The 63,539-nt window shown below is 43.0% G+C and overlaps 3 protein-coding genes across 3 annotated transcripts in view; 2 read left to right on the top strand and 1 right to left on the bottom strand.

Moving 5' to 3' along the window:
- The first annotated feature begins 16,582 nt into the window (after nt 1–16,582).
- Nucleotides 16,583–52,402, top strand: lingo3a (leucine rich repeat and Ig domain containing 3a). The gene is made up of 2 exons (XM_068725993.1): nt 16,583–17,111; nt 47,769–52,402. Exon 2 carries the CDS (start codon nt 47,820–47,822, stop codon nt 49,650–49,652), a length of 1,833 nt encoding a protein of 610 aa, XP_068582094.1. The 5' UTR covers nt 16,583–17,111; nt 47,769–47,819; the 3' UTR covers nt 49,653–52,402.
- Nucleotides 52,403–56,462: 4,060 nt separating this feature from the next.
- The window catches only part of atp8b3 (ATPase phospholipid transporting 8B3), a 42,336-nt gene continuing 35,259 nt past the window's right edge, over nt 56,463–63,539 (top strand). Inside the window, exons 1-2 of the mRNA XM_068726005.1 lie at nt 56,463–56,531; nt 61,550–61,668. The gene's annotated coding sequence lies outside the window, so the exon portion shown is untranslated. The remainder of the gene's footprint in view (nt 56,532–61,549; nt 61,669–63,539) is intronic.
- nfil3-4 (nuclear factor, interleukin 3 regulated, member 4) overlaps nt 60,626–63,539 on the bottom strand; it is a 6,467-nt gene continuing 3,553 nt past the window's right edge. Inside the window, exon 3 of the mRNA XM_068726007.1 lies at nt 60,626–61,801. Coding sequence (XP_068582108.1) covers nt 61,058–61,774 — 717 coding nt within the window. The 5' untranslated portion in view covers nt 61,775–61,801 and the 3' untranslated portion in view covers nt 60,626–61,057. The remainder of the gene's footprint in view (nt 61,802–63,539) is intronic.

The raw sequence follows: 63,539 nt of genomic DNA, 5'->3' as shown, positions 1-63,539 counted from the left end.
TAACGCCAAACAGAGCAGTGGTCAGCAAGAAAAATCAGCCCGTCACAGATATTTTCACCCTGCAGTTGCTGTAACATGTGCGTGTCATGCAAATGAGAAGGCACATGTACGCCATTGTGTGTTTGTGAATACTTATCCTATTGCACAAGACATGCTGAATATAAATATAGCTCTATATATATATATATATATATATATATATATATATATATATATATATATATATATATATATACATATCAGCTGCAACAGCACATTGTGTAAGCTATGAGCAGAACATCAGAGGCCAAAGGGAGAACATGATCTCTCCGCTCTCTTGAAGTAATTTAAAAAATCCAATTTCTGAACTGTATACTTACTGATAACATTTTTAATTCACTTCGGCAAAGCCAGAGCATGGAAAATATCTCCTTTTGAGTTCATCTAATTGGTTTTTATTGTATCCTCCATGGTTCATCCGCTTGTATCATGTGCAGCGATTTGGATTCTTCTCGTCTGAGCTGTTAAAACCGTCTGGAAACCACAGCAAAGAGAAACATAACCCCAGAGTTTTCTAATCCACCCACTATCCCCTGCTCTGCCTTCATCTGCATACGATGTGGGAGGCTATTGTGTGAACTCGCTGATCTGATGCCACATAAAATATGGGCAACACACACACACACACACACACACACACACACACACACACACACACACACACACACACACACACACACACACACACACACCTCACACACGTAACCACTTATCATTTAATAAAGGTACCAGAAGTGTAATCAAGACCCCAGATGAAGTGGAGCAGGGAGATATTTCTGCTGTAATACATGTTTTTACGGCCTGCAGTTCATTGTTCTCTGGGCAGATCTCAGTTAAATGTTTCCAAACTAACGGGAAATAAAAAGCTTTTCTTGTTATTGCGCATGTGGAGCAAATATGGCCAGAGGCTGAAGATGTGATGGAAAGCTCAGGGGAGTCTTTATGGGCAATTGTTGCCTCCAGCTGTGTGCAAACCCCGCGTTAATGTCTGATCATTGTATGTGCAATTATACATCACGCTTGACCTCACTATGAGCCACAAAAGTGCAGAGAGGAAAGACCAAAGTTGTGACAAAAAAATGCTTCTTTTCTCTCCAACTTTGCCGTTTTTTCCCCCTCACTAAGCACTCTGAACTCTAACTTACTGCTCAATATCACCACGACCAAGCTCCCATAATCCCCTCTGACACGTTCCACAGGCTGCATATTTTACATCCGAGTTGAAGTTATTTTTGTCTTGGCTAAGAGGTTGCAGCGAGTGACATCACATCTGCAGCTGATTCTCTGAAAGAGGAAACACGGATTCACGAGCAGTGAAAGGATGCATAGTAATCCACATTTAGCTCACGAGTTTTCACCACGGATGCATTAAGACTTTCATACGGCGGAGCCATATATTTCTTGTTGGCTTATCCTTCCTCCTGCTGGCATTAAGCAGTTTAAAGTCTCTCACTCTTTGGGTGTTTTTGTAGTAAAGGTGGAAATGAGTTGCAGCAGAGCGAGGCTCAGTAATCCTGCCCTCTGTGCCTTCCAGCCACATACTCTTTATTTACTCCTGACAGCTTCAAATTGAAACTGTGATCACATTTTCCACACTGTTCCTCAGCCACGCTCACTTTTAGAGTCGACCAGCCTTTCACGGTGAAGTGAGTCCCCCCCCCCCCCTTCCTTATTTCTCTCCCTGTCTCTCCCTCCTGATATCTCTTTTCCTCCCCATCTCGCTGCAGTCCAGGCTCGCTTGTTTCCTTCAGGGATTCATCAATAGCTGACCCTGACATTGTTTTCTGAGTCCTCCAGCCTCTCTTTCTCTGAATTGGACAGTCCATTTGTTAAAACTGAAGAAAGGAAGAAAAAAAAAAGACAGATTGGATTTGAGATTGGATTAGGAGAACAGAGAAGAGGAAGAGGTGGATTAATCAAGGCCCGTGTGTTTCTCTGGGTGACAGCTACAGACAGTTCTGTCATTACCGTCTGATAAAATGAGAGCAAAGGCTCCTGCCTGGGGAGTAAATCTAGACTGTTTGTCTGAACTCTCCCTCTTCCTGTTTGTACTTCAGCGATGTAAATTCATCAGAGGATTGCCAGCAGGAAGAGGCACGTGCAGATTTTTAATAGTCATTGTAAAAGAGTTGGCTAAGCTCCGCACATTTACTCTCTCAGTTCAACCTTTTGACATTTTATTCAGTTACTTCTACTGGCGTGGTTGCACATAATTCAACTTGTAGACTCCAGCGCTGACAGTAAGAGTGGATAATACATTAAATCTATAGACTGGAACAGATGGCTCTGTCTGAACACACACACACACACACACACACACACACACACACACACACACACACACACACACACACCTTAAAGGGCACCAACATCAAATCCTGAAATGAGCTAAAAAGTAATCAATATCTCCCTCCCTCTTGTTTACTCACTACGCTCCGGCTTAAACTCACACAAATGTCACTCGTGTCTATTCACACCCGCCCTTCTTTTTAATGGACGACAGAGATCCCGCCTATAGCCTGCAGCCACAGCGTATACACACACACACACACACACACACACACACACACACACACACAGGGTGGCCGTGACAGCCAGGCACTTTGGGTCTTGGCTCCGTGCCCAGACTTGCTCTACCATGATGTTGTGGGCAGCAGATCGAGCGCTTGGCTGGACATCACATCGCTCATTAGCCGCCCCAGTGCCACACAGGCCAGCAAACAGAGAGGAGCATGGGATGTTCCTAAATGGATTGCCGGACTCCTCGTCTGCATGCATGTATGCATGCACAATAATCAATAGAGCCATAGAATACAAATGAAAATGGAAAAAGAAATGTTTCCAGAAGATTAGATTGAGGAACGTATATCAGTGTTAAGGTTGCTTTGAAAGATGTCTAATTGGAATTATTTTGGCTGGTATTGCAATCACTATGATTCGCAATATTGGAGGGAATGATGTTTTTAAAAAAAAATGTAATTCTCATTTTCATTGAAAACATTTGCAGAGATCTGTGTCAAACAAAGATATTTCTTAAAGTCTGTAGAGTATGTTCTCTTTCAGTTTTTTCTCGTGTGTCACGTTAGATGTTACGAACACGTCAGAAAACAGGGTTAGTAAATGTTACGGTGGCTCTTTTTAAAAAAACATGCGTTACTTATTCAGTCTCACTTTCAAACTCTTAAACCTGAGTTGGTGATTATTGGAACAGTGGAAAGACTCACAAAGACGCTTTTTGATGAGTTTTATTTGGTTTCTGTCGAGTTTGAATTGGTTTTATGATGATCAGTGAGTCCAAAAAGGGACTTTGAGGCGAGCATAGAAATTGTATGTTTTGTATGTTGATACATTTAAATAACTGTCCAGACTTCCGGTTTGCTGATGGAATAGTCTAGACGCACAGTGAAACCGCGCTCCCAGAATTGGCGCAATTTTCCCACCGAATAACTTGAATACTCAACATTTATCAGTGAAAAGGTCATATGAGGAGGAAAAGAAAGACCACAAGCCGTAAAAGAGAAGAAGAATTGCCAGAAACTCAAGACAAAAGCGCCCCACGCAAAAGCTAAATCGAAGCCGACCAAGCTAGCAATCAAAGTGAAGCTGCTGAGGGCACGAGGAGCGCCGGAATTCCGGATTCTGAAGGTAAAATTACTACAATGAAGGAGCTAAAAACGGATCTCAAGAGGGACAATGACTGTCTGAGACAATCAATCACCTGGGACAAGAAATCAATGGACAACTTGACAAGCTTGTGGCGGAAATGCAGATTCTGTTTGACCCAGTTGGTGAAGTGGAGACCAGTGTTGAGCAGGTAGAAGGATGCACATGTCTGGATCAGCAATGAGTCCTGCAGCAAAAACTAACGGACCTAGAATCCCGGTCTAGGAGAAACAACATATATGCATCTTTGGAGTGGCAGAAGTAGAGGAAGGAAACTCAGTACCACAGTTTAATTCTGAAACTCATAAGAAGCGAGTTGCCGTCACCACAAGGTCGGTCCCTGGCGCACAAACCCCGACCCAAAGCCCCACCAAGACCTATCATCATCAACTGCCAGGAGTTCACAACCAAGGAGATGATGCTGAGAGAGAGAGAGAGAGGCTTGGAGAAAGGCAAAAATCCAACTGGGCAACAGAACTCTCTACTTCGACCATGATTATGAGACTGAGATAGTAGACTAAGAAGAAGCACATGGAATACAATGGGATAACGAAAGCCCTAAAAAAGAAGGGTATTCGCTTCCAAACACCATAACATGCAGATCCACTGGGATCCGGGGACACGAACATACATCAGTGTGCAGGAGGCGCAGCGGGAGCTGAAGAGAGGCGGATGACCCGGAGACAGACGAGGGAGCGAGCAGCCTGGAAACACGGCTTCGTGAGCTGGTGGGATGGCAGCAGCCAGCGGGTCGTCGGGAGAGGGAGGGACGGCAGCGGCCCAGAGAGCGAGGGATAAACTCCAGGAGTTCCAGAGGAGACGCACCGAGGAAATATGATCGGGGATTTAAACTACACGACCCAGTATGTCTGTTGAAACCCTGAGACTCTAAAATGACTTCAATCGTTCTGCCTTTTGGCATGTTGGCCGTGTATCGATCACTATGTGCTTTTTTTTTCTATATGGGATACGTTGGACTCATAGGGTGGTAGATTTACTGCTTTTTGGCTCATCAGCCATCCTTAACGCTGGGCCCTCTCCTAAGGAGAGGCTTCACTTTTGACCCACCGACAGGGTCACAGTTAAGGAGGAGCAAGAGCCTCCTCTTTGTTTCGAGGCTTCACTTCTGTGTTTCATAGTTGCTACTTTTGTTCAGTTATAGTTTTTGGAGGCTGCTAACTCGTATATTATTTGGATTATGAATGATAGGGTCACACAACCTGAGGAAGTGCTTCCTTAAATGTGAATGGCCGGAGTCACACATGTTGAAACAAGAACACGTTAAACTCTTATTTCAGTTGAAAAAGAGGAGTGACTACTCTGATTTCTATACACTTGAATAACAGACCGAAGAGTACTTTATGCAGACTAAATGTCGGTATTTTTTTGAATTTTCTAGAATTATTACTATTTCTGTTCTGCTGTGGATTTTAAATCAGTGTAACAGAAACTGAAAAATAAATAAATAAAAAGTAAAATAAAAAATAAATAAAAAATAACTGATCCAAATCCCTACTACAGAGTCATTTGTCTTCGAAATGAATGCCGATCGTAACCTTTCCCACTAAAGACCAAAGCCAGATTTGAGTGGGTGTTAGTGTGTTTGTGCAGTGGGGAAGCGGCTTTAGTGTGTATTTAACTGTAGAGGTGGCGTGTAAATCTCAGTGGAAGACCTGTAAGTCTTGCGTATCAGTGAGAGCAGATGGTGCCAATAGTGCTGTGATGAATATGCGTTGGCCAAGCATCTCAATTTCATCAAGCCAGATGTATAGGAGACCAAATAGGCGTGCAAAAAAGCTGAATTTTGTAACACTTGGTTTGCCGTTAATGTTAAAGGTTGATTTCTTTGGCTAACTCACAACAAATTTTAAAATTCAACCACTGTCCGCGGTGAGAAACAGCGACTGCACTGCTGAAGTCCCATGAAGCAGAATGTCAAGCTTGTTGCTTTGATAATGACACAGGCTTGTGTTGCCACGGGCAAAAATATCCATTGTGTCATACTGACGATGCAAACGTGCATGTCATATAAAGAGGCAACTCCCTGGGACTATTCATTGAAACCTATTAAACGTTTTGTTGTCATTTCCCCTGGGAATAAACAACATGCCATCCTCTCTCCATGCAAACGTGCTTTGTGGCTCCAAGAGCTCCAAACCTCCGAGATTAAAAATAAATGCGCCACCCTTTTTGATTTGACGTGATCCATGATTTCATGTAGTCTGGAAATAAACATCCAGCTGTGCATTGTCAGTGGGGGTGTGTCTAAAGCCCTTCTTCTGCAGATGAAATATCTTATTTGTTGAGTCTTTCATATGCTGAGCCATTTTTTTTAAAACTCATAAATGCCACAGCAGTCTGCTCAGACTTAGAGAGAGAGAGAGAGAGAGAGAGAGAGAGAGAGAGAGAGAGAGAGAGAGAGAGAGAGAATGACCTGGAGCTGCCAGTCAAAGCACTGGACAAATAGTTTTTGACGTGACATTGTGTAATTAAATATAAATTGCTTTGCTCTTTACTGAGGCTGTTTTTTTCTGTTGCTTCCATCATCTTAACATTCCTGCCGCTCACTATATGTTGCTTCCTCCTCCTCCTCCTCCTCCTCCTCCTCCTGCGACTCGCTCACTTCATTTCTGCCGACCTCAGCGTCATTCAGGCACAAATCCGTGACTGATTTCTAACCTGCACCTTCGCTCGCTGCCTCAGCTCGTTAGGGGCTAAAAGCTTCATACGACAGATAATCTCAGCTGTTGTGTATTATTCTTGGGTTGCGGCCATGTTTTGTGTCCCATTTCATTTATGTTTGTGTTCTTTCCTCAGTGTGACAACAAATGTTCGGCTCCGTGTCTCCCTCTTTTCTCTAACACTACACAGTATAGCTTCCTCTTGCCCTCTCTGGCTTACATACACCCACTCCTACATTTTGTTTGAAATTAAACATTCATTTAACTTAACTACGTCTGTGTTATGAATAATTGCTGTGATTTAATTAGCTAACCGAGCAGGGGAATTTACTCTCATCTTCAGGGTTTGGTTGAGTCCCGAAGCCTTGACTTAAATAATGAGTTCCTACGCTGCCTGAGCCGCAGTGATATACTATGAACAGCATTCACACCTGCTACTTTCTTATTGCCAGGCAACAATCAATTATTCAACATTTCATTGAAGCTGCCTGCATGACTCTGGAGCTCAGCTTGCCGTCGCTCTGTCAGCTGTACACAGACTTATGCACCTATGCGGGGAAAAACAAATGAAATACTGTTTGTACGTCTGTGTCTAATCAGAGCTCTGTCTCAAACGTGTCCTTGTGTCCTCGTGTCCTCGTGTCGCTCTTGGTTCCTCGCCACGCTGTCGCTGTGGGTGTTTCTATGCCCCGCGTGTGTCCCTGACAGTGGCAGGAAGCTGCTGGGGTTATTCATGTGACGCAGTGATGTGTGCAGAGCTGCAGAGATATTCCGCATCCCTTTTGGGAGGCATTGACCCTCAACACTAAAGGCTAGGGGCCGTCTCTCAAGTGCAGCGCCGACCTCTCACTGTAACACGACTGATATTGACCCAGAAACAGGCAGCTTGCAGTATTTCACTATTGTGTGTGTGTGTGTGTGTGTGTGTGTGTGTGTGTGTGTGTGTGTGTGTGTGTGTGTGTGTGTGTGTGTGTTGTAGTAAAAAAAAGTGTGGGTAATTCAAATTTAATTCTTGAGGAATTGGAACATTTTTTATTTTCCATCCCGGCAGGCTTGACTGTAGCAGTGGCAAGTGATGTGATGAACAGAAAATCAGAAAGTGTGTAAGACGGGTCTCTCTGCTCTATTACTAAAATAGGTTTATTACTAATTGAATTTTGGTTATTCATGGTTGACCAAGCAACAGAGAAGCTAACTCAGAAGTTAAACTTCAGTAGGGACTGGTTTCATGTAAGGATATAATGCTGTTTTACAGGGTTTTCCAACACTACGTCGCTTTACAATGTGTGGCAGAGGTGAAAAGAAACCAACTAGATCAGGGGTATTCAATTCAAATTCCAAAAGGTCCAGATTGAGAAAATCTCCTCGTGCAAAGGTCCGGAACATTACAATAATATCTAACTTGTGCTATGTAGTGCCATATGCATATATAGATACATATATATATATATATATATATATATATATATATATATATATATATATATATATATATATATGTATCTATATATATATATATATATATATATATGTATCTATATATATATAGATACATATATATATATATATATATATATATATGTATCTATATATATATATATATATATATATATGTATACATATGTATATATATGTATATATATATATACATGTATATATATATACATATATGTATATATATGTATATACATATATATACAGCCAATATACAGCCAACTTCAAATCACATTCATGAAACAATTTGTCTAATTTCAGATTAGATTTTAGAGGAAATGGTGCATAGTTACAAAATCATTTCGCCTCAGGTTAATAGCAGACCATCTCATCTCATCTTAAAATATAGGCGCTCCGTCAAAATGTAATAATTCTCAATTATCTATCGGTTTTAGGTCTAGGGTACGGATACAACAGCGTCTAGGTCTAGATGATTGAATTACATATATATATATGTATGTATATATATTTTGTAAGTGTTGTCTATAATCTATTATTTAATAAAGTAATGTATTGAACTGCTTTTGGAAAAAACGTAATTAGAGAGCAGCGCTACAGTTGAGTTATACTGCTAGATCAGTTATTAACAAGATGATCCTTTCAAATTTGAATTGATTGTCTTTTACATCATAAGTCAACCTTTAAGAACATTTTCTTAAATAAAGAATAGATTGATGGGTATTGAATTCATAACAGCCTTGAAGCCTAATTGGTGCTAACTGTTCCTCCGAAGTGTAGTTTTTATTCATCGACAACCGTAATAATCCTAAATCTACTCAGTACTATTCAAACAGGCTAAATTCAGAGCATTAATATCGCAATAAAAAGCTATTTGCTCTGAGCAGAGAACGAGGTCACACTCTCTCACACCCTGTGTATGTGTGTGTGTGTGTGTGTGTGTGTGTGTGTGTGTGTGTGTGTGTGTGTGTGTTGTAATGTGCCCCACTGGCTAGCTAATCCCCGTCACTCTGTGGCTATAAACAGACTTCATTCAAACTCAAATGCAAGCGGCGATGTAACATTAGACAAGCAATAGACTCCGAAGTTGTCGCACAGTACACTTTATACAATGGTGCCAAAACACAAAGGTGAACTCACCGAGCTGTCCGGCAGCTTGGCTGAGTGGCGGCGAAGTACAGCAGTGTGTGTAATGGTAGTTCTGTTAGCTATAAGCCAAATACATTACATCATGATTTACTTAATGAAACATTTGCAAAACCTGTTTTTATGTGTTTTTATTTTTTTTTACCTTGACCTCTGATCTTGCTTCTCCTCCTCGTAAATTACAACCACCAACTGTTTATTTACTACTTTGCATGTAAAGCACCACTAGAGGTCTAAACGCCACAAGGTGCCTTTAGGATGATGTTCAGACAGTAAGAAGTCCGTTTAATCAACATCGTGGTTCTTCCCAGTGGAAACAGCTGCGTATACCTTTCTAGTTCTGTCTGTGCTGATTGGCAAAGCAGCCTGACATAATGTAAGAGGTCAGGAGCTGCTCGAGGCCCACACCCACTGCAGTCTCTGGTTCCTGTTTATGTAAACACTATTGTAAGAAAAGAAAGTGTGTAATTGTGCACACACACACACACACACACACACACACACACACACACACACACACACAGTCTCTCGATTTACTCGAGCAAATATGCTCTCCTGCCCACATCCCAAATAAATTCTGTGTGTCTTTAGTCTCCAGAGTTCCTCCAAGCTGTCTCCTCTCTTCCTCCTTGCTGCTTTCCACAGAGTCCCAGTGGGTGCTGCTAGCCTCCCCTTTTGGTCTCTTACTCTCTTTCTTCACTTCATCCGTCCCTCACTTCCCACAGATCCGTCCTCAGGCGGGAAGCAGACGTCCCGTCTTTGCCTCGTCCTCCAACTCTCTGCTCACACACTTCTCCTCTCCCTTTGGGTCTCTGGGCTCCCCGTAGACTTCCATCCCTCCATCCTTTCCTCTCTAAGAGCCACCACTAATCCAGTCCCTTGCCTTCTCTATATCACTTTGTTTTTCGTCCTGCTTCGGTGGAGCTCTGGTGAGTCACCAACCTTTGTCCAAGCTGGCGGGTGTGGGGACTGTCCAGCCTACACACACACACACACACACACACACACACACACACACACGATAATATGTCACGCAAACACTGGAGCACCGGCATATTACTCATCCTGCCTCTGCCTGGCTACGGCATGAAGGTCCTTACTTCAAGTCAACACATCATTTTAAGAAAAAAGGTCAAAAAACAATCCTGTTCACACACGTATCCTACAAAGAGAGACATGATCAGGACATTGAGTCACTGTCTGGAACTACATGACGTAAAAACGACATTTAGCAGAGACCTTAATGAAACATTTGTTTGTAGCCACCATATTCGATTGCCTCATGTTTCCACCTTGTACGTAAAATTTCTCTCCATGTCTCATTTGGTTTTGGCTTGTATTCGGATGAATCCTGCGTAATGCATTTCACACGCAGCATTGTCACTAAATATCTGTCCTCACAACGCATGTCCTCCTAATCCCACCGCAGACAGCAGCTCACCACGCCGGCAGAGACGGACGCTTTTTGTGCCTATTCTGTGTGTGTGTGTGTGTGTGTGTGTTTGTGCACATGTTCATGCTTGTGGTGTGATGAATGTACTTGCTGCCTGAATCTGGCTGCACTGTTAGCGAAGTACATGTGCCACTTCTGAGCTCGCCTCAGCCGCAGGGAGGCCGAAGCAGGGAAACGAGCTGAGCGGCGATGATTACTCACGCAGCCTTTTTCACGGCTGCAGTGAAGATGTAACGCTGTGCTTGCATGCCACACGCACACACACACACACACACACACACACACACACTCATACACACTTCTGAAAATTGTGCGATTGCTCTTCTCCTCAGTGGTTCGCAGCGGTCTGGCCAGTCCAGCAGCAGCTAAAGGCCAGATGGGCTCAGCACGGCACTCCGTGTAAGGCTGCAGGACACACCCCTGAACACACACTGGTGTGCATGCAAAGCAGGTATGACACACGTGGATGCTCAAAAATGAGATGCCTCATGCACAACCATTTACCGTCTTCTATATTATAATATAGAGATGTATTCCTGTGTGTTGTGTTCTAGCACTTTGACGAGCGCAAATAGACGTTGTTTCGTAACAATGTGCTGCAACACAACTACTGTCCATGATATCCAGAGAATGTTGTTACATTGTTAGTGAGAACATGACTCCTGAGACCAGCGGGATGGCCGGTGATCCTGGAGGCTTTAGGTGCTTTGAAGCTAGAGGGAAGGTACTGGTGTCGCATGAAACTAGACGACCTGATGAATCCTTGTTATGCTTGCTTGTCGGGAAGGCTGGATAACGCTCCAAAGTTAGCATGGCAATATAATATATGGGTACCTTGATCTCTCACCTCAAGATATCTGAATGAAAATGTGTTGCACCCGTGACCCTCCCCTTTACCGACGCTTCATGATAATCCCATGCATGTTTTTGCAATGTAAATGTCATTTTCACCCATTCTTGAATGGTGTATTTGAATATTTCTGCATACTGGGGTTCCGGATCAGTCTTGAAATTGCATAAATTGGGTATGATTGGAAGGCTGAGACTCACTAACACAAGCAACTTAATGAAGCACCTCCAGTCCCATCATACGGAAGATCCACTGTCGTTGTACAACCTCACAGAGACGCTAGCGAGGCTGTAGTCTCGGTTTTGTTTATTGTGAAATAAACAAGAAATCTTTAGACTTGTAAAAGCTGCTCCAATTAAACAATTTGAGAAGGCGACAGCCCTCTTTGCACCTCATAAGTATATGAAAACTGTGACAATTTGTTGTGAGTAGACATCGCTTTACTTTAAAATGTCACAAGCCAAAAAAGGTGTGGAGCCACCACACTGAACACGCATATCTTGATGTTTTCTACGATTCTCAAAAAGAAACATAAAGCCAAAAAAATCCGTAGGATCACAATTACTCTACAAGAGTGTGGCATTTCATATATTCATATGCTGCTGTTCATCCCCCAAATACTCTCAAACGCTCCCACTCACCCACTCGCTCTCCAAATTCTGTCAGAATAACTTTTCAGGAAATATAAAGTAGGCGTGGGCCACATCCCACTGCTGTGCGTCTCTTTGTCCTCCATTCACTGAAATCTGCGCCTCTCCTCATTGTTTTGTTTTGAGTGAGTGGGCGTGCATTAATGGTCAAAACTGCTTTACGTTGCCCAAGGCCATTAGCTTGTTGTTTTGTCTGTATGAGTGGGCGAGTCTTCGAGATATAAAACAGGCAGAGGGGTTTGGTAAGTCTTCTCTAATGGCCTTTGGTCAGAGTGTGCTGTGGTTAGATGTTTTAAGCTCAGAGCAGTATTGCTTTAGTAAATAACAGTTTTGTGGAGCTCAGAATGTTTGTTTTTCCTCTTTCGATTGTGTCGATAATGTTGAAGTGTCGATGGTCATTTATGAAGCTGTGGTGTTAAATGTTTTTCTCTCAGTGTTGATGCGGGTCTGCTGACACACACTGTGCTGCTGATTAGTATTCAACTTAATATGACTCACTTTTGTAGCTGCCTTTGTGATTGTGATTTACTGCGGTCGCTGCTTGAAGTGCTGGTGCCCACGTTGCAAACACTGCAAGATTAATGTTGGTAAGGGAAGATATTTTACAAACACTACAAACTGCCCCTGGACTCATACTCGATATCCATATTAACATCACTTCATGTGTCTTGTCTGCCTGTATACACAGCAGACAACAACACCAAATCAGAAGATCCAGTAAAATCTAAAATATATGAGTATATTGACATATGAATACACCTAACCAAGTAGTTTTGACTGTATGAATTTTACCAGAAGAGAACTGAAACATTGATCAAATTAGTACAAGAGATCAACCGTGTGCAGGATTTGTTTGGGACCTTCACAATATTTCCCTCTCAAATACTGTGAACTAAACGCAGTGAATCTCACAAAGTACGTAGCGTTAGTACACAACTGTACTTAACGATTGTACTTACATAAGTCTACTAGATCTCTGCCTGAGTACCACAGTAGTTGAATCCCAGGAGCGTGACTGTTTTTTTCGTGTGTTAGCTCAGCCCCTCACAGCCGCACAGAGAACGCGAGGGTAAGCAGTACTTTCAATTTGACAAATGACTGTGGAGCCCTCGAGTTGATATACAGCCTTTTCAACCTGCACAGTAGGCAGGTACATTGCCTTCATGTTTTATGTATACCGTATTTATCAAAACCCACCCCAATACTTCTGCAGAAACCCTTGAAAACATATTCAGCCACAGAAACCCCGGGAACCCAGAGTGGACGTGGTTTCCGCTGCTCCCCTCCAGTATGACGCATGGAGGTGATTACTGTGCTGTGGTATTATTGTAAAGCTGCTGCAGAGCTACTCAGCCAAGTAACATAGTATCGTCCACCTCACAGCAAAGCCTTAACCTGGAAATGATTGGGGAGGGGGGGGAGGGGGGTGTGACTTTCATGAAGGTTACTGTACAACGGGCTATTGCAGCAAAGCCGTTTGGGCTTAAAAATGCAATATAGTAGCAACATTCAGATCCTGTAATAAACAAAATCAACCGTTTTTTTTTTTGTATTATTCCCTTGGAGAGTGCCACTGTAGCGTTCAGAGACCACATATGCACAGAGACTGCAGCACAGGAAAGCTCCATTGTGTCTTTTGAGGACAGCAACGCAGGCTGCCGATAGGAAGAAGCACGGCACAGCCTCCATTTTCACCTGGATGTGACACTCCTGCACCGCCTCGGGCTCCGATTTATGCTCTCTTAAAAAAAAAAAAAAAAAAAGCGGCAGTGAAATGTAAAAGATGTGTGAGGATGCCTGAAGGAAAGAGTGTGAGTCTTCCCATCCTTGTCGCCATCTGAGCCCACTAAAGAGTCTTCATTGAAGAGACTCTTATCACTTTAGTTAGGAATGATGTGGGGGGAAAGCACATGGAGGGTCTGATGCCCTGGAGGTCAGAGTTGTACTACTTGAGATCGGGTCTCAAGACCACTTTTTGAAGGTTTCCGTCTTGTCTCGGAATCGACTGCTTATTTTAATCCGTCTTGTCTCGGTCTCAGACAAAGAGTGACTCATGATTTAATGGAAAAACTGCAGGGACATCACCAAGTTACCTTCACATTGTCTGTTTTATTTATCAACATGGATCGTGGATCTTTTAGATCAGTTTGAGGAGTTGCCTCTGGTCTGCATGTTTCACATTTTATCATAAAGAATGTATGCAGTGGGGGACTGGCCTGGTCTTGACTTGGTCTTGGTCCTGTCTCTGTCTCGATACACTGGGGTCTTGGTCCTGACTTGGTCTTGACTACAACACTGCTGGAGGTTAAAAAACGACTTCTCTGAAGTGTTCGTCTATACATTGACGTACACATAGGGCAAGCTTCTTCCTACTCACCATGAAATGAAATACAATCCACCCGTCAACGGCCTAAGACGGTTTCAAGCACCTGGCACAGCTCACCACCACCCTCTATCCACTTTCACTGTAGCAAGAGCAGCTGTTGCTCAGCTGGTAGAGTGTCAGTGGTTTGAATTTCTCCCCATGCGTGGGTATATAGATTTTTAAAAAAGTCCATATGTCGAGACATCTCTCTCTGATTGTTGCAAAAAGACATTTTGGGAAATAAAAGAAACTGAAGTGGACCAGGCAGGTTCAGCTCATTGTTTTTTCTCTTTTACGTGCCCACAACTTTACTATTTTTGTTCTTTCTCACCACTGCAGGCGACTGTCTTCAGTGGAAAACAATTCTGAAAACCAACTGTTAGTTACATGACAGACAGATGTTAGTGACCAGCTGGTAGAAGAAATGGGGCCTTAAGCGGCTAAATAACCAGATATTTCCCTCAAGACAAAACAGAGCTGAATTGAAAGTGTTCCCCTGAAACACAACAAGCTAATGTTATCTCTGTGTCTGTTATAATGCAACAGTTAACATTCACCACATCGACTTTGTGAGATGTTAATATGTCTTTGTTGTGTTAATGACTTGTTGTGCTGCTCGCAGGTGGTTAAAATCAATGACTAATGGTTTAGATAAACCGATAAATTGTGGTGTGATTTCAGAAATAATGAAACGGGAATTATCAGGCTAAATCAAAGATGCTCAAAAAGATAAAAAAAAATGGATGCATCTGTCTCTTAAGTGGCCGAACAAGCCCCATGGTTGAAGCCAATTTGACATAGTGGCCAAACCATGGAATTTGAACTTCCCGGTGCGTCACATGATGCCATGGGGCCAAAAAAGACTTTTTGCCTCAAGACTTACATTGGTAAAAGGGATTTTTTGTTGAGGAATAATACCTTCCCATGACGAACATTTGAATAGCTCTTCTTTAAATCATTAGGTCCAAAAAGTTGTAAAAGTCACCAAAACCCAAAGAAATACAACACGTCTTCTTGCTCTATGGACGGCAAGATCTGGGTAATTTTATTCCAAGGAATTCTAAGTGTTTTTAACTTCATGCGCCACTGAGAAGTCCCCGATTTCTCTTCATACATGCATGTTTCTTAACGGTCTCTGGCTAAATGTAGTAGCAGCTGGCAACCAGGACTCGCTTAAAATGTACTAATTCATCCAGATGGTTTTGCAGGACGCTTCGGCTGAGTTCACGCTCATTGAGTCTAGTTTTGTACAAATAAAGTAGGTTACTACTTTTTCTTTGCACTAACCAGTCATGCTAACATTAGAATATCATAACTGTTAACAGTCTAATTTTACGTCAACAGTTTTCCTGTAAACAAGCCTCATGTTGGGAGCGCTTGGTTACGTTAACCTTTGCCCTGAGTAGCTATAAAGAATGAAGTCACTGTATTCTATTGTTATGTTGAATTGGTTAGACCCAACGTTACATTTTGTAACCCTAACGTCACCAGTTTGTCAACTAATTTAAAGCGAATCCCACTTTATTGAGTGTATGAGAGTTGAGTTATGTGTGCGAGAGTGAGTCAAGTAAAGTCACAGCCTGACCGGACAGAAACGTTAATCTTTGCTCTTTGGGTTAACGTGTTATAGATCTTTGTGCTTTCATCTTTATTTCCCAGTATAGCGTTATGATGGTGAAACGGGAATTCATCAGTAAACAGGTAAAAGTAAACTTAATCTTAGGGTTAAAGTAGATTAATAAACAACTTTTTAGGTTATGGTTTTCCTAACTTACCCAAAAAGTGTAAGTTATCTGATCAGTTGAGATCGAGGAGGCGGGAATTAATGTCAATAACTGAAAAGTAAGTAAGAGAAATATAAATATTTGGGAAAATATCAAAAAAGAACATATAGATAACATTTTCTATTAAAAAATACAAATAGACAGAAAATGTTTAATGGTAATAATTATGTTAAAAAATTCATATATCATAATAATCATTCATATAATTATTTTGGAATATCTTATAAAATCCATCTGGTCCCATATGGACTCCCATACAGCGTGTCCCTGCAGAGTATTGTATGCCCACCACCTGAAAGCTTAAGTGAGCTGAATTTTTAAGTAGGGAACTCATCTTCCGTTTTCCCCCCACAGGACTTGAATGCAGCACAAAACAGCCCGAGTAGGAGAGAGAGAGAGAGAGAGAGAGAGAGAGAGAGAGAGAGAGAGAGAGAGAGAGAGAGAGAGAGAGAGAGAGAGCAGCAACAGCACAGATGAGCCCCTATGAACAGCACAGCAGTCGGGTCCTCTTTCAAACCAACACACACACACACACTCTGACACACACTGCGCTCGACATCCCACACACACAAATGCCAGGACACTCACACACATGCAATCCAATAACGAGAGCACCGTCAGTCGGAGCTGCCTGCCGCTGCCGGTGGCAGCCCTCAACGCTTCTCCGAGACACAAAGCTGGGAGCCCGCTGTGAGAGGAGCTCCTGCTGCCTTTCTAGCACAAAAGAGGGGAGCCAGAGACTTCACTTGGGAGGCGGTAGATAATTCAGCAGCAGTGCTGGGAGGAGAACAGACCAGAGAGGGAGGGAAGGTGAGTGAATGCAGTCCAGTCCAGCTGCTGTAGCTGCCACTGCTGCTGCTGGAAGAGGAAGAGGAAGAGGAAGAGGAAGAGGAGGAGGAGGAAGCTCAGTGCCTGGAGGAGCAACGTTATCCAGCACAGACCCACAGTCAGCGCAGACGGCCAGCAGCGATCAGAGCACCTCCAGGCTTGCAGATGTGGAAGGAGCGCGGTGCAAGTTCTAGTCCTGGGTGAGCAAACTTCACACACACACACACACACACACACACACACACACACAGTCATCTGGTGGTCCACTTGATGTGCTGTCTGACACTTTGACACAACCAAAGAGATCCTGCACATGGGGTTAATCTTGCCTCTGTCTTCCCTCTCATCCAGATCTCAGTGGTCAAGGCTCACTTCAGCCGATGACCCGATGAGCGTAACATTCACCCTGTGATCATCGTGACACTAGTTTACCCCCTCTCAGCCTCCTCTCACACTGTCATGGTGCAGTCCCGGCTGATCGATTTGCTCTCTAACTCAAATGGACATCGGGTCTCATTATCTCACGCCGCCTGTGCTTCTTTTTTTTCCTCTATTGTCATCCTTGAGATTTTTTTTGCATCCATGCAGGCACAGCCTCCCTGTGCGCGCGTGTGCCTTTGGTTACCAGCTCTCAATTAGGTTTTAATGATCTGAACGTGGGGCAGAAAGGGAGAAAGGCAGCCTTTGATCGATCCCTGCAGTCCTCTCAGTGTGAGAGTGTCGTCGGCTTGACACATCTAAGCCTGTGTTTGCTCAGCCCGCTCCCATCTCTGTGTGGCTCTGTTCGGTTCTCTGTTCAGCGTTGTTATGAAGAAGGTCTGGATAAGCTTTTGCTTTAATCTCGTTCTTTGTTTGTCAAGTATTACAGTTCAGCACTGTCCCGGCAATTCCTGCATACATTAGCCTACATACGTTACAAAAAACATGTACGTAAATTATGATTGTGATCGTGCAACTGTCTTTCTGTTTCCAAGACAATTGAACATAGAAAATACAATCGCTTTGCATTTTATGATGGCCACATTTATTTCCTTATTGATTTTTGGGGGCAGTGTTAGAAAGTTGACAGAAGGGAAGTGACAGGAAATTAGGGGAGAGATTAATGGGGAGTGACATGCAACAAAGGTCCCTGGCAGGATGTGACCCGGGGTCATCACAATTCGTAAAAACCGTCAACTACCAGGAAACCCCTCAATGCATGTTGTGCTACATTCTTGCTAATGTACATCTTTGCATCGGAATAAGACAAGTTGTTATTCACACTGCTTCTCCTTGAAGCAAAATAAGATGTACCAAACCTCTTTACCCAAAATGAAACCAACAGAGCGCTGCTTTCGCCTTCACGTTATTCTAGGCTACATTGCTAATTAATACATTTTTGCATCAAAGAAAGAAGAAAGTTTCCTATTCACAGTGCATCTCTGAGAAGCAAAATAAAATGTACCGAAACGTTTTACCCAAAATTAAATCAGCAGAGCACTGCTTTCACTTTCCGGTTGTTCAATCCTGCTAATTACAAAAAAATCTTTGCATCAAAATAAGATTTTCAAAAAAGTTCTTCACTTGAATTCAGTGCATTTTTTTGAATACAACACAGCAGACGGGCGAAACGAGTAATATACGGTTTTTGTATTACTCTGTTACTCTGGACCGCAGCTGCAACATTCAGGAAAGTGTTTCCCAGCGGCATGGCAGCCAAAACACGTCGACCGCCCCCTGGTGAGTTATTTCAAGCAGCGCTTGATGCGTTTTCTATGAGCTGAGCACACATTTTAAATCAATATCGCAAGTTCATCATGTTCATTTAATTGTGGGAAGCCGAAAACAATGTTCATCTTTAATATTTGATTCATTGTGCAGCCCTCTCAGAGATTGTTTTTACTCGTGTCACTTGCCTCTCCAATCAGTTGGAGTCTCCCTCCAACTGATTGGTTCGTGCGAGAACCAATCACAGCAATGCAGAAATCCACATACCCGCTGAATTGTGCATCTTTAAATGTTTTATTGCCGTGTACATTAATGTAATTAAAACCCTAACACTGTGTTGAGGCATTAGCTGTTTTTTTTCTTTTACCATCCAATTAAACGTCTTGGACTTTAATCCAGTGAGAGGTTTAGGTAAAATGTTGGTGTGCGCACCTCACTGGGTCTGGATCTAGATCTAGATTTTGGGCAGATGTTGCTCAGGAGGTAGAGCGGGTCGTCCTGTTTGCCCTATTAAAGTGTTCTTGAGCAACTGACTCCCAAACTGTTTGTGCTTGTCTACGTGGCCGCCGTTATGTATGAAATAATGAAAAGCACATTGTAAATTGTTTTCCAGTTAATCTTTAATTAGCATTTTTGTCTCTTGAAATGTAGATTAAACTTGAACTTGTCGTTGTCGTCTCTTGGATTCCAACCTGCTTGTCGAGAGCCACGGTAACTGCTTCTGTCTACAAAATTTACGAGAAAACCGGCGTTGAAGTCAATGCAATTATACAAGAGCACTTAATAGCACCCGGGGTGCCACTTAGCCTCCCAATCTGACAGATTTATGTGTCATTAATGAAATGTCTGCTGATGGGTCTGTGTGGCCCTCAGAGTGCGTTGTTCAATCAGGCCTGTTAGCCTTGTCCATTACTACTCCTACACTTACCTTCTCGTTTCGATGCTTCCTGCTGCACATAAAGCTGTCAGCTGTGCTCAATAGTGACATTACCTCAGCTCAGCACTGCCAATGCCAAGCCTTATTGTTTTCAACTCTGGTGTGTGTTTATGAGGGCAGTAAAGCGGAGATGCAGCCGCTGTCAGCAGGACGAGGGCAGTGATGCTCTTACGGAAAGGGCAGCGCGGGACATTCGGGGGGTGGGGGGGGGGGGGGGGGGGGGGGCAGGAAGGAGGAAAAGGAGTGTGAGCGGCTGTCAAACACGTTAAGACGTCCAGCTGGAAGGATCACGGGGGCCGTGTACGCTGGCCGTCCTCCCACGGACGACAGTAATGCCATTATAAACGTTCAGGCTGTAACCTTAATGCAGAGCTTAGTGAATATTTGGGCCTTACAAGTATTTTATTTCCAAACATGATTGCTTCATTTGGCATTTCGTGCCGATAAGAGGCTGGCTGACCTGGTTACCCTAGAGCAGTGGTTTGTTGACCTTTTTTTTTTTCTTCGTCAGACAAAAGCCTCTTGTACCGACACCACTCGTTATGCGCGGAATGTGTTCACGGATGAAGGTTTCATTGAAATATCGGTATTTCAACTATTTATTCATTACTTTCAGCTACCTTCGTTTTCTCGTTCTCCGAATTATAGCGCGTGGCGTCCAGATGTTTTCAGCTGACTCAAAATATGGATGTATACTTTTTAAATCACATCATAATTTCGATTAAATCAAATTAGTTGAGCTGCTCTAAAATCTCACCACGTAACCTCTGGCAAATGGAGAAGTAGACCCTGTGGTATAAGAATCCCTCATTGGCAGTCGCTGCCTTAGAGAACGATTAGCAGCGTGACATTAAAATCGGCCGTAAAAGACATTTAGGATTACTTAGTGAAATTAGACTGAAGTATGTTTTTCCAGGGCTTTAAATTTAGAGTCAACGATTCTGGAGGAAGAATGTTAGTATTTCAATAACTACCCCCCTCCAGATGTACCGTCTCTCCTTATACATCCGTGGCCTTTCCTCTGTCCTGTGCACGAGCAGGAACTGTTGCTGATTGGCTGGAATAGAGTTTGTTTGTTTTTCCATTTCCAGAACCGGGGCTGCGTATGACGTTTCCTTTTCAACGCACACACAGAACTTACAGCTGTGAGGAGATATTCGCTGATTTTAGCAACAAGTGTGTAGAATTATAATCGCTGACTGCACATTTTAAGCAGCGCCTAATGTAAGAACGTCTTCAAAATCCTGCTGTTGACGTGTGACAAATGTAGGCTCCATTAGTGCCATTTATTTAAATGACACTAATGGAGCCTCTAAGTAGAGCTTTTGTTATGTTTTTTTGAAACCAACAGGATCAAAGCAACACGTCGACCCAGTACAACATGGCAGACTAATGAAAGTGCCCTGGTGTTGAGGAGGCCGTTTATCTTCCTCTGAATGTGTTTTTGAAAATAATGCAATTATTCCCCCAGTTCCCCCTCAGAAAATGTACGTCTGTCATTCAAAACTGTATTATCTTACATACATTTCTAGTTGCGGAGTCTATTTATAGATTTTACGGCAGATTAGACGCGCTGCCATGGTGCTACAGTATCATCCAGCTCTTATCCAGGCTCTGACTTTTTACCTAAACTAGGACGTCTGTCTTACACTTTTGTAATCTACCTCTGAAAGCTTTTTACCCGGTTCACTCTTCCTCGACGCTTCGTAGAAGTCTTATCTGAACTAAATTGGCTCATTTAAGCCGATGATAGGTCCCGTGTGACTTTACTGGATGCTGCATATTTGATGTTTTCTGAGGTCTCTGGATGGAAGAATGAGCGGTGAGATGGCCGTAGCGTTACATAAGCACTAAAAGGGAAGCCAAGGAGTCCCATGAGTGTAAGTCGGCAGTGGTTACTACTCTACATCTTTTGCTTCTCGCATTAAGTCATTTTCTTTTACCCAATACGCCTCAGGAGTTGGTGGTTTTTAACAATGTGAACGGAGGCGGTCCTTGTTATGTGCATTTACACTTAAGCCTGCTGAAAGATCACTAATTACAGGCTTTGGTGCGAGCGAGCTGATATTTGAAGTCATGTAACACAGAGCATCTTCAACACTGAGCTATGGGATAAAGTGGGTATTTGGGCAGTTTATATACTTGTCGCTCTCTCCGGCTCATTTCATTTTATGTATTTTTACTGCTGCTGGCAGCATGAAGAGCTGCGACCGTCCAGCCGTGAAACAATATTCTCCAGTATGGATCGACCATCTCGACCGAGAGAAAATGGGAGTTCAAGGCTCTTTGCCTGTGCCCTCTTCAGGAAGGTACCATCCTTACCAGTCCAAAGATCACACACTGCGTCGCTTTGTTAGTGCTGGCACATGAAGTGGGCTGCAGTTTCTCATGAATAATCTCCTTCAATCAACACCCACACGGCAAGACAGCGGAATATCCAACTTCTCCTTCTCCGGGGTTCACGTCAGACGCACGACTCTACTGTTGCACATCGGCTCTGTTCACTTCTCTGTTTTTGTGCCTCCTCGTCTCCTCTCTCCTGACTGTGACCCAGAAATCGATCTCAGCGCGCCATCTTTAAGCGTGTCTCAATTCCTAAAAAGGAGAGGAGGCCTGTGACATGAACATCATATTTAATAGACGTCGCTTTAAAATTCCTGCTCTGAAGCTCGGCTGTCTCATCTTGTTAAATGCCTGTTGTCTTGGACTCCTCTCTCCTTTTGCCTCTTCCTTGCCTCCTCCGGTCACATCTCAGGAAGGAGGGACTGAGATCCGAGGAGAGGAGGCGAAGAAAGGAATCGAGGATTCACAAACTGAGGAAATAGGAAGAGCGCCATGGTTAGTGTTACACTCATAACCGTGTCCCCGAAAACACAACAGAAGGTTGGAACAAAATAATTCAGAGACAGGGGACATGAAGGCACTTCAATGTTACACATAAATCTTCAATGTTACACATAAATAATGACACTTATATAAATAATACTTAAAGTGCTGGAAAGGAAATGATAATTGAATTCTGCACAGTCCAAATTTTACAATGAGAATTATACATCTAAAACACACAACATAAATGAGTAAGATCAACTAAACCAAAGATGTATTATGTATAGAAATAGTGACAGTTAAAGAATACTGAGATTTAAAAGATTTATTCTTTTCTTAATACTTTTTGAGTCTAGTTTTAGAATGATTCATGTTTCCAAATACATAATATGTGACTCTGTCATTATAGTGCTTATTTAAAGAGCAATTGTAAATTAATTAAAATATCTCTAATGCACAAACTGTCCTCAAACAAAGATGTTCATGACTCAGTAAACCTACAGGGAAACGTCTAACCTTTCCCTGTAAGCTAGAGGAGGCAGATAACCAGAACAAAGGGCCTTCGTACTGCAGTGTATTCGTTACATGCAGCCCCATTAGCTCATGTGAACCCTGCAGCGTCCAGCACTATCTTCACTAACACACCTGTACCACAACAACACTTGATTCTTAACAAAGTCGTCCCCAGTCAAAAGCATTGCAGCTGCATCAGCGAATCAATACAGTATGATTCAATTGGATTTAACCTTACCTCCCTTCAGAGTGAACAGTGAACACTGAAAGGTTGTTTTCATCCTCTCAACAACATCCTCGGAGCTATTTGTCTGCTTCTCCTCGAGACAGTTCTGAAAAATGTGTTGCTGCTTCAAATGAACAGCTACCCAGACTGCGACAGCTGCTGAGCTTATTAAGATGTTGAGATGTTTGTTTTAAAACATTCATTTCACCCTTAACTCTCGCACCATTAACTTCATTTAGAGTTTGTCAAAAGTATAGTCCATATTTTCAAAAGAATATCACTTGCGGATAAAAGCGTCAATTTAAAAGGAACTTTCAAGCACTAAAAAAAAAAAAAAAAAAAAAAAAGTTCTACTTAAAGTGATGGATTCCAGAGATATTATACTCACTATGGTTCCTTCCAGCTCTGTTATTAACCACACTTGTAGCAGCTGAGCCAGGCAGACATGTCTCATTGTGTTTTTTGAGCCACTGTGAAGGACCAGCTGTGTCCTGTGGGTTAACTCAAGTTACACACATCTTTCATACCATCTCTCCATGGGACCTGCATGCGAGATGGCTCTTTAATCAGCTCTCTTCAATTATGTAATTACAAGATTGGATTAACTCATGACATGCGGTGTGTTTTTGTTGCGCGGGCTGACTCCAATTCTTCTTTTTCCTCAACACTGAAACGTCTCATGCCCTTTGTTGACATTTGGACAAAAAACATCCTGTGATTGGAAATCTAATTAAATCCAGACGCTTATTGCTGCACACACACACACACACACACACACACACACACACACACACACACACACACACACGCACACACCTCACATCATCAGCCTCTCCCAATTTAATCTAGCTTTACTTGGTTGATCAAAAGTAGCATTTTCTTCTTTCATAAAGTCACCTCTGTCCCGAAAACCTGCTAATGACTCTGACTTAAATGTGAACTTTCCGTGTTGTGGTCAGATGCACTTAACACTGCGCAAAGGTATTAAGCACATGATTAATTAATCATTCCTCTAATGGGTCCTGTCGTGCTGAACAGTTAACAGCGTGTTCGACTCAGCTGACGCATTCAGTCGGACGTTTGTGGGGTGATGATGACGATGCATCTACATCAAGATTAGTGTGATCGCTTGTGCAAAAATAACCTCTTGTGTGTTTTGTTTGTGGAGCTCTCTCATGTATCGTCTCCTTCCCTCTCTCTCTTTAGCTAAATGAGTCTTTGAACCCAGTGAACCTATTCTGAATATCCCAGTGAGCCGTTGGTATAAATGAAGATTAAAGAGTCATGCCTCTTTGCATCTTCATATCAGCCCGTCATATCATCTCTCTGCTCGTTGGATCACACTGCCAGAACTAAAGCCCACTTTTATCTTCTTTTCAGCCGCTGAACATAAATCAGATAATCAGCTGATCAAATCACTTTCCTGAAGTGGAGACTCGTAGAACTCGGGGATGAGAGTGAACTGCTCAGTCAGGCCGTTCTTTCCGTTTGACTTCGCTTGATCTGCTCCCTCTGTGGCTTCATGAGCTGCTCTTTGGTTCTTTGTTCTTTTTCAAGCTTGCATGCGGGTTTGGTTGCTTGCTTCCATCCTGGAAGAAGAGAAGCATGAAACCGGAGCGTTAAGAGCTCCGATTTAACTGACTTAATGTCAGTCCAAGTCAATGACCTATCCAGTAGTTCACCACTTTGTGAAATACCACTATTTGTGATCTGGAGGAGAGCTGGATGAGAAGCTCAACACCACTCTCGTATGGTAAATATGTGGCTACTAGCAGCTGGTTAGCTTAGCTTAGCACAAAGACTGGAAATGGGAAAACAGATTGCCTGGCTCTGTCCACAAAAGTAACAAAATCCGCCCACCAGCGCCTCTACAGCGCACTAATAAACACATTGTATCCTGCTTGTTTAAGACGTGCAAAAAAAACAAAGTGTGAAAAGGAAAGTTTGCTGTTTATCGGTTTATGTTCTGGACTTTTTTCTTGTATTAGTCACACATGTTCAGGCTGCTGTTGCACAGAAATGTTTGGAATTTGGGGAAACAAATTCTCTGCAACACCAGCTGACAGGCTGACACGTAGCTAATTTGCATCATAATTTGAAATGTTTAGGGATTACATTTTATTCCCCCTTAATACGAGTCTTAATGATGTGGAGGTCCCACTGAGGTGAGGAATGCACTGTTGTACTCTGTTCATTAGTGCCTTTGAGCTTGTAACTTAAAGGCGTTAAGACCATCTGTCAGCTGACGAAAGGTGTGACATGATACCTCATTATGGGGATGTTAACTTGAGCTGGGTCGCCTTTTTCAAGTGACCTTTTAGTTTGACGAGAAACAAAAGTGTTTCCACTCTGGATATTTTGTGAACACGTTGAACTCGGCAGTTGTGGATACTGATTAAAATTAAAGATGATGCCTGTAATGATTTCAGTTAGAGAGAATTAATACCTTATTAATACCAGCCCCCCTTTGAAAAAAGCGCTTGAATGATAAGATGACAAGCTAATGAAGGAAATCGGATCAAATCAAGTCTAAAGTTTTACGCTCGGGGACTCGAGACTTGACTTCGACTTGCAAAAAATGGCTTTTGAGCATCTCTGGGTTTGAGAGGTTAGAGGGGTTTGTCAAATTTCAGTAGATTTTGAGCCGTCATTAGTTGGAGACCACAAGCTCTTAGGTATACAATACGGTTTTACTCTTAACTAGTAATGAAAAACAGATTAGGCTTCTTATTGCATGCCGAATAATGACAGCAATATTTTCCTGTTTCCATGACTAATGCTATACTCCATATTATATACATTTTTAAGGGCAAAATACAGTTTTCATTGTGTTGGTTTTTCATATTTAAAGTAACCGTGTACCGAATATCTAATCAGTGCTGATACTGTTTGCTAATAGATACAGCGCATATTTTTGAATTCCTTAGATACAGCTATGCTGTTTTCTAAGCAGACCGGATGGCATGCAGCTGATAATAGAACGCTCATTACAACCAAAAAGAAACTTGTCTTGGACTTGCAAAAAAATTGCTTGTGAGCATCTCTGGCACGCACCAAGTGAGAAGTGAGTCAGTCTCTTCATGCAGCCCCAGAGAGAGAAGGGAGGGAGAAACATATTTGAAGACAAAAGCCTTTTTCCAGCTTCTCGTTTGAAAAGGATGTCAAAGCCTGGAAGAAAATATCTCCCTTGCTTTGTTTCTCCATCATTTGAACTAATAAATCTGCAGCTGTATGTGCGTCCATGTGCAACTGTGACAGATGGGTTTGATGAGATTGTGCTTAACAGACCTCTTCCTCCCTCGTCTTCTTCCTCTTGTATTCTCCTCTCTCTCTCTCTCTCTCTCTCTCTCTCTCTCTCTCTCTCTCTCTGTAGGAACACAGGGTTTTGGTTTGCCTGTCGGAGGTGTTTCATCAGAGGTAGTCTGCTCTGCTGAGGATCTTTTCTTTGAGCTGACTCCCAGCTGTGGCCAGTTTTTATTCTGTTGTTCTGGGCATTATGGAGGCTACGCTCTGCTCGTGAAATAACTGTGAGCACACTCTGCGTGCTTGGCCCATTTCTATCTGCGGAGGCGGGTTGCATACTGTTTCTGAGGCGTATAGGGTAATCCTTGTCTGCATGGATCACCATCTGTGGATCTTCAGTCTGTGTCTATGAATACCTCTTTGCACATGTGCATAGATACGTCTGTGTCTTTTCAATGCCCTCCTGTCACATTCCCTCAGTTTGACTGGTCTGCTCTCTGATCTCTGCTGTTCGCCACTTTGAGGTGAAGAAAACAAGTTGCTCCTGGACATCAGGGTTATGAATTTCTCGTGGGAGCCAGTAGCGACGCAGTGAGATGGTGTTGCATGGCGCTGACACCCCTCTCGTCTTCGCTAGCCTGTCATAGGTTCGGGATAAATTATTCATCCTTTTTTGCTTTTTTCTTAGAAAAACATTGATCATCCTACCCGCATGACAGTCGGCCTGCAGTGCGCTGTCAGAACCTACCTCGTCTCTTTCAAAGACCACTCTGCCTGCTTTCCTCTCCCTCTGTCCCGTAGAGTACTCCCATAGCTTTCTCTCAAAGAATTTTAGCTTTGTACCCTCCCACTGCCTCTCGCTTTTGTCTCCAGTGAAACGTCTCATCAGAACCACTTTCAATGGATCTCTCGACTGTCTCGGTGTCTGGAAGGCTGCGTGCGCGTCAAGAGTAAACAGTTCTCAAAAGAGGCTGTGAATAATTTGTATGTCAGGATGTAGCTGCGGTTGTGCCTGTTTGCATGGACGAGGCTTTTTCTTTTGGTGCGGTGCACTGTGTGTTTCTGACTCTATCCAGCGTTGCTGTTTCATCCCAGTACATCCGATGCTGAGTTCCTGTGTGATGTCAGAACAGATCTATGTTTAATGCGCCGGCTGGGCCCAATTACTCTGTGCCCATGGCTTTACCTAGAGACTTTAAAGAGGCCCCTTCGCATGCCAGATAGCCATGATGTCGTAATCCTTGGTGAGATGGCGTGGCACGGCGAGCCCCCCCTTTATTAAGGACACAGATTGCTCATCCCGTACTCTGGTATCGCGGACATTTGCGGTTCGCTTCGGGGGTGAATTTGCCCCTGAAGAGTTATTTAAGGTCTCTGTCGCGGTTTCTCTTTTCATTTCAGAGAATTAGAGGTTCTGTGTGAAGAGCAGAGGCAGCATCAACACCCCTCCTCTTTGGTGCCTCTTCATCCCTCACTTCCTCCTGGAGTCCTTTAGGGAGAGCAGCTGAGTCACTCTCTCTCCTCCCTCTCTTCATCCTCAATCTGCTCTTGCTCCTCCTTCCTCCACCTTCCTTCTGTTTTCTCTCACTAAGCCTTCATCAAAGGAGTCGACAACCTGTGTCATTTGCCAAGGTTCACTTTTATCTCCCTGCAGAGCATAAGCTGAGAGGGTGTACGTCAAATTTAGCATTTAGCTGCATTTATGTGTGCATGTTTGTGATTTTTACTGTCAGTTTTCCTGTCCTCTATTAGGCGCTCCTATTAGTCAGAGTTGTAGCACGGACAGCAGCAGCAGCTCACTCTTTGATGGAATCTTTCTTGAGTTGAGATTTAGAGAGAGAGACGAGAGAGTGCGGCTGTCAACCACCCATCTGACGACATGCACACACACACACACACACACACACACACACACACACACACACACACACACACACACACACACACACACACACACACACACACACACGGTTCCAGTCTATGTTCCTCTGAAGTGCCTCACTTTTGACAAATCCATTTCAAAGGCTCTCCTCCTTCCATGGCTCTGTCAGGATGTATAATCCCTCATCACCTTCCCTAAACCATCTCACATCTCAGCCTTCTGTTTTCATGTCATTCTGCTAAAAGAAAATCTCTCTGTTCTTCTTTTGCTCCTATTTTCAATTTCATTTTGCACAGCCACCTACTTTCTTTTGTCTAATAAATGTTTGAAGGCATGCCGCTTCTCTTTCGTCTCACTTTTCTTTCTTTTTTTTTCATGGTCAGCATCTTGATACATGCTGTTCTTCTCTGCCACCTCTTCCTCTCTTCGGACTCTTGACTTCTTATAACAAACGGGGCTCGTTGTTGCATTAGCTAATCTCTCAGAAGACGTGGCACAGATGCAGGACTACCTCTTCTGCTTCAGCTCATGGCTATAAGCAGACATCCCCTCGTTATTTAACCGCCACACAAAAAAAAAGGAAAATGGGGAAGCGCGGATACATTTGTGATTTAACAAATGAATGATTATCCCCGCAGATTTCGAGCAGCCATTTCTGTGAATTGCGGAGCGCTGAATGTGATACTGATGTTTGAAGATTAATCAACAATTAGCTGCTGTGATGTGCCACGAGACTCTTTCTGTGTCTCTGCCTGTGCCGTGAGAGCAGATCCGGTGCCAGCATTGTTGCTCGAGATCCTATAATTACTTCAGAATTCTTCCCTTAATTAATACTCTTGGATAATTACGCCAGAATCCCAGACATCGCTGTTCTCACATTATCAGGCTCAGGGCGGAAAACATGCACATACACACGAGTGTGCAGACACACTGGGTGTATCGCCAGATTTGATTATTTACTGCCCTTTTATTTGATGTGAAGGCTGCTCAAAAGAAAGAGATTTCACTCCAGCTGTCAAAATTTCTTTCCTCACTAATGTTGTTTTTAGCCGTGGCTGTTTTGTGACAGTCAGCCGTCCTCGACTCAGAGCTCACCGTCTTGGCTGCAGCGTAGATTATAGCCGAGTGGAGGAGAGACGGGAAGTGGACCGGGCAGTGTGGCGGTTCCCAACGGCGACAGGATTAGAGGGTGGGACAGTGAAGTAGGCCATACTAACAGGCTGAGCTGAAATATGGACAACAGAACATAACATACACAGAGCTGGATGGCCCAGCACATTTCATCAGCATGTCATGAGGCTGTAATCCCAGGCCAGCCACTGTACTGGCTGTGGGTCAGACCGGGATAGTTGTCGGTCAGGGACACTTGTGGATATTGCTTTTTTTCCCCCCTTGATGCAGAATCACAAGACGTTGATCGTAGATGTGGAGCAAGATTGCTTTTTGTCAAAAATAAAATCCAATTTTAATGTTTAACGGCATTTTAGGAAGCAAAGATTTAAGACGTGAATCTAGAAATACAATCAATAAACACAATATGATCTTCCTTTTACATTTTATTTTTAGAACTTTGATTTATTTTGTTTGTATTCATTATAGAAATGCAAGAGAGACAGGAGAGAGGCATCTCTTTTTCACATGCAGAGGGGGTTTAATGAGACGAACTACATGAGGTGACGTGATACACACGAGCATTCCGGTTCCTCGCTTCTCAGTGAAAACGATGAGCCTGCGCTGCTCAGTCAGTGTAGAATGATGAAAACCAGAGGAGTTAAGGAGAGGTCAGGGATGCCAGCTAGCGTCATGTTACAGTTAGAAAGACACAGAAAAAGACGGCTGCAAATTTATGCCCATGAAGGCCTTTGATGCTTTATAGGTGACATACTGTATCTGTGTATTTTTTTTATCGAATACATTAAACAAACAAGATATAACATGTTAATTCGGGAGCTACTGGCAGGCAGTTTGTGTTACCTTTTAGACAGAGCCAAGCTAATTGTTTGCAGTTTTTGTGCTAAGCTAAGCTAACCGACTTCAACTTCTTATTTACCATACAGACATAAGCGTGGCGTCAATCTTCTCAGCTAAGCAAGAAAGCGAATTTCAAAAAAATATGAAAATATTCCTTTAAATCCTCTTCACCTCCACTGTTTGCCGCTCACCTTCAGGTCGCTCTGGTGTCATAACTTCAGGCGGCCAACATCCCGACAAACAAAGGCACCTCCGCGGTGTCCGGGATGTGTTGTCCCTAGACAAGCTGTGCGTGTTTCAGCGCTTCAGTGAACTTGGGCAGGCTGCTTGTGAACATGTGCGTTGAAGGTGAAAAAGAGTGTGCAGAGGCTTTTCACACACTTTTTTTTGTGTGTGTGTGTGTGTGTGTGAAGTCTTGATTCCTTTCATTAACTTGTGTTAACTTTAATAATGTCTGATCAGTTGAGCTTAGTGAGTGTGATCCGTCATCTTGTCTGTCATCATCAGTCGTCTCGGATGACTGTAGCTGTCCAAAACTGTCAGTATCGATCTGCTAAAGGGCTTCCTGTGTCCCATGAGTGAGTTACATTTCCAGCTGCAGTTATGCTTCAGATCTGCCTTGAAATACGATGAGTGAATGTTTCTTTGAATATGTCACAGATGCCGACTCTGCACTTCTTCTGAGCTTGATGGAGCATTTTAGCTTCTTTTAGCTCATAGATTTGTTTTGTTTTTCTGGCTCAAAATGTACTGATTAGATTAACCTTCATAGCACTGTATATGAATGCCCTAACAACCCACTGTATGCTAATAATGCTATTTACTCAGTGTCAAACAGCAGTCAGACCAAAGGGTATGTTTGTAAATGATCACTGACTGACAAGCTGTTGCACAGGAGACGCTACTTTGTGTTACACATATCGAAAGGAAAGATTTTCTTTCATCCACTTGAACCTACCCGTTCGTTAATTCATATACAAACTAAAATCTCTGTTTCTTCGTACAACAACGCTCTCAATTTAGTGTCATTTACGAACGCAGCGCCAGTGATTAGCTGGTGAACATGGTTTAACATTTGCAGTGGCAAACACTTTACTCAGGAGTTGGTGGAGAACAAAACAGAGCTAAAATAAGAGTAAATATTGGACTTACGTTCTTCAGGTGGAAACAAACTTGTTTGCTGTATCAACTTTAAAGGTGATGATGTGTCAGTGGTGTGTTCACAACTGGTTTTCACTGCCCTCAAATGGCTCAAAAACGTATTTGTCAGGTTCAAGCTTCAGCAGTTGTCCCAGTTTCTACCATATGGTTTAGTGAATGCAATCGCTAGAGGACTGAGTATTTTGTCTCCTTTGTGGTCATGCGGGTAAAAGCTTAAATGCCTCCAATTGGAGGAAGTGTAGGCCTGAGTTCTAAAAGTCTTTGCCAGCGATGCTTGGACGTTGTCTAATTAGGCTTTTGACAGTTCATGTTCGACTGACAGTAGCTCAGTCAGCTAATCCCTTGAACAGTGTGGATGGACAGCTGTAGGATCTAATATGATGTGAAATACGCGGACTCCCCAGCTATCGGCTATGTCTGTCTTACTGCTTATAACAAGTGCTGTTCTCACCTGGGACCTTCAGCAGAGGCTGATCTGCCTGATTCCATCAGCGCCTTTCAAAAACGTCTCTTCCTGGTTTATTACACGGACAGAACTTTCTCCACCTCACTGCTGTCGAGTGATGAATTATGAATAGATGCGAATCCAGCAGCAGCACCGCCGGCCAGGCCTGAGGATTACTTTCAATTTGCACACCGCTCCCCCTGCTGCCTCGCTGGCTCGCTCCGCTAGTCAGACTTCTTTCTCAAGGGACCTCAAGGGCAGTATTAGATTGCCGCCTGAAACTCTAACCCCCCGCCAATCATGTAAAAAGTTTGAGAAATGAATCTCTATGGACGCTCAACGCACTGTATATAGTTACACAATGAGCGCTCCGGTTGCTGGCCCTGCGTTTGACTCTACGTGAGTGGCATCGCTTCTTATGCGTAGATAGCATTCCTCACTTCCCCACTGGAAGGAGGAGGAAGGAGCAGTGCATGTGTGCCCCCTCTCAGATCCTCGTTGACTCCAGATAACCGGGTTGTAATTGGCCTGGTTGAGGAGCAGGCAGCAGGCGGTGAAAGGGAAGCAGAAAGGACAGGGATCCTTTTAATGAAGCCAATGAGAAGGACATGGAGAGCCTGCGGGCTTCAAGAAGGATTAGAGCAGGCTCCAGCAGATTTAGGCTTATGATGCTTCCACAAGTCTCTCAACCTTGAGGGGCTGGATAAAGGACAAGGAAAGTGTTGCAGAGTCAGAATATAAAATGGGAGTTTACATCTTTTACAGTGTGCGTGATGTGCAATGCTCTCTTTATCTCCCCCTCTGTTATACCTTGATCTTTAGCTGCTCTCCATCCAGAGATGTTGGTAAACAAAAGGATTCTTTCTAAAGGTCAATGTCCCCAAGACACTAACCTTTTAATACACAACTCGCACACATTCCCCTGCAGACTGAGGACAGTGTGTTTGTGTGTGTGTTTGAATTTGCATGCCTGTCTGTCTATTTCTGTATCTCTGTGCATTCATCCGTTGTCATGTGTAAATTGGAACACGTAAATCTGCGTGTGTGTCTGTGTGTGTCGGAAGATGCGATGTGTGAAGGAACGAAAGCGTGCAATGTGTGATTCGGGCCGAATATGGCCCGTCTCTGCCTCTCTGGAGTGCGAGAGTGACGGGTGAGTCGAGCCAGTTGGCATGGGAAGAGCCTGGGCTGAAGTGATGGCTGGTGACACGGCAGACTGGCCAGCCAGGCAGGAAATAGATGCCAGCGGAGATACTGATCACACTCACCTCCACCTCTTGATGACTTTGTCTTTCTGGTTGTTGTCTCTGTGCCATACATCTAAGTGAAAGCTGCAAAGTGCCTCTGTGATACCGATAAACAGCTGTAGTTGTGTATTTACAAGACAAATGAGGTCACATTCAAGACTCTTTTTTTTTAATTGGACTTAAAGTTGGCTGCTAAAGCCATAGCTGGTCATTTGAGCTTAAGGAAATGACTCTTATTAATCTTTGACATGAGGTTGTGTTTATGCTTAAATGGAAAATCACTTTTCTAGTTTAATTTTGTTGAAGACTGCTTCATGATTTATTACCTCTGACTTTCTTTTATATGGGATAACTCTGCTGAAATTACACAGTTTATTTTGCCATAAATATTGACGCCAGACGATGAATGGTCATTATTTGGGTCTACTGTGTCTGAACTAATTGGGAAGGACGAGGAAACAACAGAAGTATTGTCCTGTGTAAAATCGCTTCTCTATTACGCCAGGCAGCATAATGGAAATAAAAGAGTGTATACAGTAATAGGTTGAACGACAGTAATAGGTTGAACTACAGTAATAGGTTGAACTACAGTAATAGGTTGAACAGATGCCTTGCATACTGAAGCAGTCAAGGCAGAGGAGTTGTCAACCAGCCATTTACTGTAAAGCTATAAGAGTCACAAAGTAATGGCTGTGCTTTCCAAGTCATTACATTTAGCATTGGATCACCGTGCTTTCAAGGAGACAAATCTCATTGTTAAATGGCCCCTGACGCCTTCAAACAGGATTGTGTTATTCTATCAATTTATCAGTTACTGTCAGACGCAATCAGGCCAGCGGCCTAATGACAAGTTCTGTTTCATTTCCCTTCTTCTTTATAAACGGCCCCAAAAGATTTGGACGGGGACAAGTGTACATTTTGAACTGTTCGCCGAGCACAGACAGTCCGTTCTACCAATTCCCCCAATTATGTCCTCTCTGTCCTGGTGGTCTGTCACTTCTCATCCCTGCTGCAGTCGAGTAAGTAGCCTGAGAGGAGAGGAGAGGAGGGGAGGGGGGGGGGGGGGGGGGGGGGGGGGGCTGCTGGCTGACTGACACGCTCTGATCATGAGGGCTTAAAGACAGGATGGACATTTAATGCGCTGGATGCCAGTGGCAGCCTGTCCGTATGGCAAGCTGGCTGTCAAACCGGTGGCTGACCGGTGGCGTCGTTCCACCGTGACATCCACATCATCCTGTCCAAAAGCAAGTGTTCCGTGTTGCCATTCTTTTTCTTTTTTTCTCTTTTTTTTTGTGCCAAAATGACATGGCTGCCATTTAAAGGAAGTGACACAGACACTTTTAAAAGGAGTGATGGTGTAAAATGGAAGCAAAATGGCTTGATGTTTAAAAAAGGGAACATAGGCGAATTTGAAGAATAGTTTTGGACATTTTGGGAAATACGATTAGCCCCCAATTAGATGCAGCGTCCCTGTTTGTCGCCGGGTGTGACTACATGTTTTGACAAATAAACACATGTCTCAATAGACGCCGGGTAACTTTTGTCAGTATGTACACACTACACATCATTAGACAATTAAAACACTTGGTTCATTTTACGGGAGCCAGAAGCATCAAAGTATAGTTCATTCAGATTTACCGATGTGGGAGGGTACCTACATTTGAAGTGGCCGCAAAGTCCATTCCTCATATATTTATATTCCTTTAGTCTGTGCAGGTCCAACGATCAAAAGAATCGAAACCATTTTTATTCCTGCACCATGTCGTTGGGTATGCAGGTTTGCCGGCTTCAAAATAAAAGCGTCCCCACATTTCTCTGTTTAATGTCGAAAGAGAGAAGTGTTGCCAGGGGACGTAAATCCTTGGTTGCGCTAAAAAGAGTGTCGCTAACTGTCGCAGAGCTAGATCAAATGACTATATCGTAAGTGATACGTTATACGATAGCCTAATTTTTATACAATTAATATTCATACTGGTTTAAATAAACAATTTCATAGTATTTCCCATCTTTGCAGCGCAAGAGTTTTGTGTGTAAAGCAATTAAAGGCCTAAAAACTGACCTGTTGAGTTCAGTGGTAGAAATAAATAAAAGAACCCGGAGACGGTTAGCTTAGCTTAGCATAAAGACTGGAAACATCCGCTAACAGTTGTTTGTGGGTTTCTTTCCACCCCAAACAGCCCATGCTGTACAGGCGTTAGCTATAAGCTAGCTTTTTGTGTGGACTGGATCCATTCAGAAAGATTAAATGCTTATTATGCTTATTACCTTTTGACACATATTGGAAGAAAAATGTCTGTTGACTTAATGGTAAGCACTCGGCGCCAAATTATCAAATACTTAATCTGAATCATTAATTACTCTAATTGGATTTTTTTTAATCATCATTAGTCTCTTCACTGTGAGCTCTCAACTCTCATGAGGCCTTGAAATAAACAAGCACGGGATACATAAGTCTGCCACCCATGTAATAGGCCTAAATTGATGGAGCACAGTAATGAATTACTGTTACAGAACGTTGCTAATGAAAGCGTGTTAGGTTGTGTGTCGATACGATACCGCTGCTCAGGGTTCTATCAGCCTCGACTGGCATCGCTGAGAGTGTGTGTGCGACCTGGAGGAAGATGTGTCACCCTGCATTACAGTGACGGTCCGTGGCATCGAACTTAATGTTCTTTTGAGCCTCGGATCCCTTTGTGTTAACTCAAACTGACTGCGCTTGGAGGGTTAGGATTGTGTGGGAGTGTTAGTGTAGGAACCTTAATATTTGTTTCAACCTTCTGCTGTGAACATGCCTCAGTGCAAAAAGAAAAAAAAAAAAGAAACAAGGTCAGACCCTGTCATCACAGTGAGTTAGTGGCATTCCAGCCACACCTGTCCTCTCACATTACTCCTGTTGTATCTCTAGATTTATTTCTAGTTTTTTACTCAGAACATGTGGACAGATGTGGCCAGAACAGTAGTTTAATCAACAGTATATTTGCTTCGTCATGAGACATGATTATTTTAGGGACGCGTTGTCACTTTTGTGTTGAAGTATTAGAATTTGCGTTTGATTTTTCCCATTTTTGCTTCAGCCATGTGCTGTGTGAATAATATACCATTTTTTGCACCAAAGTCCGTTTTTCTATATCGCCGAAAAACCAGCTAAAAATAGGCCATCGTCTCTTTTCCCATTGCCAGTAGGCGATTATGCCTTTTAGTGATATTCTTGGGTGTGAAAAGGTAAGTTAACAGTATAAAGCAGCACGGAGGCCAGTGAAAATGTTACAGTGGTTACCTCTTTTTTTTTATATCTGTTAAACTCGGTTTAATTCGGAATGATGTTCAAGCACTGCTTGAAGATGAAGGGCTCATATTAGCATGTCCAACTGGGTGTCGTGTTTCCATCACTGCCGATTGGAGCTGGAGCCGATAGATACCCGTGACTACTGCCGAGTTATTTATCTGGAGAGTGAATGCTGATTGTTACCTTTCCCATTAAAGACAAAAGCCCGATGTTAGTAGTTTTTTTCGTCCAGTGGGAAAGGGGCTTTACGTTTATTGATCTTTGGTGCTACCCAGCATTCTGGTCTATTGTGGTTTCAGTTATTGACAATACTGGTACCCTCTGTAATTAATTTGCCTCTGTATGATCAATATGTGTCAATACTGGAATGTGGGTCAAACACCTTGTTCCCTTATTAACCTGAAATTTACTGGTGTAATTCAATTAAGAACTATCCTAATAGAATGAGGTTTATTATTGATCTGTGGAAATCCTGCAATTGGAGCTGGTATCTAACTCTTCAGATCTGAATCGGTCTCAAGACGATGTTAAATGAAACTATGAACACTTGTTTTTCTGGTGGTGGCGAAACAACAAAGCATCTTTTAACTTAAAAAAGGTGATCCAAACACGCATATTTGCAGATTAATAACCTTGCGCCATATCTAAAGACTGTGAATCTTGGACAAACAGCATACATTTTAGTAAAGGTTACAATATTATACACTTTATTTGAAAAGAAACAAACAAAGAAATCCACCACAGGCTCTTCTGGCATGTTGCATAATAATTTGATCGTGAACACAAGAACAATTCAGATGATCCGATTAGATTTTGGAGCACCTTGCTACATAAACCTACATATTGATGAGAGAAAAACAAAACATTTAACATCGTGATCATTAATATTGCGGCAAACAACTATTTGCTGTGTAAAGCTATAGTGGAGTGATGTCTTCCTGAGCAGAGAAGGAAGTCACTCTCCCTCTGTGTGCGTTACCGAGCTTCACATTCGTAATACACATTATCATAGATGTTATTTTTAGAACGTCACGCATATTATCGTGAGATGGTCGGCAGCTCACTAACCTCTTGTTGGTGTTTGTTTTAAAAAAGGACATATTGCAAGCTGACTGGAGGTTAAGTCTAAAAAGATGGAGGATGTGTAACACACAGGTCTGTTTCTGTTGCCTGTCACATAAATCTTTATTTTTTAGGCCTTGGTTGAAACTAAAATGTAGCACAAAAGTTCTGTTTATGCCGAACCCGTGGAGAATGACTAACTGTATCATAACACTGAGGTGTTTCATCTGCCATCAGTCATATCATGTGTTTTACGCTCTCTGTTTTTGGGTATGGGGCTGTTGCCGCTCCAGGTAAGGTCAGAGTCTCCATGTCAGTGGGACATGACCATGCAGCCCTGCATCTTTAATTATTTAGCTCCTGTTCATAGAAATCTTTATGTTCATAAGCCCGGAAACAGTTCTCTCTCATTAAAGATTCATGGCACATGGCAAGACACATTCTTAATCACCTCTTTGTGTCCTTTGGTTTCCCTGCTCATGCTTTGCATAGGACAGAAGTGCAATTTAAGAATCTAACTGCAACCCATTATTATCATTAAAAATCCCATTTGGCACCTTTTTTTTTAAAATATTGTTTATGAATCTGCGGTTAATATGGTGTAATGGGAGTTCCGACATATCTGATCAGGTAACTGCGGCAGTTTAATCATGCAGGGCCGGAGGACAAAACCACATTAAATAAGTGGACTGTTTGCACAAGATGCCCCTCATCCATCTTCCCCTGACTTCTCCTGTCACCTCAGTGTCCGCAACCTTTTCTTTTTTTATAGCTGACGCGCGGAGAAGGTTAGGACATCGTCTTAGGGAACAATCTGATGTTCGCTCGTTTGCATCGTGTCCAGTTGGGATGAGGTGTCGCACATCAGGCTGCTCTCATCCAACATTCATAGCTATACCATGAAAAATAATGCGCCGTAAAATTGTAGGTGTCCCACAAATCATTTTGTGTGTTGTGCACGTAATCATGAACGTGGAAGTATAAAGACAGCAAAAGCCTGCATGGTGGGAGGAGATAGGTGGCAAACATATATATATATATATATATATATATATATATATATATATATATATATATATATATATATTATATACTCATGTAAATGCACACATATGCTCATACTTCCTACCAGCAACCCCTGCTTTAGTCTCCACGCAGCGACTGGGTGTCCTTGCCCGTGGTGGGTTGCATGGCCCTGCCAGCACCAACGATCCATCACCAGAATGCAAGGTGGAAGTTACAGGGTCATAAAAGGGAACCAGCAACTCAGTGCTTTCTCTCTCTGTGCCTTTCTCTCTCATCAGGTGAGCGTGAGTGTGTGTAATGGCCTGTGCGAGGATGTGTGTGTGTGTGTGTGTGTGTGTGTGTGTGTGTGTGTGTGTGTGTTCCGTGGACCATGCACTGCCAGGGGCTTCAGGGTCTCCCTACACAGACTGATGGACACCGACAGTGGCTTCCCTCGGTGGACATGAGTAATGTGTGTGGTTTTTTTTCTCTGGTGGAAACACACACACACACACACACACACACACACACACACACACACACACACACACACACACGGTTTGTGATTACGTAAAGCGCAATGAGTGGGCATGGTTGGAATCAGAGCGAGCAGCCATTTGAGGAGCTTTTGTGGATGTTATGCCTCGGCCTGTGTGCCGTTCTGGAGAGCGCTTGGCTACACCTACACACTCTCAAACCCGCCTGCTGCTCATTTGTCAGCCGTTTCCCACACCTGCAGTATGATTATGGGTCTGGTAGTCTCACCCTCTGTTCTGCTGCTGTTGATTCTTCCCTTTCTTGCTATAGATAACACGCATACACAGCAGAGAGCTATATATAAGCTTGTATTTGGAGGCTCTTAAATAGAACTGTACAGGGATTACGATGCTTGTGAACGATGCGGTACATCATGGTGAATTTTTAGAAGATGTCTCTGTCGATATCTCTTCTATACTTTTCTTATAGTCAACAACCAAGAGTTTTCTGTGTATCCAAAGCCAGATATTTCTTTCTTTTGATTGTGTCATAGAGCACTGTAGTTTTATTTTGAGTTCTTCAAGCATTCACAGTCCTGCTGCCAGAAACACTGACTAAAGCACCAAATGGGTAAAAACGCATTAGTTCCTCCTGTTTGAGGTATGTTTGTTAAAAACTACAGTGCCCAGCTGTTTTTCTCTTTTTTGTGAATTGTATATCTGTGAGGTGTTTTTTTTAAAAATGAACACGTTCAGTAGAAACAAATGGGCTTGAGAGACGTGCCAACGCATTGTAGGTTTTGGTCTTTTCATTGTGCTTTTTTCGTTTTTCTTTTTTTAATTTCAGAAGTAGAGAACATTTTTAATATGTGAGTCTGCATTTGCGCACACATGCCTAGTGTACTAGCTGCTGTGCTGCATTTAAATCTCTTCTCTCTCCACTCACACACACACACACACACACACACACACACACACACACACACACACTAGCACTTTTCGGCTTATTAGAGAAGCGTTATGCATACGTTAATGTGGTGTGTGCGTGTTTAATGTGTACAATTTTGGCCGAGCATCAGCAGTGCCCTCTGTCTGATCCCATCCTAATGTCCCCATGTTGAAACATGTGGGGGCTTCACTATCTATTACTTTGAATAGGCGAGAAGGGCAGCGTTTGCATAAGGCCCATTAGTGCAATTTGCTGTCTTTTCAAGCCCCTAATAGCTTCTGTTAAAACAAAAAAGAGTGCAGAGAGTGGGTAAGTCTGGAGTAAGGGAGAGGTGGTGCTGGGTGAAAGGGGGTAGAGAGACAGCAGAACATTTCACTGAGCCCCTTGCCCCTTTGGCTTCACAGCCCACTTTACTGTCCAAATCTGGCTCTGTTGCTATGTAACCTGCACTTGGCTATTTCTTTTTCTTTTTTTAAGCTCAAAGGGTACACTTCTCTGGCTCCCTGTCCCACTCACTGGGTATCCACAGTGTTTTGGATGCTAATTGGGCTGCGGTCAGAGAACACGTGAATACCAGGTCATCCTCTTTGCCATCTGTTCTTTATACTTTACAGTCTCTGAGCTCAGGACGACCCACGCTGACTACAGCTGCAGAGAGGGGACACCTGGCAACCTGAGGAGAAATGGATGGCTGTAGTTTTTAGATGGTTGCGTAGCACTTAAGCAATTCAATGATTAGACTACAACTGTAATTAACAATACATCACTCAATTATCAGCTTTAATTTTGTAGCACAAAGATCAGAAATAAACTAGAAACAAGTCTAAGTCTAAAACCACGCTTTAAGCTTAGTTTATACTCGCTGTAGTGAGGCCGGTGCGAGGCGCGTGTGTGCCAGAAAATTACATAATGACGGCCGCCGCGTGGAGCAAGTGTTCGCGACGCTTGGTCGTGCAGTTTTGGTAAAAATTGTGATTTGTACCGCGTACAAATAGTTCACTGATAAAAGCACTATTTACATGTTATGGGATTTTACAATTCGGTTCTAGATGCTTTAGAAACAGGAGGTCTTAATAGTCTTCATTTGAGTATATATTTTGCCAGCAAAATCAAATTGTTTTCGGGATATTCAACCTTCGTTTCTTTATAATGCATGTCATACTTCTTCTTGTAATACTTCTCTGTCAACATCATGTTTAGCAGATAAAACCATGTTCTCCATCTTAGTTTAGCGTGTGAGCATGCTAACGTTTGCCATTTAGCTCTTAACCCAACGTACAGCTTAAGGTGATTTGATTTCACTACATTTGCATGTAGTTGGTTAAACAACTCATTTAGATTTTGACATAATGACGGCGCTATGAAAAGTAGTGGACCCTAAAAGACCATCCACCATCTTGGTTTGTGCTGTAACCGTGGCCAGTGATCAGTTCTGAAATACGTGTGTGATAATAAAGATTAAAGTTGAATGCAGAAATGGCTGAGGTTAGATAGGGTCAGGAATGTCCTTTTGGCTCTGCTAAAGTTTAATCCAGAAGAGACGGGTCATTCAGGAAGTAAGACACTGGCATGAACAACAAATCATCCGCTTCATTTGCGTCAGCAGCCGCTATTTACTGTGTGACATGATGAAAAAAGGGGCAATCAACAACAGCTCCTCTCTTTAATGAAATTTTAATGACATCATATTCCCAGTTGTTTCCATCAGCCCATGACGAAAGACTGCTCACTGTTTATACCACTGCACACCACTGCCATTACCCAGACGTGTGCTGAATATTGTAGTCGTGTAAAATGATTTATGACACTGTGCTTTATTCATGTGCGCATGAGTGATTAAAAAAAGAGATGTGAAGCTGTTCTTGAATTCAATTTTGATACTTGATGTTACTTAAGTGTTTGTTTGTGTTTAATGGGAATCATAGCTAGCTTCAACACCACAACATGTGAAAGAATCTTTGACTTGAAGCCATAAGGACAGCAGAAGTTTCCGGTACTTTTGCTTTTATTAAAAATATGTGTATACCGTGCACGTTGTGATAGTTTGTTTATTGAATGAAACCCAAAAAGCGGCAGAAATAAAAATATTACTATTTACATTTCGGCCGCCCCAACGCAAGGAAACTGCTTCATGCGGCAGACAGAGGGCGGCTGCAGGACCTTCAGTTAGCTTAAATTCAGTCAGCACAAACCCCAGCAATGGGGGTCTGATCCTGGGGGGGACTTCCTCGACCCCCCTCCAGATCGCTACATTTCTTGCTCGCTGTGACACCTGCACCTGCCGGTCTGGTGGTCAGGTCTGTGGCGGGTAGGATGAAGCAAAAATTTGTTGTTTTCTCATTTCTTTCTTTGAATTTAATCCAATTAACAAACTATCAAAATGTACACGGACCCTGTAACTTTAGCCTGATTGACAAGCCCTCAGACAGCTCTACTTCTACGTCCTCTCATGTTGGACTGAGGACAGACTGGACACTTTAGTGACACACTATCGCCTCACAAGTGGTATTACAAGCCAGCACGGGCCGGGGCCAGTCGGTTAGCATGCTCGTCATAGCAGATATCTCTTCAACACTATACATAAACATGTTTGACTAACGACACTGTAACCTCTTGACATTCCGTTGATAATGTTAGTTCATTTTTTTTTTATGTTTCAAACTAAAAACCAGATCTTACACGTTGCACCTGTAAGCCAGAAACACATCCTTTTAAGTATTTGAATGCTTCTGGCTACATGAATTTGTTCCTTGTTGCAAAAGTGTCAGCCTTAAATTTGTATCACAATGCAAGCGTGAGTTGCAGTTTCAAGCATCTCGAGAGCAGAAGACAACAGTATGAAGCCGTCTGCTTTGATCTGCGCTCCGTTCTGTCGTTCGCTGTCACGGCAGCCCGGTGTGAGTCTCCTTCTGGAGGACGTCCCGTGAGTTGGCAATGTGTACGCAGGCTGTCGTGATTGTACGGAAAATTGTTTCTGGTTCTAATGTAGCCATGCAATTTTAATATGTCACAACTAACATCACACTTACATTGGGCCTCTTTTTTGGGGGTCTGAGAACTGTTGCATTTACATTTGACGTGTTACTGCAGCACAGGTCTGAATGATGAAATGAATCCTGACTGAATTCCATTTAGCTGCTTCGGTATCAGGGTCCTGGTATTGTGTATGTTGGCTCACTGTCACACTGGACATACTTGGCTTACTTGGACATGTAAATAGGACGGTGCCATTCATTAATTTGTCTGTAGTTTGTCTTACAATGCCAATCAAAATGTCTGCTGTGAAAGTGGTCCATAAGCAGCTTCGCTCATTACTGATTCTGTATATGTAACTTTTTTATCCGTTAAACTTTCATGCACTTGAAGGCCACAGCATAGCTACCCGATGATGCTGACAGTGTCTCTGTTAAGCCTTTTGGCCTCACTAAGTCATAACAACGTTAGTCGACCGCTGTGATGCTCAGCATAGCAAACTGTTGAGAAGAAAAAAAATCAACAATTGTGTATAAATATTGAGGCACATTTCCAGAATAGAACATAACTTCAGGCACTTTTTCTATCAGAAAGTATTGGACGAGTAAATGTTGCCTGGCAACCAAATGATAAGATAAAAAAAAAAAAAAAAAAAACGGCCCTCTTGCTGGATGAGTGCACAGTATACACTGACAATAATGATTTCATATATAATGCATCAGTTTGATTATTACAGACAATAGCCATCTGTCTTTTGTCACAGGTTTTTTTTGGAACAGATGCTAGGACACAGGGTCTAAAAGCAGACATGGAGACCCAGCAGGTAGATTTAAGGCACAGAAAACAGGTACTACACAAACAAGGCAATATTAACTCTCTGTGATATACGTGAAAACACCAACCTAGATATTTCCTGAAGAGCTGATAAACAAATGAGCAGCATCTGTGCTGGCAGGTGGCTGATGGCCGAGGCATTCGGGAAAGTCTAGTGGACACGTGTGTTTCAGTCTGGTCTGGAAAATAAGAGACTATGAAGAGAGTATGAAGCAGGAAAGGGGGGGGGGGGGGATTTTTAAGGGAGATGGTGCAGGCGTCTCCATGACAACATTAGACACCTACAGTATTGTCCTTTCGAAGCCGATCCGAGCTTTTGCAGTTCATGTCAGAGCTGCGTATCGATTCTGCCTGCAGGACATAGCTGGTGCAGTTCGGCCCGACGAGCATCCTGTGACTTCACGGACGGGCTTTTACATGACTAACCGCCAATGTTCACTTCGTTGCTCACTGCCAGGGTTCAGTTAAGTAGAAACGCAGCAGGAGGACGAAGAGGAGCGGCTCCTCTCTCTGTCACCTGCAGCAGCTGAAGGTTGTTCTGCTGCGTAATGAAAGATTACAACGGTTATTTTTGACTTCAGCTTACTGCCAGGTAACAGTAGCCTCTCGAACAGCAGCAGCCCTGTGTGGAGCTGCCGGCGCCCACAGGGCTGCTGTTGACCTGTGTTGCATCAGATGGCCGGGGGGCCTCTGGGTTTATTGGCGAGTGACTGCTACCAGATATGGGTTCCGAAAAGAGGCCCACGTGACTGACATTTTAAAAATGAGCGGGGGGGGGGGGGGGGGGGGGTCGGAGGAGGAGGGAAGTTTGTTATTACTGTTTTTCGGTCGCTGCCCATCTGCTGTTTATGGGGAAAGAATGTTTTAAAACTTTGTATAATAACTTTCAGACGTCACTGCATCTTAGAGTGCATGTGCAGTTTTATGACAATGGTTACAAACATCATAGAGGTAAATGCTGTAGAACAGGAGTCTTCAGTCTGCCAAGGACCCCCAAACTGATAGAGAGATGGAGCAGGGACCCCCTCCTATACATATTGTATAAAATTCTGTTTTATATCAAACTGGGCCTAGTGCCATGTATAAACATACCTTGTTAATGTGCATTCAATACTAAGCTATTCAAATAATACACAGGTTCATATATTCATGTTTTTATTGAAACATGTGCGAGGTACAGTGAGTAGGGTGGCCGTGCCACTGCCATTTAGAAACACACCTTGTCAACTGATACCAATGCCAATATCAACATTGTCTGTCAATTGCATGATAATCATGCATACAAGCTATTCAAATTGACATATTTATTATATACATAAATGTGGAAGTGAAAAATGAGTGATGGTCTATTAGTGCCACTGCTATGCATAAACATACCTGTTATCTTGCATCCAATACTGAACTATTAAAATAATGGACAGATTCATGTTGTTTTTTTTAAACATACATGGGGGGGACAGGTCCAGGCTAGTCTCGCGCTGTGAGTGAACCGGTGCCCAGCTTGAGAGACCTCCTGTGTGTCGCTGAATGTGTGCTTTTCTGACTGAAAGATAACATCGTCTGCCTCCATTTATCCATTTGCTACAATATGTTGGATTCATGTTAATGTGTATTTAAAGACATTTCAATTTGTGGAAAATTTAAAAAATTAAAAACAATTCTAATCAACCAAAACTTTCACAACCCCCCTGCAGTACCTCCACAGACCCCCTAGGGGTCGTGGACCCCCTGTTGAAGACCTCTGCTGTAGAATATTTACAGTCTCGCGCAACACTACAAATTGTAATTATTAGTTATTTCCTAATGAGAGAAGACACACACACACACACATGCTGCGTTAGAAATGACATATTATGTACTACATACTCATACATGTGTACTATGGTTTAACATACTAAAGTGTAACGCAACAGATTTTACACATCAAAGTCAGTTTCCAGGTCTTGTAAACTGACTTTTTTTCCCCTACATACTGCATTGTTGTATAAAGCCTTGGTTGGCTCCAGACGGAGCTGGGCAAAGTCTGATAAACTGCCTCAAGTGATGTCACGTGAGTCAACGTCCATTGGGGCTGAAGACCACTAGGTTTGAAAATGGAAAAGAAACGAAAGAAGTGAGATTTCCAGGTCTCTGTAAACCGCCCCTCATCTCTGGTTGAGGCTAGAAGCTCAAAGTTGTATTACTGAGCTTTCGACAGACACTGGGTAAAGTGGGCGCCTGGTTTTCACAAGGAAGAAGAATGTGTGAAATAAAAAAAGGCGATATCTCTGGTTCTGCTGCAGCAATTTTGATACTTAAAAAAATAAATAAAGAAAATCAATGTGTCTGTGTGGAACTGCCACTTTTTAAGGTTATAGAAGTGCAATGATGTATTTTCAAAGAACAAACTTTAGCCGGAGCCAAACCCCAAGGACTGCCTTTGGATGCAGAAAGAGGTTTCTTTTCTGTTTCTAGTGGTCTTATTAGACCACAGTGCGTGACCTAAATGTGTGTGAGGGGTTTCGTGTCAGGCTGCTATGTCTGACAGTTATATGCACGTGTGGGGTGTTGACAGCATGCATTGCGTCTACCACAGTGTCTTTTTTTTTTTTTTTTTTTTGATACGACTAATGGTAGAAATCTGAAATGTTCATATCTTGTGTCTTTAACAGAGCTCTGCTCATTGTAAGTCTGCTATCAGACAGTTCCGCTCGCATTTCAGACAGTTCATTTCCTTCAGTGGCAGATTGGCTAATGGGAATATCCATCTCTGAGCCGGGGTGAATTGTAAAACAGAACATGTGTAGAGGTTAGGGACATTAAATGAGTTATGAAGTCATCTGTTACCGTAGCAGGTGGGAATTTAAAATCGTAAAACACTGTCTCCTTATTTTAAACGGGGATATATATGGATAGAAAAAGGAAGAAAAGGGGAAACAGTTTCTTGTGACGTGTGTGTGTCCAGTGTTTCTACCTGTTTTAGTACCAAATGTAGCACCGAGCTCATTTTCCCATGTCATTTTAGTGACATAACCAGCACATATTGTAGGTTGAGGGAACTCCTGATGCGTAAACCAGTTATTTTTAATATGTTTTAGCGTCAGCCTCACTAGTCAACGACGACGATGTTATGAAATATGTTTTCTAGAGTTACTTTCCATCCCGCTAGTTGGTATTTCACAATGGGTTTACAAAGGGATTACCACTGCTGCCAACATCCACCAGCAGACGGAGGGGTGGAATTGTCTGTGTTTGTGTGTGTGTGTGTGTGTGTGTGTGTGTGTGTGTGTGTGTGTGTGTGTGTCTCCGTATTGTGTCACATGAAACCCATAGGCAGGTCAGGCTCCCCTCATGATAAGCCTCATGCCTCAGAGACTTATGCAGATGATGTGATGGACTGAGCTATTGTGATGCACTGAGTCGTAGTGAGTGACCTTGTCAGGCACCTACTCAAATACTGCATATACCGTGCTATATGATCCAATGTGGTTTGAATTGTTCCGTGTCGCTTTCATATTTTATTCAGCCCGTTGACATCCTGGTATTTTCTCCTGCGGAGTTAATATTCTGCTTCCTCACACAGTGTGAGTGGACCATTTCAGTGCATTTTGCGGCGCTACATTATGCTTTTGAGAGGCTGCAATTGTTTTCCTTTTTCATGCATTTTAAGATTTTTCCCACATGAGGTCTTATGAATACAATAGATTTTCAATTTCCCTGTTTCCCTGTTTTCATTTACAATGCATGAAATAACTGGAGAGCAAAACAACCATCAGATATCAAATGGACACATAGCTTTTAGGGGATTTCTTTGCGTGTGATGGCATATGATTTTAAAACCTGAGTGCTTGCGAGGCACAGTCGCCCATTGTAAATTAGTTTCAAGTGAATTCAGGCTCCTTTGAGGATTATCTTGGAGCTCTAGCTTTCATTTTGCTCCTGTGTCGGGTCAATTTGAGTTTATAATAGTAATTCCACTCATTTAGAGTGTTTGATAGCTGCTGTTGGAGGGGAATTGGGTTCAATTAATTTGTCTCACTGTCTATCTCTTTGTCTTTCCCAATCATTCTGTCTGTCCTCCCGTCCGCCCTCCCCCATTCTCCTTTTCCTCTTCCCATTCTTTCTCTTTCCTCAGGTTTCTGGCCCAGTGATTCAGGAGCAGGAGGAAGCAGTGGAAAGGAGGGCCATGGGGGTGAGCCTGGGCCAGGATGTGGGCTGGCTCCTGCCTTTCCTGTTCTTGCTACTGATGATCACGGTGTCCCCCGCCCAGAGTCAAGGATGTCCCCAGCGTTGTGAGTGCATTGCAAAACTCAAGACTGTGTCCTGTTTTGGTAAACGCCTGTCCGCGCTACCAGATGGCATCCCGCTGGACACCAAGATCCTGGACCTAAGTGGGAATAAACTTCGCTGGGTGGAGCACGGTGACCTGCTTCCATATTCACGTCTTGAAAAGCTGGACCTGAGCGAGAACATGGTCAGTGTCCTGGAACCGAATGCTTTTTCTAGTCTCCAGAACCTGCAGTCGCTTTCACTGAGGGGCAACCAATTGAAGCTGGTCCCCATGGGGGCTTTCTCCCGTCTCTCCAACCTAACGTCACTGGACCTAAGTGGGAATAAGATTGTCATTCTTTTGGACTTTACTTTCCAAGACCTGAAAAGTCTGAAAAACCTGGAAGTTGGAGACAATGATTTAGTTTATATTTCCAACAAGGCCTTTCTGGGTCTGGTGGGGCTGAGGGAGCTGACCATTGAGAGGTGCAACCTGACTTCTGTGTCCAGCCAGTCTCTGTCTTACCTGCATAACCTGGTGGCTCTGCGGCTCCGCTACCTCAGTATCTCCACCTTAGAGGACCAGAACTTCCGTAAGCTGGGAAACCTGAGGGGCCTCGAGATCGATCACTGGCCCTTTTTGGAGCACATATCCCCTCACAGCCTGCAGGGGCTCAACTTATCTTGGCTGTCTATTACTCACACTAACATCACCTCTGTGCCCACCTCTGCCCTCCGCAGTCTGGCTCACCTCACCAGCCTCAACCTCTCCTACAACCCTATCTCCGTGTTGGAGTCCTGGGCCCTGCGGGACCTCGTTAGGCTGAAGGAGCTGCATCTAGTCAACACAAATCTGGTGGTGGTGCAGCCGTATGCGCTGGGCGGTCTAAGGCAAATCAGCCTTCTTAACCTCTCCACTAACGGCCTGGTGTCCCTGGAAGAGGGAGCCTTTCAGTCTGTCAACACTCTGGAGACGCTGCGTTTGGACGGGAACCCTCTGGCCTGCGACTGCCGCTTGCTTTGGATCCTTCAGCGCCGCAAGACCCTCAATTTTGACGGCGCCTCCCCAGTGTGCATGACGCCCGTGGAGGTGCAGGGACGGGCTCTGAACGCTTTCTCCGACTCGGCTCTCTTTGATCACTTTACTTGCCAGAAGCCCAAAATCCGCAACAGGAAACTGCAGCAGGTTTCGGCCCGCGAGGGGCAGGTCGTGTCGTTCATTTGCAAAGCTGAAGGTGAGCCATCACCGATGATATTCTGGATCTCGCCTCAGCGCCGCCGCATCACCACAAAGAGCAGCGGCCGCCTGACTGTGTTACCACACGGCACATTAGAAATACGGTACGCCCAGGTAACCGACAGTGGAACCTACATCTGCATAGCCAGCAATGCTGGCGGAAACGACACCTATTTTGCCACACTTACAGTTAGTGGTCTGCCGCTGGATGCAGCCCTCATGGCCAACCGCACGTACTACGCAGGGGACCTTAATGACACGAATCTGAATGACACCAGAGTCTTCTTGAAGTTCACTCTGGACCTCAAGACCATCCTCATATCCACAGCTATGGGCTGCATCATGTTCCTGGGGGTGGTGCTCTTCTGTTTCATTCTGCTGTTTGTGTGGAGTCGAGGGAGAGGGCAGCACAAGAACAATTTCTCAGTGGAGTATTCCTTCAGAAAGGTGGACGGACCCGCTGCCAGTGGAGGACAGGGCGGGGCGCGCAAGTTCAACATGAAAATGATTTGATTTTTTTTGGGATCTCTCATTAGTATTCTTACCCTGATACTGTTTACAAGCTCAAGGGACAGGACGCCGACGTGGACCTTTGTGCTTGCAAAACATGAAATGCAGTTATTTATGGGACATTCTATTGGGACAAGGTTTTGTTATTAAAGCTGCTGTATATATGAGAAAAGGGAAAAATCTGCATGGATTTGATATATTTATATTGCTTTTGTTGTGTGTTCACGTTACCATGCAGAGCGAACCTGGATTTTGAAAGTATAAAGATGTCTCCAATGGACTGTTAAAAGACCAAGCAACGAAGTCACTGAGTCCCAGCAGTCTTTAACCTCGACAAATCTCTCGCCAATTCCGTCCTTCTTCTCTACAAGGAACTCGTCTTTAAAGGACTTCACCTCTCTGCTCCGCCTGAGGTTGTTTATCGCTCTCCATCCCCTAACCCAGGAATATATTATAACCCGGTGGTGCTCAACGAATGCCAAGGACTTGCCAATATGTATTTGAATAGTTCCAGCTATATACTGCATATTTAGACTTATTTACAGTCAGGACCATAGGTCACTATTGTGACATAAATATAGAGGCTCTGCTTTTTTTTTTTTTGCTAATGGTGGTACAATAAGACACCAAGAGACTCTGCAACACTGCCAATTTGACCGTAAAGCACCATGTAATGTGGTAGAGAGAAGTTTCTTCTCATTGGATACCACCAAAAGATGGTCAAAAACAAAAACAGGACACTAAAAGTTAAGCTACAATTAAAAGGACCTAATGCACATTCGTGTGGTGACAAACCAGTACATGCAGATGTACGTTCCATTGTTTATTCAGTACAAACTGTACAAGACTCCATATGTCTGATCTGAAAAGGACTGTGTGTAAAAGAAGAACGCATGTACAGAGTCGGCGTCTTACTTTGAATAACGTGCATCATTTGTAAATGTGTTGGGGTGCATTCATCCCACTGTTGAATAGCTCATACTGTATAGGTCGGATATATGCTGTATAAGATGTATTATATATTTTGTAATCAAAACCTTGTGGTTGTTTCTAGTACTGTTGAGTGATCAATCCAATTCTTCTGTTCTACTGTTATATCTGCGGTTAAAGTCTCTTTTTCGAATCATCGATATGCAGCCCACCCTACAGTGTCGTCAGATAGCTGAGCTCACAAAACAAATCGTGAAGAGCGTCGGCTTCAGGGGTCAGCTCCCTTGCCTATTTTTGGCTGTAGGTGTCAGTGTGAGGCTCGGCTGACCAGCGGGGGGAGGAGTTAAGCGGGTTCACCGCAGGACCTCGGTGTGTTTGAAACACGCAGGGGAGAAAAAAAATAAAAAATGCAAATGTGATAACAAAACTTGCAGACTGGAACAAAGGTCGGGACGAAACTGAGCCAGAGAGGAGAGGGAGTCGGTCGAAGTATTCAAGGAAGACATCGGCACTAAAATACAAAGGGCCGCATGTTAACCTGTAACAATATACACCTCCTCAGAAAACTGGGTGTAAAGGTTATTTCAAGCTGTTTATGTACAGTATAGTACAGTATATACTGATACTATATAATACAATTAGTACTTAATAGAATGTAATTCAATCTTTTGCATTGATTTGTAGTCACGGCACGTAAAGTAAATGCAAATGTGTCATTGTTGGGCCTTGCAAAGTCAATCTGTGATAGTTTCAATACTATAAAATAAACTGAGTTTCCTTCATAACTTCAAACATAATTTGGAGAGAGTGAGAATACAGGTGACCTGCTGCTACTATTCTAGCCTCATCTCTTGATCTGTGGGGTAAGACTTGGGAACACTCTTCCTGTCCACTCAACTGCTGCAGCTCTGGCAGTGTCGCTCTGCTGCCCTCTGCTGGCTAGAGATGGTACTGGATTATTCCCTGGTAATTATAGTACAATAAGATCTGACCTCCCCAACCTTGAGACTTATTAGCAAGCGATTCATTCAGTTTCCCTTAAAGGCAACTGTGAAGGTGTGATGGCGGACCCCTGGATCCAGCTGTGTTGGAGGTGAATTTGAATTTTACATTTTTAGTTACGACCTAAATGACCCGACCTGGGGGGGGAGGGGGGGTGTAAAGAGGACTCCCATATTACTTAATTTAGTGTTTGTGTTCATCCACATAATACACTGCACAACACATTTTATGGATTAAATATGGAATTATTGACTGTGAATATGTTCCGCGACTGATTCGACATCAGTTCCTGTCTGCATTTTTGGAAATGTAAACAACTGGAGATCATTTTAATTGTCCTTAACTGAATTCATTCTGTAAATATGGAAACCGTTGTGTCTAGGAATTGTGCTAGACGTTTTTGTATTGTATTGTTTTATAAAAAAAAAAAAAAAAAATGAAGCACACTGTTTATAAAGCATGCTATGTTATCTGCTATGATGATGTCTTTGACCTATTTTATTTATTCTTATTATTTTAAAGCAGTCATCTGGTCACTTAACCGCTACGGTGGAAGTCTGAGGAGTTGATTGAGCGTCGACATTACACCTGTGACCTCGGCACTGTGAAAATTTGTGTTGCAAGTTTTTCCAAGGTTTTGTTCTATTTAAATTTTTAGTGGACGTCCCATCGACACTACGCATTAAGATGTCATGATTCACTCCAGTTAATGATGTACGTAGGTACTGCTTAATCTGTATGAGCAGAGTTATTATTGTTCATTTCCAATGCATTCATCACATCACAAGTTACAGAAATAAATGACATTCGTGAGCAGATTAAAGATAGCGTGGCGTTCACGCTCTGATGTGTTTCTTGATCCTCACTCTCGGATCGTTACGCTGTAACGACTGAATTTAATGTGATCGCTGCAACTTATATAACTGAACTAAGCCCTGTTGTCGTTCAGTGGGGTGAAGTGAATTCATACAGTACTAATCTGACTGGTAGCCAGGTCAGGTGAAAAGACCAATAAAACCCGACACACACTTCAGGAACACCTCCAGGAGGAAGTAGAGAGCAACAGGAAGACGCCCAGGACCCAGTGCACTGAAATTGATCAAAATCTGTTCTAATTACATACTTTGAAAAGTCACCCTCCACTCGAAAAAAAAGTGTTTCGCTCATTGTTGCTAAACTTGTTACACCTTCACAGTGCAGAATGATGTATCACATCTTACATAACATGATGTGGAAACCTTAAACCTCCAGTGTACAAACTGTCACGGCCCTGTAGTTCAGCTTTAAATTTAACATTAGTTTGCATATTAATATAATCTGGGGTTTTCAATGAGGGAGACGTAGATAAAAACGTATTAGACACAAACTATTATTCCAAACAGGGTATTTTAAATAAGTATTAAAACATGAGTAGAGATATCTAAAGTAGTTTATTTTGTACACAGTTGTGACAAAAGTATCTTTGTAAGATACAAAGCTTCAGTGATCCTTAATGGCACACATCAGGAACTCTGCTGGAGGGACGAAAATCATTCTTCCAATAGATTTCCCTTCATTTAAAGAAGAAAAATCTTCCGGTAAGGGTTGATTTATTCACCATGAAGGCCACAGCCTCTGATTCACTCATCACACTCATCAAACCCCCCCCCACACACACACACACACACACACACACACACACACACACACTCACACACACACACACAGCGACAGCTCGGGCTCTGTGGGTGGGGGAGTTGCTACCTTGGATCAGACCCCTCAGAAAAGTTTCATCAGATGAAGGTGACCACTCGGAGTGACTGTGCACTGATCTTCAGTGACTCTTCTCTCTCATGAGACGGGTGGATCCATTGACCTCCCCGTGTGGGGGTCAAGTGTTCACGTCTGAACCTCTCGCTGGGCGTTCGTCACGCTTGCACCCACCCACACCCGACAATGACTCATCTGACAGGAGCAATTTTTTTTTTAAATCCAACACCTCTGTAGACCGTCATGGTTTTTACACCTCTGATCTCTCAAATTAGCATTTGACTTTGCAATGAGTCACTCAGATCTTTACCTTCCAGAGGATCTGAGAGGAGCAGAAGATATTGATATTCTCAATCTATTCAGTCTGGCTTTTATCTACTGTTTTAAAATTCTATGTTTTTTTAAATTATTATTATTGCTTATTATTAACTCAGATTGTATACAGTGTTTGTGTTTTTAGTATTTATACATATTTTATTTCTCATTTTTATGTTGCTTTAACTTTAACTTTATTAATGTTTTACCCTGATCAATTTATTTAGTGTTGTATTTTTATTTTTCCTTAACTTAATTTGGTAAACATTAGTCTTTCCACCTTCTCCTTGTTGTCTTGTCATTGGATTTAATTTGTTTGAGAGGTGCTGTATATGTAATAAAAAAACTTGATTGATGGAACTTCTAGTCAACTTGATCCAAATTCAAAGTCATCAAAGTCATATCATGGACGTTAGTGTATTATTGTATCATGCACTACACTTGTCTGGAAGCAAGTATTTTGAAATCAATGTCTGAAAACAGTGTGTCTCATATGAACGAGAGTCTCCTGAAAGCTGCTTTGATGTAGATCAAAACTGAGACGGTGAGTTGGTGCACACAACTTAGAAGAACCCCTTCGTGCCATGTTTCACTTTAGTTAATGATGTACATGAATATACTGCATTGTACAGTAATGTGCATTATGCTGTTGCTGTTTTTAAATGGTACTGCTCATGTGAAGACTTGAAATGGACACCATCCAATTAACAAACAAAACTCTGTTGAAGTGGAATTTGATCGGGACAGGATTTATTTTTCACTAGAAATCACTGTGAATGATTGAGTCTTCCAGTTTGTAAGTACACTCTTCAAAGTGATACAGCTGGAACTCACTCTCAGTTCAGAGATGACTGTGGAGAGGAGGCGATCGCTCTGAAGAGGAATCAACATGTGTCACCAACATCTCAGATGAGCCGCTGACGGATGTGTCATCGACCGAGCGTCAGACGCCAACATCACAGTGTGAGACGTCAACTTTACAAGCAACCGGGCGAGTCCGGGCTGCGTTCTCTTTGTTTAATAATTTACCTCATGTACTTGTACTAAACAGCAGCTGTAAAGTGCACAGAGCTCTGAAACCCTCCCCTCAAGTATCTCTTCCATCTCGCTGAGAGAGGAAATGATGTCAGAATGCACTTTAACACACAGGCGCTCTACTTGTGCTGCACCACAACTATTTCCAAGCTATGCAATGGGAACATTGATGGTTGATTGCAATGATGTAACTCTGTATGTGTGTGTGTGTGTGTGTGTGTGTGTGTGTGTGTGTGTGTATAAAGCCTGTGTTAGTGAGTAATCACACATTTTATGTTACCATGGTGTTGAAACGTGGTGGTCTAAATGGGACTGTTGTGGTTTAGCATACGCCGAGCAAACAATTCACCGGCAAAGAACACATCTCTGTGCATGCACATCATCAGGATTTAATGATTTAATCATTCAAAGGCAGTTTCTGTTTTGTTTTTTTGAATCTGCGATAATTCATATAAACCCTCTAACTCTGTGTATTTTTATTTTACATCAGCTGAAACCTGATGACATACCAAAGTCTCATTATGTGCCAGGAGCACGACAATGACTTGAATGTCTTGTAAATCATCTCTTGAATTTGGAGCTCAGCACCATAAGCCAAAGTTTAGTTTTAGTTTCGGAACTTTGTGAGTCATAAGTTTCAACTTATGAGGGTTCAGTGGTGACTTGTAGCTGCCATGTCAGCATGTTGACGATGGTGAGGTTGCAAAAGAGTGAAAAAAGTGAAACAATATGTAAATCCAAGTACTGGACTGGACTGGATACAGTTTCGCTCTTCAAAGCCGCAAAATGCAGGAATCCATGACATCTTTAACTCACCTTTATGTACAAAAGGAAATATCACAAAGATCTCCTCCCGTCATGTTTTTTAAGACATAAAAATAGTCGGAATAAACAGGAACCGAGAAGCATTTTGGTTGAAAATAGGTTAAAACCCGTAGCAGCCTACTAACAGCAAATATCAGCCAACTGCAGCTTAGAAAACCAATTCATCTTTAATATTCACGTCTGTCAGTGGATACCAGCATCTTTACTGGGAACAACACTGGACCCCTGCCATGGCTTCACATTATAATTCTGTTTCATTAGAAACACCGTGCTCAGGGCCCATAGGGAGTCTGTCTGAACCTAGATGCCAAAAGAGAATTTGACTGTGTTAAACTCCACTTTGAGTAAATAGTATTTTACCATGCCGGTTAATTTATTATTAAGAAATCAAAAATCAACATATGCTGTCTCGGGTTTAGTTTGCATATAAACTGTCACTATTTTTTTTGTATAAGCCCATTTTTATGTACTTTTGAGTACTTTACCTTTGGCTAAGTAGCCTGCTGTTTATCACATGTGGGCCTATCTGTTATTTGCTGCATTCACGTCGCATCCGTTACAAAATAAAAATGAAATGCCACGTGAGGAAAAAGTCCTGATGAGCAGAAGAAAGGAGACAAATCAGCAGGTGTGTCTGCGGCCGCAGGTGGGGCAGAGCTCGCGAGAGGAGACACCCCGGAAATGATTCGACGTTAATTGATTGCGTTCACGCGCGGGCTAGCGCTTTTGTGCAAAATATGACCAACAATGCAACCAAATTAAACGCTCACATATTGAGGCGTGGTAATAATTAGCATTAGAAAATGTTGCATATTTCTTAATGACATGAAATGAACTAAGCTAGCACGCTAAGTCCCTGGTGTGACGTCAGAGCTTCATTCCGCGCAAAACGTTTTGGATTTTAGGAACACAGAGGGACCAGAGAGGCCCGCATGGACACTGGGACTGAGAGGCCGAGGACTGGTCCGGGTGGAGGTGTTGAACCTGGAGCAGTTTGTGGAGGCCTTCGTTGTGTCGTTCAGACGGGTGAGTAGAACAACGACACTGTTGCACTAGCGTGAACTCTCCAGATGAGAACGTCAACAAACACTTCCTTCTACAACTATAGTGTGTCCTCTAGCTGCAGCCTGTTTATTCATGTCTCACACTGTCTGCTTTGGGGAAGTTTCATGTTACATGTAATACTTGTTGCACCCGCTCATGATTTGTGCTTAACATTGAGTTTTGTCACATAACATTTGTATTTATAATTGATAATCAGTTGTGTGCACAAACAGCAGAGTGTCTGTCTGTTGGTTTGGACATAAGGGGTCTTGCTGCTGACGTTGTCCCACTTGTGTATAACTTGACATTCAATGCAATCTGTAGTCAAGAGACGTTCTTTATTTTCACAATATTATCATATACCATCAACCCCCCAGCCCTTATTGAAATGTACTCAGATTTAATTTTAACTGACATATTTTGCACGAGTACCTTTTCTTTAAAGTAACTGAAGTAACAGTCATTTTACTTGAGCACAATATTGTGGTAGGCCTACTCTTTCCACCTCTGGTTACATTTTCGAATTCTGCCATTGTCTGTGTTTAAGTGGATGTCGTTGAAAACCTTAACAAGAGCAGTTTCAGTCCTGTGGTGCTGTCGAAAGAAGTTGTTCAGTTAGTTTAATAGTTATAATTAGTCAATTATTTTACTTAAAAATGGGAGGTTTGATATTGACCTATACTTTTTCATTGTTGTGGAGTCTAAATTAGCCTTATGTAGGAGTGGTTTAATAACTGCAGTTTTTAGGGCTTGTGGGAAGACACCTGAGAGAAGGGATGTGTTTACAATCTGTAAAAGATCAGTGGTCATGCAGTTTGATATATTTTTGAAAAAGTGTGTTGGTAGAATATCGAAGCAGCTGGAGGATGACTTCAGATGTTGAATAACGTCTTCTAGGCTTCTGAGGTCGATTGAATGAAATTGTGTCATGATATTTGAATGGGTGTTAATCAGAGATGGGGACAACACATATCCTGTGGTTGACTGACTGCTTGTCTAATTTTCTGAATTTTGTCAGTAAAGAATGAGGCTTGCCCAGGTGGATTGGAGCTCAGCAGCTACTGACACTGGAGGGTTTGTCAGCCGTGTATTGTTATAGTTTTTGGTTATGATGTCGGAGAAGAAGGACTGCCTTGCATTTCTAAGTTCCAAATCATAATTGCGAAGTCTCTCTTTATAGATGTCACAGTGAACCTGGAGATTTGTTTTTCGCCACCTGCGTTCAGCTTTCCAACACTCTGTTTTCTCTATTCGGACCAGCGTAGCATTTCTCCAAGGAGATCTTTGCTTACCCGAGACAACCTTCACTTTAGTGGGTGCAATGGCATCGATAACATGCTTAACTTTAGAATTGATCTACAAGCTCATTGACTGAGATGCAAGAGAGGGCTGGTGTGGAGGAGTACTTCTGAATAAATAGTTCACTGGTGTTTTCAGAGATGTAACGCTTTGTCACAACCTCGGTTTGGACATTTGTGTTCAAGGAGATTGCACTCTCAAATAAAACACAGAAACGATCAGAGAGTGCAACATCAGTCACAGCAACCTTGGAAATGTTTATACCTTTGGTGATGATGAGGTCCAGAGTGTGCCCTCTGTTGTGGGTAGGTCCTGTCACATGCTGAGTCAGATCATAGTTTTCAAGGTCACCACATAGTTCTATAGACCCTCTGTCCTGGGGACTATCAACATGGATATTAAAATCGTCAACAATAACAACACAGTCAAAATCAATACAGATTATAGACCGCAGTTCAGTAAACTCATCAAAGAAGGTTGCACAGTATTTAGGTGGTCTGTAAATGTTTAGGAATAAAGCTCGAGTGGAATTCAGAGCCACATATTCAAAAGAAGTAAAATGACCAAAGGACATCTGCTTGCATTGAAGAGAATCATTAAATAAAATAGCAACTCAACCTCCTTTCATATGCGCTCTTGTTTCACTCATGAAACTGAAGTTGTGAGGTGTTGATTCAATAAGAACAGCTGCACTGTTATCTTGGTTTAACCATGTTTCAGTTAAAAACAAAATGTCCAGTTTGTGCCTAACAATAAAATCATTTATTAAAAATGTTTTTTCCTGACAGAGACCTGACATTTAATAAAGCTAAGTTTAATGTGGTTAAAGCTTTATTTGCCTAATTTATTTGGACAGGCTGACGAGGAATGAGTGTTAAGTTTGATAAGTTTGCAGGTTTACTATTGTTTCCTCGCAGCCTCACCTGTCTTTTTCTATAAACTATCATGACAGGAATTGAGAAGGCTAGCTGCATACAGGGCCCCGACTTTTCCTGGAGAGAATCGTTGGTGTCATTAGCCGTGTAGCCTGGACCCAGAAGATATCAATTATTGCCTTTATCAGGTAGGGGAGACAGTAGTGGAGGTGGGAGAGGGGCACGGCGCTTTACCTTCGCCAATTGTGTCAAAACTGGACTTAGAGTCAGTTGCGGGGGTGGGGCTGGAACTGTACGAAGAGGAGTGTGTTTGGTTCCAGCAATGACCAGCTCTTTCATGTGGTCAGTGAACTCCAGGTGGGGGGAGGATGGGCAGAGTGTGAGAGAGGAAAGGGACCTGGATGGAGTCTGGGGGGTGGAAGTAGGTGCTGGGGAGGGAGGTAAAGACTCCTCCTCTCGGAAGGGTGGGGAAAGTGGGAGATCAGAGGCGGTCCCTCTGATCTCCCAGACTCCGGAGACTCCTCCTCCTGGCTCTCGTTTGGCGGGGGCATCCTTCCCGTAAGGTTTCTACGGCGACGCTGTGTGGTTATCTCTTGTTTAGATTCCCTAAAGATTAAAGATATTTCCCCCACTCTGTGGTGTGGTGTGGTAGGAGTCATGTGCCGGTGTGTTTCCATTGTCAAGGTATTAGGCAAAATTTAAAGGTAAACTATGCAAGATTTTTCCTTTAAAAAAACAAAACAATGTATAGACTCATATGCAAAAGCAATCCCTCTCAATCATCATTTATGACCCGATAGAAGTGTTTGGTGGTGTCTGTATCTGCAGAGTCACACTGGTAAGCTACAATTCCTGCATAGTACTTACTTACTTTAACAGCTATGCGCTGTTATATAAATTACTATTATGTAAATGTGCAAACTTGTTTCTCAAGTTGGCCCGGTTTCCAGTGTGTCATAGATCTGCCTAACGGCACTTTTAACTAATTGCTATTTACAGCTTCAATAGCCGTGTTTGATCGTCATAACCACAGCAGCTAATAAATCATCGCATTCCTGGCCGTAAACAAAAGTGTTATGGCCAAGGCTCCGTTTTCTTTGACGGTGTGTCTTTGAGTTTGTCTTTGAGCCAGCGGGGCGGGCTGTTTGCTCGGCCAGCGGCAATGTTGCCATCAGGGCTGTTGAGCAGAGAGCCGGTAACCTGCCGCAGGCTGCGGTGCTGCTGACACACAAACACACTGAAAGAAACCACAGATGGGAGAAGAGAGCAGTAAGCTAGTCTCTGTACCTAATGCCATAGTTTTACTCTTGGTTTCTAGCACATGGCCTTCAGTCTGTAGCAGTTAGTGTCACTGAGACTCATACTGGTGTCTGGGTTATGAATGAAGAGAGGACTACTTTTTTCACTTGCTTTTTCAGGTATGTAAAAAAAAAAAAAGAATAATAAACTTAAAGATGTAATTGTTTTAATCTTTTTTTTAATGTGATATATGTATTCAACACAATGTTGCCCCCAAGGTTATTGGAATATTAGATGATTCAAACACACTGTGGCCACAGTCTGGAGGGAGTCTGCCTACATGGGGAAGCCAAACAAATGCATCATCATACTTCTCTGTTTCCATTTGGAGCCAGTCAGGGCTAAAAACCTGTGTTGTGTTTTTTTTTTTTATTGTCTACACCTTTATCTATCTAAAGAAAAAAAAGATTTCATCTGGAGCAATACAACTGCTTTTACACTGTTTTCAACTGCACTTTGTGTATGAAAAAAGGAGGGTAACACGTGATTCTGTATTAATCTAGTCCAGACTGCAGCTGATGGTTAACAGATGTACATTAGCACCAAGTACTTTGATATCAAATCAAACACACAGAGGAGAACTGAAGTAGCTTCAGACACGCACAGCAAAGCGTGCTGTGAACTTGTACATGAATGGAATCTATTGAAACACACACTAACTTTTTTTACGGGAGTGCTTTATTCAGTGCATTTTCATCTTGCCCGTCTGCAAAATTGCATTCCTCTTCTACTCTGGACGGCAGCCCTAACATTCAGACAAGCGTTTGACAGCGACATGGCAGCCCCCCCCCCCCGGGAGCGGGCATTTTAAGCATCAATATTGCAGTCGATCATGTTCTTTTAATTGTGCGATGTAAAGTGCGTACACTTTTAAATGCTTCTTTGAAATCAACACGCAAGCACTGTTAATTCACAAAAAAATAGAGCTCGTAAAGTTACAGTTTCAGCAGAGGATATTTGGAGAGAAATGAAGAATTTGTTTCTTAGTCAATCAATCTGTACAGTAGACACACCCTTCAGTCAGTCGGACATGTATTATCTTGGTGGAGAGTAGTTTCTGTGTCCTCTTGAGGTGATTTTGCGAGGTGGAGCCGGGAAGGACGGGGACGACACCCCCGGGACCTGCTGCTCCTCCTCCTCCTCATCCGAGGCCACTCTGGTAGGAATGGGCTTCAGCAGGGGAGCTCCTCCAGGAAGGGATGAATAGGTGGGCAGATTTCGAGGGAGGATAAGGGGAGCAAGGAGACCAGACCCGGCACTACCGGACGTGTTCAGATATGAATAGCCTCTCATGGTGTGGAGGGCGTACGCGGGGATGAAGACGGGGAGAGGAAGTTGGTGTCTTGGCATGACAGAAGAGTCTCTGCCACCCCAGTAGTAGTCCCTCTGCAGGGACGGGTGGTATGAGCCAGTGGCGGCGCTAGGCTGGGGGCTCTGGTGGGCAGTGTAGGCCGCAGGGTGGACCAGGCCGAAGCGCAGCTTGATGGCCATTAACTCGGCGCTAAGCCTGCTGTTTTCTTCTTGCAGGGCCGTGAGATGAGTCTCCAGCGCGTAGTCGTTCATCCTCCTCTTCTCCCGGGACCGCTTGGCCGCCTCGTTGTTCTTGAGGCGTTTCTCCCAGTAGAGGGCGTCCTTCTTCTCCTCAGGTATGAACTCCCTTTTGCGACGGGTGCCCTTACGCACCAGTTCCTCTTCCACGTGTAAGATGTGGCCGTCTTGGCCTTCGTGAAAAGGTGACGACAAGGACTGCATGGTAGAGCAATACTGAGTAACAGAGACCTGAAATCAAGAGGGATAGAGGAGAGGTTTTAGTCTTGTGTGAGAGGTTGAGTAATACAGGTACTTCTTCATTGCGTAACGGCTTATCTGATTTGAGTTTTACCTCATCTTATCTTGGTTTGTGTTCGGTGAAAGCACTATAGTATTTCTGAATGCGGTGGCGACAGGAGTCTGTGAGACTGCTGACAATCTTTTTTTACTCCTGATGTGCACATCTGTCTGCTGTGGATCACGTTGAAGTTTATTCCGTATAACCGCAACAATACAAATACTGCAACTGAGTTAGTTGGTTTTGAATGGCATTGAAAAAAAAAAAAAAAGAGATGCTGAATAGAGAATCTTAGATTATGAGAATATTTATAATATGTACCCTGATTTGTGATTTGACATCCACTTATGTTTGCCATGTGAAGCACCAAAGGACGCCAGACTACCACGAAACCAGTAACACATAAGGGTCCTCTTATGTGTCCTTTCTCTCCGAAAAGCTGCGGAGGCCACTACTCGGTTGCATCTAATACCTCTGTCTAGCACCTCCAGCGCTCTAACCCCCTTTCTGACCTCAGCTCACCTACCTGTCTAGACCACATGGGGGAAAATGTGATGGGGGGGAAACAAGCAGACATAGAAGAATGTGTTTGATAATCAATATGCTGTTACATACAGTTGTTTACAGCCGTGAATTCATGCAGCAATAATCATACCTAGTTCGTCTAACAAACAGCTACTGTACTGATCTGCACCACAGGTTGCTGAGAGCTCACGTTGGACTGATTAGTCTAATCCAAAACAGTGACTTCTCTGTCCCTGTTTTTGCAAAGTATATACAAAATGATTTGTTTTTAGAGGAAATGATATACTGTAGCTATTCACCATCAAGCCCATTCTTTATTCGAGTTTGAGTCTGACAATGCTTTGTGTTTCTCACTTTATCTCCCCCGCCTCCCTCTCTGATGGACTTGATGGTCCACTCTGTCAGCAGCTCCGTCTCTTCTTCATCTCTTTTATCTGCTTGCGTCACACAACTCTTCTTCATTGCGGGGAAGAAGAGGCAGAGAGTAAAGGGCTTGTCCATTTGTTTGCATAAGGCCGAAGGTAAAATCAAACAGGAACATATTTTTGATAACCAGTCTGAGAAAAATGCTGGCAGCTTTTTAATATAGAGTTTCAGTCGCGTGGGTTTGTGGGTGGTTTAATGGGAAGCTGTGCGAAAAAGATGAACATTGTGTTGAAACCACAGCCACCCACCTTTGTACGTGCAATCATACGCACACAGACTGGCGCGCACACATTGCGCTGACACACACACACACACACACACACGCCTTTCAACTCGTTGATGTCCCCCTCGCACCTTATTCTTGCGAACAAACACCATAGCAGACGAGTCCATTTGTAATCAAACATCAAACATGCTTGCAGCTCCGTGCGACATCTTTTTTATAAAAGTTCACTCTGGATTTCACACAAGAGGAACCGAAGCAGAAACTGTACCTTCACAGTCTATGACCTCAAAAATGATCATGCAGTGTCCTGTTTAGTTAGTCAGTTCTCATTTTTGTATTTCTGTCATTCACACCACGAGCAACTTCTCAGCATATTCAATAAACCCATCTCGTCTCGTGCCAGCCAGGCAGAACCAGAGGCATCAAAACACAAGTTTCAAAGAGGCCAGGTGTGCGGTGGTGAGAGCGCACGCCAGGTTAAAAATATTCAAGCCTGTGCCCAGCGAGAATGT

This window comes from Cebidichthys violaceus, unplaced genomic scaffold (assembly GCF_023349555.1).
Source record: "Cebidichthys violaceus isolate CVI_PGR_0920_01 unplaced genomic scaffold, fCebVio1.0.p SCAF_37, whole genome shotgun sequence".
In the NCBI taxonomy this organism is placed as follows: Eukaryota; Metazoa; Chordata; class Actinopteri; order Perciformes; family Stichaeidae; genus Cebidichthys; species Cebidichthys violaceus.
Note: the sequence above shows the minus strand (reverse complement) of the source record. Positions and strands in the feature narration are given on the sequence as shown.

What these genes read in the sequence shown, in the direction of transcription:
- lingo3a (XM_068725993.1), top strand. Translation starts at nt 47,820, where the DNA reads ATGGGGGTGAGCCTGGGCCAGGATGTGGGCTGGCTCCTGCCTTTCCTG.